The sequence below is a fragment of the Phyllostomus hastatus genome, unplaced genomic scaffold (assembly GCF_019186645.2).
Source record: "Phyllostomus hastatus isolate PE091 unplaced genomic scaffold, TTU_PhHast_1.1 phas_contig_283, whole genome shotgun sequence".
Lineage (NCBI taxonomy): Eukaryota > Metazoa > Chordata > Mammalia > Chiroptera > Phyllostomidae > Phyllostomus > Phyllostomus hastatus.
This window is the reverse complement of record NW_025333833.1, coordinates 19366570-19438658: the sequence shown is the minus strand read 5'-3', so window position 1 is coordinate 19438658 and position 72089 is coordinate 19366570.

Genomic DNA, 72089 nt, shown 5'->3' with positions numbered 1-72089 from the left:
GCACTGGTGAGGATGGGGCTGGAGGAGTGGGAGTGACCCTAGAATGCTACATTCACTAGGTAGAATCTGGTGGGGGGGCATTCTTTCCCTCTCTATTCCTTTTCCTTCTGAAGCTGGGGAATTGGCAGAGTCTTTGGTGGTCATTAGTGTTGTTCATGAAATATTTCTCAGACTCATGATAGGATTGCATGCACTTGCCTAAAGAGAAGTGGAAGGGTCACTTCCAGACAGAAGCTCTTAGGTCTGAGACATGGTTCACCCCTCTCAGGTGGCTGCTCATCAGCCTGGTCCCAGAGTTAGACAGTGATGCATAGAAGCCCTTGTCAACCAATACTGGATATGTCCTAGTACTGGGAAGTAAAACCTCACATGCAAAGCTGCTGAGATTTGTAGGTTGTTGGTTACTGAAGCATAACCTGATCTTCCCTGGCTGATGCAGAATCACCAAAATATAATTTTCTCTTCATTAAAATTATCCTGCTTGGTATTCCATAGAGAGAGGTGGCTCAATACTATGTATACTGGACTTCTGCAGCTCCCACTCTCTGTGATCTAACTGACCCCTTGGGTGGAGGGTCATAAACCCTGATCGTCACCAGATTTGCCCATGGTGCTCTCATCAGGAGGACCCTGAATCATGGCTTCATGATGGTGGGCATCCCTTGTTTGATCTCTGTAACATCTTTCTCTCTTTCTTCTGCTAAAATCAATTCCCACTTATTTTGGGGAGATCCTCCTGCCCTACACCAACCTTAAGATTATAATGGGATGCCAACTATAGCATCAAGTGCCCCTGACAACAGCAATGAGCACATGATAAAGGCTTGACCATTTATCATTGCTCAAGTGGCTGGTACAGGAGTAGAAATATGACTCAAGTTGGTCTGATTGGAGAACTTTTCTGCTATATTAACACGGGAAATTAAGAGGTCTTCCTTTCCTTTTGATTACAAGATAGAATGACTTGAATGCAGACTACTTTTCTTCTGCATGGAGAAAGTCCATTGCCAACACACACTGAAGCAGAGAGAGGAGCTATGTAAGAGAAACCTGCCAGTTTCGTGAGTTGATAAATCCTCCCTTGTTCTTAAACTAATCTAGGTTATTTATCTGACAGCTATAACAGAAAGAATTCTTACTGATTCACCCAACAACATTAAATCTCCTATTCCTGTGTGATCCTGTTCATCTGTGCCTCTCCCCTCTGGTCTTTGGTCATGATCTTCCTGGTAAGCTGGCACTCTGGCTCTTAGAGCCTTGGAGCTATACAACCAGTTACTTCACTAAACCAGAGGTTAGACACAGAGCCACCTCATCTTCTTGAGCAGTGCAGGAACCAGAAGTAAGTAAAAAGGCCTCTGAGCAGATAAGATATGTATAGCTCACATGCATGCTCATGAATATTACTTCAAGATCATTTTTTTACAAAACCTCAGAGTTGAGTTCCTTTCATTGTACTATTGGTTGTAGGACTTTCTTAATTTTCTTCTATCTTAGAACTAGTATGTAAGAAATGGTAAGGGCAGGAGGGCTTTATGTCCTATTGGCAGGAAGTGACATTTGGTAGTTTTTTAAAAGACAAGTTCAAAAAACTACAAATGGCAAGCAACACACCTCAAGCTTGGGGACTTTAAATGTCAGGACAAGTGTTTGACACCACTGGAGCCCAGAGTGCATCATATGCATCAATGCGCTGTACCTCATTGCTTCTATAGCTCCGTGCAAAAGCAGATGCTCCTGACCATTACCCTGAGTCAATACAATCTTATGTTTTGGTTCTTTGGTTTATTAAGGCAGGATGTATATAATCAATTCAAAAAAACTATGATTAATTATCTCAAATGCTTAGCATTCAAAGTGTTAAATCCCAGTGTTTCTGGCAAATTTGTTTCTGTAGAACAACCTTTTATTTGACAGTGCTGGATCGATGAGGTGTACTGTATTGTTTATCAATATAAATAATTTGCAATATGGACATATTTGTGTTGTTTGTATGCACACTCTTTAGTAGGCAATAATGTTTGTGAATGCATTTTTTTTTGAACAGTGAAACACAATATGAATGTTCTTTATCACCATGCTCTGTGGAAGTCCTGAAAGACACCTAGACTTGCTGGTTCATCCTTAGGAATCCTTAGACTAGAGCCATTCTCAGAATTAAGTGTGCATTCATTTCCTCTGGGGAACTTGTTAAAAATGAAGAATCCCAGGGCCCATTCTCAGATATTCTGACTCAATGGCTCTGGGGTAGAACTCAGAAACCTACATTAAAAAAAAAAAGGGTTCCCTACTCCAGTGACTCTAACACAGGTAGTTCAAAGTCTACCTTTTAAAATGTGTTGTTCTATGCATTCCCAATTGCCCTGGAATGCTTCTCTCTTCACATGGGCCTGAGAAGAAATTCCCCCTTCTGTACTAAGTCTAAAATCAGAACCCAGACCTGAATCATTGAACAGAGGCTGGAAGTCATAAAAATAAAACAAGACCTGGTTGAGGTGACTGAAATAAGTTGGAGGAAAAAAAATAAAGACTTCCTAAGTCAACCAAGTCAAGTTTTAGATGGTGGTATAATTAGAATTACTATTCATTTTTTATGTGGCAGATGACGTTCATAAGATGTGTGATGACTCTATATTAATAGGCAGTGTCTTTGCTGAAAGGGAATGTGACATTGGTCTATCATTTTTCTCTCCTGCTTCTCTCCTGCTCTCTTCTATTGAGCCCCGACCAGTCCTGATAGTACTTTGGGTTTGACTCCTTGCAGGAGTTTGTAACAGAGAAGTGAGGTACAAAATCAAGAGTTTTTGATGTAGAAACTGGTTATCATCTTTCTATATTGTGCCTGTTGTTTGCTAAAGGTTATGAGTGCTATTGCTATTCCCTCCTCACCCTCCATGCATTAGGCACTTGTCATAGGTGACCTCATAAAATTCTCATAACAGTCTTCCAAGTAGACAGTGTCTCTTTAAAGATATAGAAGCTCAGGTTCAAAGACGTTATATGACTGGTTCATGGCAACACAGTCAATAAATAGTGGAACCAGGTCACCCTGAGTGCAACTTCCAAGGTCTTTCCATGCTCCTCTGAGCCCTCAAAGGGAAGAGAGTGTGCTAGGGCTCTTCTGTCTAGGAAGGTCATTTTTTAGTACAGTGACATCAGTCTTAACCTGAAGGTTTCCAAGAACAAAAAGCATTTGGTACATGTTATCTTAGCTCTGGATAAACTGGTAACTTCCCGATTGCCTTTGCTGTGACAAATTATTTTTTTCCTTCTTTCACTTGGGTACCGTCTTTCAAGAAGTCAAGACCTATTAGATTAGGTTGGTATGTCCTAGGAGAAAGGAGAAACACTTAAGCATAGTTGGTCAAAACAAGGGGTAATTGGACTTAAAAAATGCCCCCTTTTCAGGGGTAGTGATAGCTGGTTTAGTGAAATGAAAGTTCTCGTGCCCAGTGTCCTCTAACAGTCTGATTTTAATGGGGTTACAATAGCTGGGGTAAAGCATTTTATATGGAACCAGGTTTACATTATCCTACTCTTTAGAGATCTTGCTTGCAATGCTGTTCAAATCCTTTAATCCATAAATAGGATTCCAGACAGTGCTGGGCTGCCTTCCAAAACTGTAATCTTCCAGTATATGAATTATTACCAAAAGATTAGGGTGTTTCTAGTAATAACATTTCAAATAAATCAGCTTTCATGGAGGAACAACAAACTAATATTGGAAATAACAATATAAAGACATTTATATAGCCACTTGCTAGAATAACTTCCCTAACCGGGGGCTTCTTTTCTCATTTACATTTATTCTGTTTGAAAAGTCTTTTTTCATTTATCATTAGCTCTGGCTTTGGCCTTAAAGTGTGCCACATTTTCCCAAGTCTTGGGCCTCCTAACTTCCTTCTCTGAAGCCTGTGAAAGCCCCAGATCTGTTTATTCAGGGATGGTCAAAAGTGTTGACTATTGTCCCCAGAAGCTCCAGACCCCTTTGACCTCAGATCCTGGGTTCTGAGCAAGTGCACAGGAGAAAAGTATAAGTGAATTTCTGGTTGGAAAATACTCTTGTGGGGTTTTGTCAAAGACCATGAATGAGACTGTGGAGTAGAAGAGAAGATTCCTTTCATGGCCTTGGAGAATGAGTCTTTTTGGTGATTAACAGATCTCTGCTGATATAAAAATTCACCCTACATGCGTGCACCATAGTGATGACCCCAAGGCTGTGTAATATGAGGTAAGAGGACTTTATAATCAGATGAATTCTGGCTTGGTCAATCACCAGTCTTGGAAATCTTGGGCAGATTCCTTTATCCCTTTGTTCCTCCATTTCCTTATCTATAAAAGGGGGATGCTTACCACCCCATGAGATTATTGAAAGGATTAACTGAGGTACTAGTGGTACCATCAGAACTAATTTTTACTGTTCTTTTAAACCACTTGAGTTCATGGTAAGGTGGCTGATGGACAGTAAGGAGGCTCCCTCTCCCAGCCACAGACGACTGCTTTGAGAAACTCCTCCAGGCTAGAAGCAGAGCTACCTGGTTTAATTCCCAGTTCTGTGGCTAACCTGCAAGGGACCTTGCTTGAAATGTCACACTTCTGGATTTCCATTTCATCTTCTATTAGAAGAAAAGTTTTTGGCTTCTCCTTACCTTATAGGGTGAGAAAGTAGAAAAGCCAATATACTTCGATGAGAGCACATTTTCAGGATACGTGTCATAGTCATAGAATTTTAATGCTACATGAAGCTATCTAGGAAGCGAGGGAATTAACATTCATTAAAAGTACTCACCATGTTCAAAGCTTTATGTGTTTCATCATATTGAATCCTAATAACCCCATTAGTGAGGTGGAGTTATGTCCAATTTACAGAAGAGGAAGCTGAGGAGCAGAGAGTCAGTTTTAGGTAAATTACCCCAGGTCACACAGCTAAAATATGACAGACAGAATTCAAGTTGAGATCTGTATAACTCCAAAGCCATCGTCTTCTCATTGTACCACGTTTTTACCATTTGTATTTTTCATTTTATAGGTGACAAAGCTAGGACTCAGGAGATATTAAATCATTCATTAATTGACTTAGTTGATTAGTGGAAAATTCAAGAACACAACCCAATTTTCCTGATTGTTATTCCTGAATTACCTCTCCCTTAAAACTGGTATAAATCACCTAACTTAACCCTCTGTCTTCTGTCATTATCTCAAAGAAGTTTGTTTCCATTTAGATAGATTGTGAATAGATGGGAGCTCCTAACATTTTAGCTCTCAGACTCCCTGTTTTTTTTTTCTTTGAAAAGGTTGGAAGAGTTGATGTTTTTGGTTCCTTCTAGCTCAAAAATTCTATTATTTCTATGACCCTCCATTCCCCACAGTAGTTAATGATCTGTAAAGAAACACTTAAATGCACAGGTTTACTACCTTCTTGCTCTGCAAGCTAGCGGGAAGTCAGCTATTATTTTTCTGCTTCAAAAGGGAGATCTGAGACCCACATTGCCTGAGCATCTAACTCAAGGACACAGTTGATCAGTGGCCGAGCCAGGCCTGGAATGCTTGGGGAAGATCCTGTTTTATTCACCTTTTAAACTCCATGCTTAGCAGAGGGTCTGGGATACATTCCGTGCTTATTTAGAGAAGGGCCAATTCACTAATGCATTGATGGCTGAATGAGTTGAACCCAGGCTTCTCAACTCCCAGTCTAGATTTGCTTTAGCAGTTCTCCTTTTATTTTCCAAAACCTTTTGAAATTGGGAAAATTTGCCTGTTTGCTTCACATATTGGACTTTCTTAAAACACACTAGACCTGTACCATGCATTTCAAAAAGAGAATGTCTTATCTGCAGATTAGGAGGGTATCTGGTCTAAACACAGACCCCGGAGGGTAAAGGAGTGAATTCACTCACACCACCCCAAGTCCTTGGACTCAGCTGAAGGCAGCATTAGTATATACTTAATGGAATGGGAAAGGGGAGGCCTGGAGAAGAGATACTTCTGAATTGTCTCCTCAGATTAAAGGATCTTTGAAATGGAAAGCATTAGCCCTCTGAGTCCTGCACTTTACATTTTGGACTTTTAAATGAAAAGGCAAAGAAGAGAGGAAAACACCACTGTGTTTTTGAAAGCTCGTGTTATTGTTTTTTCTGCTTCCAGCCCTCCACTTAGCCGCCCCAAAAGGCTGTGCTGAATGGCGGGTACTACAAAGGGGAGCCGGGGGGCACCATGGCCGTGCTGTTTCTGTCAGAGCGGCTCAAAGGGATGGCAGCACCACACAACGAGACCCCCTTTCCACCCTAAACAAATGTTGTTTTTACTGAAGTGTGACGATCTGATTTAATTATGGGAGGAAGAAAAAGAGCATCCACTCTTGTGCTCAGCAGAAACGTGAGATTGGAAGGCTCAGAAGGATGGAAAGCAGAATTCACCAGTCCCCAGGGCCCCTTCTTCAATCACTCTTTCTGCCTTGGTTTCCCCATCCGTCAAAGTGGAAACAAAACTTTCCTAGCTGTCTGAGGGAGTGTGAAAGAACTGCTTTTAACAAATTGATCTGATGACAAAAAATGTGGGAAAGGGGAGAAAGGGGCATGAGAGGGGCAGTGCAGACCAGTAGTGGCAAGTTCATGCATTTGTTTCCTGACAGTATGAGAGGTGGGACACGGCTGAGGATAGGGGAGCATTGGGACATATATTTCCTTGGGGAGTTTATGGAATACAGCAGGTGCCACTCTCCATTCCTTCAATCATATATGCAGATATCTTTGTTTAGACATTATGTAAATTCATGAAAGCAGGGGGATGGGCTTCTTGACCTTCAGAAGACCTTTTGCAGATCACACTTCTGGGATGCAGATTTTTGCAAGCAGGTTGTTGCTTGAGGAATTGAAGACAATACATCTTCACTGAAAAGCACCCCATCCTCCTTCCAGCCTGCGGCATAGGGATGGTTCCACTCATTAGTGGATAGGCCTATTTCTCAGGGGCTGGCCTGCTCTCTTTAAGCAACTATTGTTTCCTTTCCTATTCAGCTGTCAGCTCATTTCCCATCATGCAGCTGACTTTTAGCCTGAAAAGAGCCTTTTCCCTGCTGGGTAGTGAGGCAAGTTCCATCCAAAGGGAATGGAACTTTCCTCCCCTCTGCCACAGAGAAAGAGCAGGCATCTACCTCATATTGTGCAGTGATCTCAGCTGGCCCCAGGTCTGCAAAAATAAGAAGAAAGAAGAGGAGTAAATTAATAACTCTTATTTATCTATATTCCTAGAACCTCTTGGGGTTGGGCAAAGAGGTTGTATGGAGCCAAAATATGCCAGCCTAGGAGTTGAAAAAAATTGAGTACTTAGGCATAATTGATTTATGCATTTAGTTTCAGAAGTTAGGCAAAACCCCAAGATATCATGTAATGTCACCTGGGGGAAGTGCTAGGTACAGAAGTCCAGATATTTAGTTTCTGGTTTCAACTCTAGAGCACACAAATTAGCTTATCTGGATTTAACATGCAAGGCTAGTGAATGATAGTAAATCTCTTGACCAGAGGGTGAGTGTAGTTGACTATTGTTTCTGCTTGAAAACAGATCTTCTCCTAAAAGTGTAGAGTTTTCTCCTAAATATGTAGAGTTTTATGATACCTAAAATAGGGGTAATCTTAAGTTTGGGAAATTGTGAGTATCTCTATTGACACCTCTCATAAGTATAAAAGTATTTATGCCAAAGTTTAGTTTTTGGGTTCCAATTTATATTAAGACAGAGTAAAAGGAGATGAAGTAAAAAATACTGTAATTTTGTACAAATTGGAGTTGTAATGATCATTATTAAAGAAATATCCCCCCAAATGAAAAACTGATACATGGCACCCCCAACGCCAGTCTTTGTCTTTACTTCTGGAAGTTTTCAGAAAGGACAAGCCAGCTCCAGAATTGTTGTGGCATCTGTCCTGGGGTCGCTGGTGATGGAGAGAAGCAGAAATTCTGTCTTGGAACTGATGGAAAGGTAAAAAGTTCAAGAGAGATTTGAAGGTGAAAAAAAAAATCAAAATTGTATATCCATTAGAGGAAAGAGAAGGGGGAATTTCTGAAATTGCCAATGGGACTAATTTTCCTCTTGTCCCTGGAGAGGCAGGTTCATCCTACATTTCAGGATGTTGTGGATCTGTTGTCTTTTTCTGCTGTCTTATGAATTTTTTGTCATGTGCCTTCTCTTTTCTTCTTGGTTTTATGCTCTGGCACCCTGTTTCCTCTTCTCCAAGCTTCTGGATAATCAGCCCCATGACACCAGGTGACTTGCTCCTGTTCAGCATAATTGAGTCTTCACATTCATGTGAAGTCTGGCCCCTTTGGAGCTGGCCAAGCCTGGTAATTAAAATGTCCCCTTCATCTTTAATTGCTTCATTTAACATCTAGTGCAATGGTTTAGGAGCGCTCGTGCCCTCTGCGGTGAGCTGGTCTGCCCTGGATAACTGACAAGCGGTACCTCTTGCCCTTGGCTCAGGCACATTTGTCTATTGGGGGCTACATTTCCTTGAATCCAAGCCTCCTTTGACCCCTGTGCTTTTCTCACTTGGTTGGGGGCATTACGGTAGTTTTCATTTTCTTTGCCTTTCTAGATGTCAGGTGGGGCCATCCCTGCTCTCCAGCAACCTCCTAAGAAGGCATTACATCTTACAGCAAACCTTATCATCACACAGGCCACATGTTCTTACCTGAGTCAGGGTCAGGGTGTGGGGAGAAGGAGAAGGGCAAGATCAGAGTTTCAGTCCCAGCTCTAACAGTCCCTAATTTGCCAGTTTCACTGTGACGCTGACATGTCCTTGACTGACCTCCCTCCAGCCTCACTTTTCTCATTTGCAAATGCCTAGTGATATCCATATCACAAAGTTACTGTGAGGACATGAAGAAAAGTTGATAATGTCTTAAATAAATTATGAAGAATATAAGTGATGATTGCACATAGAGACCATCCTAGATCCTGAGTGTGGCTAAAACAGATGGCATCTCATCTGTATCCTCTAACTCTAGCTGTGGGAGAGGGGGGTAATGAGTGAATACCCCATACATGAGTTGTATATGGCAAAGGGGGTGATGATGGTTATGAGGAAAACACTGCTGCAAGAAGCCTCAAGGTCATTATCCTTTGTCTCCTTTTCCTTACAGTTTTCTATCCCCCCAAAGCATCGCTGGATGGCAGGAGTAAATACCTCCCTGCCAGAGGGATTCTGGGATGTCACAAGAGTCCTGTGAAGAAACAGTGAGTAGCAATAGCTGTTGCTCATAATTTTAAGACTTGGTCAATGTAGCAGATTAGGGTTAGATTTGCTGAAACACTTTCATGTGTTAGGAAATGTCTAGAAAAGTGGTCTTGAGTATCCCTTGGGAAAAAAGGAAGTTATGTTGGTAATACCAAGACCCTTCACCACTGAAAGTGAAGAAATAAAGTGTCAAAGTATTGCCCGTGTCCATCTGAATTTTTGAATGGCTTAACAATGCCTTGAATCTTGTGACTTCCACCTCTCAAGCATCAGAAAGTATTAGGGCCTCATTTTGAAAGGTGTGTGTGTGTGTGTGTGTGTGTGTGTGTGTGTGTGTGTGCATACACATATGTAGCTGTGCACTTGTGGTTGGGTGGCATAGAGGAGCAGCTGATCCACCATCTTTTGTGTAGAGTGAGATGGTATGAAAAGACAACCCCAAGAGCTAAACATTTTGAAGTAGCCTGGTTATTTTGGGGGGAAAATTGATCCTTGGTGATTGATCACTAGATTTAGCAAGTGAGAATACAGGATGCCCAGCTATATTTAATTTCAGGTAAACAAAGAGTTCTTTTTTAGAATACATATGTATAATGCAATATTTGGGACACACAATAAATAATTATTTGTTGCTTATATGAAATTCAAATTGAGCTGGGCATCCTGCATTTTGAATGACAACCCTTCTTAGGGTAGGGTAGTAGACACACCAGAGTTTCTTTGGATTATGAAGGAAGCACATAACTATTATTGCTCATTCAAGTTTTATGGTGTCTATGAGAGAGCCAGAAACTTGGGGGTAAGAGGTTCAAGACTTTGTGCCCAATCAAGTTGTTTAGAAAAATATTCTGCTGTATAGCTGAGAATGGTAGATAGGCTGAGAAAATTACATTCAGCATAGTGTCTGTATTTATTCAGGACCAATCTTTCTTTTTATAATTAATTTTTTATTGTTGTTCAGTTACAGTGGCCCCCATTTTTCCCCTTATTGCTCTCCCCTGTGCCCTCTAACCTCTGCGCTCCCCAGGACAATCCCTACCCCTTTGTCCTTGTCCATGGGTCCTTTGTATGTGTTCCCCTTCTTTCTCCCTTTCTCCCCCTCCCCTCACCCCTCTGGTCACTGTCTGTTTGTTCTTTATTTCCATGTCTCTGGTTGTTTTTTGCTCTTTTGTTTGTTCTGTTGATTAGGTTCCACTTATAGGTGAGATCATATGGTATTTGTCTTTCACTGCCTGGTTTATTTCACTTAGCAAAATACTCTCCAGTTCCATTCATGCTGTTGCAAAGGGTAGGAACTCCTTCTTTCTGCTTCATAGTGCTGCATTGTATAAATGTACCACAGTTTTTTGATCCACTCATTTACTGATGGGCACTTAGGCTGTTTCAAGTACTTGGCTATTGTAAATAACATTGCTATGAACACAGGGGTGCATAGGTTCTTTTGAATTGGTGTTTCAGGATTTTTAGGATATAATCCCAGCAGTGAAACTGCTGGGTCAAAAGGGAGTCCCATCTTTAGTTTGCTGAGGAAATTTCATACTGTTTTCCACAGTGGCTGTACTAGTTTGCATTCCCAGCAACAGTGCACTAGGGTTACCTTTCCTCCACAACCTCACCAGCGCTTGTTTGTTGATTTCTTAATAATGGCCATTCTGACCAGTGTGAAGTGGTATCTCATTGTGGTTTTAATTTGCATCTTTCTGATGGTTAGTGATGTTGAGCATCCTTTCATATGCCTATGGGCCCTCTGTATGTCCTCCTTGGAGAAGTGTCTCTTCAGGTCCTTTGCCCATTTTTTAAGGACCATTCTTTTTTAATCTTTCATTTGAAAGCATTTATAGAACACCTACTGTGTTCCAGTCATTGTGCTTTGTCCTTGGGTAATGATGATAATAAGCCTATTGTAGCACTGTTTTGGGCTACTTATATTGCAAAGGAAAAGAACAGTTGCACTGAAGAAAGTTTAAGAAAATCAAAGAATATGTTTTTCTCTTAGATATTGGATATTTATCTCAGATTTTCTTTAAATTTCTATTCTGTTCTCCTTTCCACCAACAATTTTTTTCTTACTTTCTCATATTCCTTATGGTTCCAAATGGTTACTCTGGCACCCAAGTTTATACAGTTTGAGTTCCAACACTGACCCTCAATATTGGCAAGTATCTCTAAGTATCTTAGTTTAAATCCTTGGAGACAATTTGATTGACTAGCTTGTTTTTTAGGTACTAGTCATAAGATGCTCATCAGCCTATGTATTTATGGGTTTTGTGTCATGTCCACCTAAGATAATCAGCTACGGTCAGATGGGGGGATAGGCAAGAAGAAGACCTTGCAAAATTGCCTAGTACATTCTGTTCCTTGTTTTCTGATTTTCTTACACATTTAGTTTCAAACAGTCCCTAAATAAATAATTATTTTTAAAGCTTAGTGATGAAGAGTGTTCAAATTTTGGAGTCAGAATAGCTAAGTTTGAATCTTGGCTCTACAATTTTAGTTTTATTATATTCTTATGAAAATTACTTAAACCTTACTATTTTTTAGTGTATTCACTCATGAAAGTGGGAATAATTATAGCAACCACCTCATACAGTTGCTGTAGTAAATACATGTTGAGCATTTAGATTGGATCAGGAAGTGAGCAATTATTAGTAGTGGTGCTCAATATACAAGCACATGGTTACTCAGTCTTTTTGCATCAGAAGACAATGTGATGTCTTGACCTGCTATTGCATCCAGAGTTAATGACAAACGGCTCATTTCAAATGCATATCATCCATCTCCAGGTGATGTTCATTTCTCTCCTGGTTGTATTACAGTAGACTTAAATGGTAAACAATATAAAAATTTTATATTAAAATTTTTAATATAAAAAGCAGAATGTTATAATAATAAAGAAATGTTATAGTAATGATTTCTACTCAAAAGAAGAGAAGGAAGAGCACAATAGGAGATATACCCTATGTTGCAGGCTAGCCCTTCAGCCTTACCAGTACGGGGTGTCACTTCTGGTCCTTTAAGTACAGCTACTTGTATGTGCAGGTGATCAGATGTTGGTGAGGCCTGAATAGTCAGTACCTCCTTCTAAGACTCATTCAGTTTGTGTATGAAAATTCCAGCATTCATTAAAATAGGCCTGAACTTTTGCAAGCACCTTTAATAAAAAACAGCCACTTGCTCATAGACACAGCCACAAAACGCTGCTCTGTCCTACAAAAATTAGGACTCATGTGGTCTTCACTGGCCAAAGCATGGGCATTGATGCCTCTGTCCCCACTGCCAGACACATGTTTCTCCATTTGTTACTTTGAGTTCCAAATGCCAGTCTGTGTCTACCTCAAGGTTTCTCAATCCATGCATTGAGTGTTGGTGTTTTCAGGGTGATAATTGCTCTTATCCCTTAAGTCTTAACTTAGTGTAAATCAATTAAGGAGCAGAAAGTGGAATAAAACATAGAGGTCAAAACTTAAGCTTTTATTGGTAATACTACGTTGAAAATAAGGGGTTTGTATTTATGGTCAAGGCTTACCTAAATCACACTTTTGTTTAGCTTCATTCTTTTGTTTAATTTTATTGTTTTGCATGTGGCTTTCCATTTTTCCTGGTACTTACTGAAGAGGCAAAGAGCTTCTTGATCTTCCTCAGTCCTCTTCTTCATGGACAAAGGAAATGAGGACACAATACCCTTCAAATTCCTAAGGCTCAATAGTAGACCTAGTGGGGAATAACCATTGGCACCTGGGTTTTATCCAATAATCAACTAGCCAACCAGCTTTTATTGAGACCTACTATATATTTCAAGAGTCCTCCCTCTTAGACCTCAAGAAATTTTGGTCCCAATGGAAAAAGCATGCATGTCCCCCCCCACCCCCACATACAAGCACACATATACACACAGCATGTATGTACTAGGGAACATAGAACAGACCTTTTAATGCAGTGGGAGAAAATGTGGGTTTTGCAAAAGCCGTCAGGAAGGTTTAATGGAGATGACAACATTGCAGCACAACACTGAGTGCTGCTAGGTGTTAAATTTGGAGAAGAGTATGAACATTACAGGCTGGGAATGCGGAGAGAGAGCAAAACCATAACCTGTGACCTGACTGAGAAGAGAATAAACATGTGTGTGTGTGCATGTGCAACCATGTGTGTATTTGGTGAGGAGGGAGTAACGAAGGAGGTATGTAAAAGATACCTAACTGACCTGTCCTGGGTGTCTGTGGTATCAGTAATAGAATTTCCATACTTAGAGAGAACATAAATTCCAAAAATGCCTTTTCTTTACACATGCAGACTCTCCACACCCATTCCCAACCGCAGAAAATGCTGCATTAATTTGATTCAGGAGCATCTTTCATGATAGCATCTTTGCAAAACACAAACAAATAGTCTCCATCTCCTTTTCCTCCCTTTGCTGTATTAGTCTAGTGGGACTTACAGGAAAACAGACCACTCTGCAGTCTCAAAGGCCCCTTTTCCATTCCTTTGCCTCTTTCTCATTTAATGCCTTCCTTCCCTTCTCAAAGCGGCAATTTCAACTTTTTTCCCCCTGTGAGAAATACACTTATTTGTCCTTATCTGGAGAAGGGATTTTTATGCGACAGACACATTCAAGTAGGTTGTATATCTCACCCCTTCACCCCACCTCCTCCTGACACACCCCAACTACTGGCACTACGGTTGCATCTCTGCAACTCTGGCTCTGCTCTGGAGGGGACATTGGCTAGTGAGAAGCAGGACTTTGTGGTAGTGACCATAAGTGAAACAGATTTCAGAGAAAGGAGACCAGGGCAGGTAAAAGCTAAGGAGAGCTACAAGGGGAAGTGGGATCTGAATTGCATTTTTCAGGCTGTGAGGATTTTGATTAGTTGTTAAAGGGAAGAGTGGAGTGCACAATGGAAGTTTTGGTAAGCGTTTGGGCCATTGATGATTCAATATCAGAACAGGTCAGTATTGGTTAACAATGCATTTCCCTGCCAAGTCCTTGACTCAGAGACCTTGAGTTTTAAGGGCTTCTTGGATAGGACTTGTTCTACTGTTTTCCATTCCCTATTAGACTACACCACATCACCAACACCAGACTTTAAAAGGATTTCTTTCAGCCAAGAAAACTCTTTCCTAATTCTAGTCCTTTCTAAAAAGGCTGCTAGTGATCAGCCCCTCTCCTCTCCTCTCACCTCCCCAGGGCTTCTCCCCATGCCAGGCTGATGGATTCTCTTGATGTAAGAGGGAAAGCAGACTGCACGAGAGTTGTGTGCTGCATATCTTCATAGATGTCTGGGCAGGTGACAAGTGAGAGGCTGACTCAATTAAGTGGAACACTGGTGGTGGGATGGGTTTGGTACCATATTAAAAGATGGTGGAGCTAAATCAAGCACACAATTTCCAAGGAGTCACCAGTGAAAATCATCTCTAAACATGTCTGTGGTACATTTTTAAGAAAAACATTTTCATGATGAAATGACCATCTTTGAAATTATTTTGCAAGTAATTGAGTAAAATTCCCTAGTGAAAAATGTTTGGCATCAAGTTCTGGGCAATGCTTCCCCCTCTTTGTTCCCTAATGGACAGAAGCACAAACAGTCTCTAATCACATGAAACACAACTCTACTTCCCAGCCTGTAATTATGGTGGGGACCCAGAGAAATGCTAGTTAAGGACTCTGTCAACTTGTCCATTAAAAGACCTGGAGTTTTGTGGGGGTTGTGTGTGTTTTCTTTCTTTCATTTTTCTTTCTCTTTCTCCTGAAAGAGTTCAGATCACAGTCGCTTCCAGTGAGGCTGAAACTTTGACATAGATTGTCAGCAGGGAAGTAAATTATCATCAGCCAACTTCACAACACTTAAAAGGAAAACGAATGCTGCTTTGACTTGCAGGGGATCAAACTGGTTCTCTGACCTTTGTGTTTTCAAGGCTCCTGCAGTCTTGGAAATTGGGTTCATGCTTGCTTCAGAGTCACCAGGGAAAACAGAGGCACTTGGTCTTTTGCTTTGAGGTGACAGGGAAACAGACTCCAAGGTTTCTCTCTTTATGGAGTTAATTCACCACCACTCCACCCCCAATTCCCTTGCTTCACTGTGCTCCTTTTTCCCATCTGGGTTACCAACAGTCCTCAACTTGGGGGGCAATGCCAAGTTTTCATCAGAAATGTTTCTAAATTCAAGAAAAATGACAATCCGAATGCCAAGGATTATTATTCAAAAGCATTTCTCCTTCTGTTCTTTTCGATTAGAACTGCTTCTGTTTTAGACCCAAATGGGGAACTTGGGCACTTTAAGAGGAAAAGGACACAGGAGCAGGTTACAATGGGCTTTAGAAATCGAATAAACTGTGGTTGCTCAGGGCAAAGTGTCACTTCATCAATGAGGCTAATCCCAAGGCAAAAGTAAAACCCTAAAATTCCTTTAACAAGTAAAAGGATTAGATAACTGGTTATGAAAGGAGGAAGAACCAGCTCAGATCCTGGGGCTTATGCAATGCCTAACTTGTTTCCTTCTCAAACTTCAAGTCACCCCATGTCCACTGAGTGGAAGCTCCTCACCCTGGTGGGGTTCCAGAAAATCAAAGGTGTGGCCCCAGCCTGCTCTTCTTGGGTAACTTCCTACTGCTCCCCTAGTCGTGCCCTGTGCATCTGCTAAGCCGCAGGTGGCAAACACAATGCCTGGGGGCCGAATCTGGCCTTCCACCTTGTTTCTACCCGGTGACAGCACCAAGCTCTTGCTTAACTATTAAGGAGTAGTTACATTTACACAGTCCTAAAATTACAATTGGACCCTTGAAAGCAACTGTGAGGCTGATGTGGCCCCTGGTGAAAAAGAGGTTGGTACACCTGCACTAAACTAACTTCATTGTATGTCCTGGCGCAGCCTTCCCCATCTTCATGTCTCTGTTCAGGCTGCTCAATCGGGTTAGAGTGCTTTCCTGTCCATTCCTACCCAACAGTTCTGTTGAATCTCAGCTGAGTGTGCATCCAATATCATCCTGGTATTAACCAGATACCACCTCATGTACGGTGTGCTTTCCTGATCATCCCTACTCTAACTTCCTCTCCCTTTTCTGAAGGCTCGCAGTACTCTGTTCCTCGTTCATGAACAGTATGAATATTTGTGTTTGTCTTACTTCCTTTTTATATCACAAGAGTTCCGATTTACATTTGTGATTACAGCACTGATTAATTCTCGAGGCTTTGTCTGATATTTTAGTTTGGGAGGCCAATTCATTTTTTATCCATTTTGAGGAGTGCTCTGATTTCTTCTCACTTTCGATAGGGGTCAGTTGTAATGGATTAGTTAGACTGGAATAATCCTGCCTGAGAAGCAGGTGGAACCAACTGCCTCCTTCATAATACAGTTTCAGGATATAGACAGGTCTCTTCCATACAAAATTGCCCTTCTTTTTTTTTGCTGGTATTTTGAAATTCTTTTGAGTGGAAAACCAGACCTCTGGTTTCCCCTGAGAGTGACAGTTTATATACACATACAACTGGAAGACACATAAGAAGTAATTTAAATTCATACTAAGAGTAAATGACTGACATAAGTGATTTGTTAAAAACACATTTTGATGGTATCTGTGGTTCTGGATGTCTAAAAAAAGAAAGAAAATATGGGTATCAGAGAGGCTACAGTCTCTGGGGAGAGGGGCGTCACTGATGAATAAACTGGGCTACTCACAATTTAGCCTGGGGCCGGGTTGGACTGAGTCATTCCTTAAATCAGCAGGAACTTCTCATACATCCTGCCCATTCTCCAAAAGCAGCTACATTCTTAATTCTCTAGGTAGGGTTGTGTTGAATGTTACACAGGACCAGGAGCTACTTTGTAAAAGGGGCCTCTGATCATCTACCTCTCGCTTTATTCACTTATTAGAAAGCTTTCAGTCATATTAGAGTAAAAACACCTCAATTGTTTTTAACTTTAGTGGAAATAAAGAAGCAGCCTTTCTCTGGAAAGAGGTGAAAATAAGAGAAACTCTAAGTCCATTAGGCACCCACAGGGAGTGAAGAAATAAAACCTTATTTGTCTTGGACAGAGTGAGTCCCTCCCCACCCCACACTCACAAAAATCTCATTACTCACATACCACAACCCTACTGTCTGTCTGCCTTACAGCCCTCATTGGCTATGCTTCTTCCCTTCTGTCAAGTTCCTGCTCCCAATTCAATTTCAAACTGAATCCCTCCCACTTTCTCTTATTCAGACTCAGAGGAAATGAAGAACAGCTGGTCACCATCTTCCTTATGATAACCCTTCATATGGTGTAATTTTATTTCCTTAAATTAATGACAGTGTGTTGGGTGTCTTCCATCCCAGACACATTTTAATAGATGCTTTTAACATACGGAGGACTGAGGGAGAGAAAACAATGCCTCAGTCATGTTTGGGCACATCCTAGATTTGAACACAGCTGAATCTCAACAAAGCTGGTGTCTCTGGTTGGAGACAGAATTTAGAGGAATTTACACATCCCAGAGTCCCTATGAACAGAGGGACATAACCCTGTGTGCTGTGCCCTTGGGTAAGGTGTAATGGATTATACAACTTCAAAACCTACTTATTCATCTGAGATCAATCATGTACTAACTCGATAATGTTGCTGCCATAGTAGGTGAGCCCTACAGTGAGAAAAATAATTCCTCATTTCCCATTTGCCAGCATTGTTTTTATTCTATTATTTTTTTAATAAGACAGGGAAAATTTTGTTTTGGGTGGGTTTTGGAGACCTGTTTATAATCGGTGGCAGTATTGGGGAATGGAATCATATGCTTAGGAACATACAGATTTCTAAACTACTTTCTTTCTTTTTTTTTTAAAGAATTTTATTTATTTATTTTCAGAGAGGGATGGGAGGGAGAAAGAGAGAGAGAGAGAGAGAGAGAAACATCAATGTGCGGTTGCTGGGGGTCATGGCCTGAAACCCAGGCATGCACCCTGACTGGGAATCGAACCTGTGACACTTTGGTTCGCAGCCCACGCTCAATCCACTGAGCTACGCCAGCCAGGGCTGCTTTTAGACTTTTGAGTAGCTTCCTAAGTAATTGCCCTTCATCTGGGAATTTTTTGGAAAGTTTTTCTTTGGATTTTTGTTTCTCTTTCTTCACTTCTCTCCCTTTCTTGTTTTTCTTGCCCTCTGTCTCTTTTGCTTAAAGTACACTCTGGTCATTCAGCATTTATATCTCAGCCTTGATAGTTACTAGCTAAGGGAGTTTGAATAAATTACTGAATCTTCCTTTGCATCAATTTCTCATCCATACGATGAAGAGGTTGAAGGGTGACCCTCTAAGAAACCTCAGAGTTCGTGTTTTTGGAGAATAGCTTTCCTTGCCTAATGCCTGGCTCCTGAAGCCTTTCAATTCTCCATGATCAAACTCAAATGTCACCTCTTTCCTTACAACTTTTCTAATGGGTCAGTTAATGAAACCTTACCTTTTTCTGAATTGTGACTTCCTTTTTTGTGTGTATCTTCCAACTCTTTTCACTTTCTGTTTATATTATATTCTGTCTTCTTGTGGGCTAGACTCTACATCTTCTCCATCGTATAGTTTATTCTTCCTCTCCATGCCTGATCCCATGACCTACTAGTAGCTGTCATTCAAAATATGATTACTGATCTTTACATGGATGCTTGGCAGTAAGCTTGGGTTTTGGGTTTAAACTTCAGCCAGGGGAGGGAAGCAGAGTCCATTGAGAGTAGATTCATTGGCTTGGGCCATGGCCAGAGGCCTCCTTCATGTCTGAAGGGGGTGAGATAGTGAGTTTATCTGGGGCACCTTCAAAGAGGGACTCCATTCTATCAACATAGTACCCAGTATATACAATGTATTCAACAAAATGTACGAATGAATGAGGACAGCAGAGATGCACAATGCCTAACATTTGTAAGTCATTGTCATTGTGCATTTCCAAACAGTTTCTAGTTTTGCTCTCATATTTTATCATCAAATACTAAATTGGATCATATAATCGGGCATGTATTATTATCTCTACTTTGTAGACTTGGAAGTTGCATATCTTAGAAATTTGAACAAGGTACTGTGTAGCACTCATGTGCTGGATACTGAGGCTACAAAGAGCATAGAAATACCTGTGGCCATTTGTGAATTTACAGTCTTGAGAAGAAGGAAAATAGAAAAGCAGACAAGAATCAACCATCACCATGTAGGATTACATCACAATACCTGCTGTACTGGCAGTATACCAAGGGAGGACAGATTGGATGCATGGATGAAGGAAGGATTCCAAGAACAGCACTGCTTGAGGTAAGTCTTGAAGAGTGAATGGAAGCAAGATCTGAAAGTCAGAAATTGTCCATTCCCAGACTAGTAATCTTTCTTTTTAAATAGAAAAGTGCCCAAACTCAAAATTGTTTTCTAATTTGCAGCTCTGTGTCACCCTCCCAGATGCAAAAAACCAGTAGGTTTAGTTTTTATGTTCTAGAAAAAGGCCAGTGCCATATACCGAAATATTTGAAAGCACAGGTAACTTTTCACGTAAAATTCATGGCACAACTACAGAGCCAGGAAGGTTCCTCCCAGGCCAGTCCTCCTTTGCAGCCCCTCCAGCCTTTGGTGCTGCTGGTTTGGAAGCCAGCCGTTATAGGCTGGGCTGCAGATGGTGCATTTTTCTTTGTAAGGTCTGTGCTGCTGTGCTCTGGGTTGGTGAGACAAAGGGATGAATGGTCTGAGGTCTGGGAAGGTGGGAAAAGGGAGGCGGGCAGAGGAGGGGCTGGGTGGCCGGGTGACTGACTAATTGCTTTGTTAGGTGGTGGAGGCCTTTCAGCAGCAACAACAGCTACTTGAAGGCCCATTGCTTAAGTGCCTTTAATCATCATTACCTCCTGTCATTATTCCCATCAGCTGTCTCCATCAGCTCATTGCTAGTCAGGGGCCATGGCATGTCGGCATGTCGGCATGTCGGATACTCCCTCTTGTTTGTGGCTATCTCTCTCTGCCTTCATCCAGAGCCAGGCCCTGTTTCTCCAACCTCTCTTTATCTTGCCATTGGTGCTCAACCTGTTCCTATATTTCATGGGTCCATCTGTTAGGAGGCTGATGGCTGTTCTGGACATTTGTGCTTTGACTATCTGATTCAGGGAGGAGTTAGATCTGTTACTGCCCTGCTCTGGGCCCAGTGCCCCTCTTCTGAGTGGTGACTCCCATTCTGCCCTATTACCTGGCATCATATGTCATCAACTTAGGCCCCTGCTGTGCCCTGCTTGGTCTCACGAGGACCAGGAGGGGGCTACTTTCTCTAGGGACCTCAGAGAGAATGACCCTTTAGTCCAAGTACGCCTAGGCTGTATCAGGACTGCTACTGGTTATACTGAGAGTCATTAACTGAGTGCTGGTACGTGCCAGACAGTGTGCTGGTACCTCTATGTCTATTTAATCCTCCAACCACACTGAGATAATGTTATCTCCATTTTACAGATGTGAAAACTAAGCTTCAGGGAGGCTGAATAACTTAATTCAGATCGCACTAACATGACCCCAGTATTTATGACTTCAAGCTTGTATTCAGAGGTCAGTTTGTGTGGCTAATTAGTTTATCCCTTAATTAGACCTGTGGAAGAGTGATATGAAGAGTGTTTGGAATCAAACAGAGTAAGTTAAATTCCTGCTTTGAGCACTTAATAGGTAAATGACATTTGGAAAATCACTTAACCTCTTAGGTTCTTCGTTTTCTTATCCATAAAATAGAGATTTAAATCTATCTCAGTATAATTGTTGAAAGGATTAAATGAGATAATGCATGAAAACTGTCTAATACAGAGTCTTCAAAAAATGGTAGCATTGTGTAGACTATAATTGCTAATAACGATCATAGTTGGGAAATAAAAGCCCACTGGGGCTTATAGAAAGTTATTTCATTTAAATTGTTCTATTTGAATTGCTGGCTGCTTAATTCATATTTCTTTACTCTATAATACTTATATATCAGTCAGAATAAACTGGGTTATACTGTGGTGGTAACCAATGCCCCCCAAGTCTTCCTGGCTTACAACAATGAAGGTTTATTTCTCTGTCTGTGCTAGGTAACTATGTGTTGAGTCCTTAGGGTTCTGCTCCCTGGTCATCTTTACTCCAGAGCTTTGCTGAAGGAACATTCCCTGGCTGGGGTACTCTTAGTAGCAGTGGCAGAGGAAAAACGACATGATGTTCCTATGAAAGCCGCTGCTTGGAAGTGACACCCATCACTTCTGCCCATATTTCATTGGCCAAAGCAAGTCATATGGCCTCTGAGGAGTTCAACAGTGAGGGTGTGTGCAGTGCTCTCACAGGAAGATGCACTGCAGGGGGGCAAAACCACAGCTGTTAGCAAAGGGTAAGATGATCTGTTCTGAATGGGGCAGCAATTGATTGTGATAGTTTCAAAACTTGGTTTGGTCTCATCTTATGTACTCTGCAGATTTGCCCAGGAATGTTTAGGAGTGTTTGTGTCAATTTTGATGAACCAATATATTGCCTAAAATAACAAAAAGACATTTAGATCCTAGTGAAAACATTTTTATTGCTGAGATTCCTGGAGGAAAAATAGCTGTTATTACACATCTAAAGACTCTAGCCTTTTTTCCCTATTAGAATAAGTGTTTTTGTAATGCTATTTCTAATAATGTGATATTTCTTAGAAAAGCAACCATTGTTTTATAGTCAAAAATTATGAATGTTTTTATTATTCAGAAATGTGAATTGGTGTTGCTTTTAGTTGTTCCATGTTCCAGAAAAAGAAAGACGAGAAATACCAGACACTGCCCCCATAAATGTAATTTTCCCTGTGCATACGTCTCTTTGCTGCCATCTCTAATGTAGTGTTTATCCTGGTTCTGCTTTGTTTAGAGTGAGTTCTTTATTTATCTTCTCTCTCTCTCTCTCTCTCTCTTTCATAGTCTGCTCCTAGATTGTCAGTTTTTAGAAGCTAGTGACTATTTTTTCTCATGTCTGTGTCCTTTCTCTGGTAACTGGGCCTGCTTCACATAAGTTTTCTTGACTTGAACTAGGGTGTTTCCCTCTATTCCTCAGGTAAAAAATTGAAAGAATGTTTTTTCCTCCATAAAAAATAAAACAGGGTCTTGCTAACTGGGCTTAAGTCGCTCTTTCAAAGCCCAATGTCAACTGTGCAAGTTAGATGCTAATGTGTTTTTCTTCCATTCTCACCCCGTCAAATATTTGCCTGTGCATTCCACCTATCTGTACTCCGCAGGGTGGGGGTTGGCAGGGATAAGAGTGAGGAGGGAGGTTTGTGGGAAAGTCATGGGAACTGCAAAACAAGAAAAGAATTGTATACCTTGCTATTTGGGAAAAAAATGATAAGGAATGTGAGGTTCCAATATGATAGAGTCTATTTTGTTAAATTGAGAGAAAAAATTTCTTTCTCTGCTTTCTCTGGCTGAGCGCTGGTGTACAGAAGAGAGCATGATGTTGGCTGAGAGCTGACTGAATATTAACTTTTGCCTAAATACAAGATTGAGAGACAAAAGCTAGGACAGTACTGCACAAAATGATGCTATTGCCTATCTCTAAATAGCAGGACACAAAGGAGAATTCTACTTACTTAAATGACAATGAGTTTGCTACAATTTATCTGTCTTCTTTACCTTGTTTACCAGTTCTAAGCACTAGGTGGGTATACGCAGGTCTTTGAGGTGCTTCACCTGGGAGCTCACTTACACCTCCTGCCTGGGATTCCAGGGTATTCAAGAGATCTGAGTTCTCTGCACATGTGCCCAGACTGCTGTGCTGTTTGCTAAGTACACTGGTTCTCCTGGCACCTACCTTCACAGTACTTCCCACAGTCATGAACACACACATACTCTGTAGGAGACCGTTCTGTGTGGCGTGGGCCCAGCTCCCACTTGGAGATGCACATGACCCAGGCCCACGGATAGGTTCTCCCATGGGGAATCAGGCCTGCAATGTACCTAGGCCGCTTTGAGTCTTGCTTTCGCTAAAAAAACTCCTTCACCCTGAATTGAGGACATTTACTGCAAAGTAACTTCTTAAAATCTGTGCTAAACCTTCCAAGGATGAGTGTAATCAGTTCAACCACTTTTGCCTTTTTATTTGCAAATAGCCCTCTTCTGTGATGTGATTAGCAGCATTGGCTCCTTTGTTTTCTGTAAAAGGTAACCACCTAAAGCCAGCAGGGGCATTGTAAGTGAGGACCATCATGTAAGGTGACCAAAAAAGAAAGGCCTGTCATGGTGGAGGCCATGGCTTTTTGTTCCCCTTGAGAACGAAGTTGCTCGCCCTTTTCCTCCACAGGACTTGGTAGTCCGTGTGAATGTCTCTCCCCCATCCACAATGTCTTGGACACCACGAGCCAGGGTCCGCACCAATACTCTTTATGTTTTTGGGTTCCTGAGCTAATAAAGTAGACAAGCACCGCTGATAAGCTTCCACATAATAAAAAATTATTTTGGCAATAAGAGGCAGGTGGGAGATAAGAGAGGGACTCAGAAAGGGGGAGTTGGGTTGACACATTCTACCTTCCATTCACATGGTATTTTGTAATTGCACAAAGCCCTTGTGTATTCATGTTTATCATGATGAGATGGAAGCAAATAACTGCTCCGTGACCCATACACAGGCCTGAATTCCAGCACTCCTTCTGACTTGTTTAAATAATTTATTAAATACATTTTGAGTGCCTCCTACATTCTGCAAAACTCTGTGGGATACAAGGATGAAAAAGCCCTTATTCTTGCCTTTTAGAGATTCACCCTTTAAAAGAGAAACATTTAAACATGTAAAAAAAGTGATAAAAGTACATAATAATGCATGTAAAGGCACAGTACATGGCTTTTCATGTATGGCCAGTCAATGTGCACTATTATTAATATTATTGCTGTTATCATTATTAAGTGCTAACAGAAGTGTGTTTGGTACACTACAGGATCCCTGAGGAAAGTCTGTACCTGGGGTGTTAAGTGGGGACATAAGTGAAGGCTTCAGTGGAGAAACTGCTTTTGACTGGAAGAGAAGACCCACAACTGAGCAAGCTTGGGATGGGAAGCTAGGTGGGGGAGGGGGAGGGTGGAAGGACAATCCACATGGAGGGAACCATCTGCCACATGCAGGAATGCTGGGAGACTGGGTGTGTACATGTGTGTGGAGTTTGGCTTGGCTAGAGTGCAGAGGGAGATTGAGTGATGAGGGCTTTGTATGTTGGTTGAGGAATTTGGATCTTACCTTCTAGGTTACAGGAATGAAAAGCATGTCATATATTTTAATTAGATTTTTATTTCAAAAAGCTAACTGTCCCTGGTTAATCATTTGTCATTTCACAACCAACAGACATCTATAGACCTTGGTTTTCTCACATGTCATGAGCATAATGACTCATGACCTGCTTACCAGTTACACATGTTGCTTGCATCAAGATGATTTCTCATTTAAGAGATGAAAGGTCCCTTTTTTAATGATGTTATCTTAAACATATCCTATCATCTGCCTAATTACTTCAGGGCCTTTGCTTGTATTACCTTCCTTTTTCTTTCTCCCAGCATAACTGCCTCTTATCTTCTTTGAACTTCTTGAAGTTATCACCTTCTTCTGGTCTCTGCTAAAGTTATTTCTGCTTTAAGAAGCCTGTATTCATTTTCTATTGCTGTGTTAAGAATTACCACAAACATAGTAGCTTAAAATAACACCTATTTATTATCTCACAGCCTCTGTAGGTTAGGTGTCCAGGCATAGCTTAGATGGGTTCTTTATTCAAGGTCTCACAAGGCTGAAGTCAAGGTGTCACTGAGGTCTCATTCTTTTCTGGAGCTCCGGGTTCTCAGCTCAGAAGGCTGTGGGTGTAATTCAGTTTCATGCATTTGTAGGATGAAGGTCCCTACTTTCTTGCTGGCCATAAGCCAGCCAAGAGCCTCTTGCAGCTGCTAAAGACTGTCTGCCCTTTCCTGCCATGTGGCCCTTGCTACAACATAGCAATTTGCTTCTCAAAGCAAACAGGACAGCATCCACTGCAGCCTGGAATCTCTAACTTCTTCTGGCTCTGACTAGAGCTTGAAAAAGGGCTCACCTGATGAGTTCAGGCCCACTCACACTCAAGAAGGATTACACAGGCATGCACATCAGGGGACAGGAATCTTGGGGGCCATCTTAGGGAGTCTACCTACACACCTTCCTTATTATCCTGTAAAAGAGTTCTTTGCCTTGACATTGTTAAATTTCCCATGTGGTCTGTTACCATCTACTCCATGTAAACACTCAAATGTATTTTGCTTCACATTGTACATGAGCTATTGCTAGACTAGTTTCTTCAACTTCCAGAGCCAGGAGGATGCCTTCTTATTTTTTTAAATATCTATTTGTACCCCCACCTATTGTTGGGGAGACTAGAAACCATAAAATGTGCTGGCATTTCTTGTTTACTTTTTCATCTTTTCTTGAAATTTACCATACATATGTTCTCTATTGCCATGCTAATAATACACAAAGCAATGACCTTGCAATGAAAGAATGCTCAAAGACCCCAGGAGAACCCACTGGAATTCCATGCCACTTGATATCTTGTGGAGGCAGTCAGTACAGTCCTGTAGACTAGAGGTACTGAATTTTGGAGCCTCGAGGTAACTGGATAAATAGCCTTATTTGTGAACAGGAATAAACTTTGCTTTAAAAAAATCTTACTCACTTTAAGTTAATGCTTAGCAGAAGCTTAACTATAGCTTAGGTTCACTCTGATGGGTGATCTACCTTTGAACTCAGTTCCTGTTTTTCTTTTGGAGACTGGGTTTTAAAAGAGAGCAACTTGGTAAGCCTCAAATCAACCTCCAAATATTTTATCTCTTGGGATAAGCCTTCCAAAGAAGATGTAGTGTGTTTGGAAAACAAATGCATAGCAAATCCTTTTGAGTCAATCTATGTCCACCCAACTAACTGGGCTAGACAGGTCCTAAGGGATGATTAAGCATACAAACTACTTTCCATGCAGTGAGTAGACCTTAGAGCTTCTCCTTTGTTAACACTACCTCTGGCGATTGCACAGCAAGATCACTCAATAACTTTTGATGTTGAGTTTGAAAAAAGAAAGTCTTGTCCCTGTTTATTTTGTTCACATTTGCTGTAATGGCAGATTGTTAAGACAGGGCCATTAAATATATGTGGGTGCATGGTCTTGTCTTGGTCAGGTCCAAATTCAACCCACCCACATTGTGTATACAGATTGGTGTTTAAACTTGGAAGATGGCTGTGTATATCCAGGGCAGACAGATGTGCTGTGAATAGAGGGCAAATGTATACAATAGACTGCATTTCAATGTATACACTTAGAAACACACACTAGACATGGTTGTTGCTTAGAAGAGCAAGGCTGAGAGTGGAAGGCAGAAAATACTTGGTGGATAGAAATCTGTCAGCAATTCCTCCTACACTTAATAGTTTTATTATCTTCCCAGGCCTCCTAATAAGAATCTAGACAATCTAAAGCAGTTTGTGACCAGCTCCTAGTTGGTCATAGTTATAATATTCACTTAGTTCAGACCCCCAGACTACATGTCACCCAGGCATGAGATTATGCACATTGAACAAACATCAGTGTGCATATTGGTTGACTATGGAGAGAGGTGGATGGACCATCATTTCTTGCCATAGAGACTTTGTTAGAATTCATAGGAAGTTAGAGATAATCCTAGCGATTATTTTCAAATGAGAAAACAACTAAGATCAGAGAAGCTAAAAATAGCTTGTGTAAGGTCTAACCATGGAATGGTAACTAAGAACAGCCTGGGACCCAGATCTTCTGATTCCTAGCTTATGCTAATATTCTTCCATGATCACACACACGAAAAAGACCTTAGAACCTTCGCTCTCATGTAGATATTAAACACTCACTGTTCATTGAATAACTGTTGGTTGTGGAGCAATGTGCTGAGCATGTAGGAAGTAACCAATAAAGACACAAAAGACTTTTCTTGCTCCATATGGAGAAACAATTTTCATGGGTTTAATGAGGTTTCTTCTACTCCCTGGTATTGCCAGAAATACTGCTATATTCCTTAGCTTAAAACTTAGGTATCTACTGACATGCACTCAACTCCAGGAGGGGCAGGCATCACATTCAATCTACCCAATTTACCTTCAGGATGAATGATTTCACCAGATTCTCTTCTGATATAGAAGAGGAAGGCAAGGAATGCCTCCTGGGAGTTGGAGAGAGAGGGGAGGCACAGAAAAAGAAGATTGGTGTGGGGATGAGGCTGAAGAATAAATTTTACTGAATCACAGTTTTTCCGGGGTCTTAACCTAATAGTGAAAATTGTATTATAGGGATTTCCCTGGGGTGTGGAAGTGGGAAGAAGAATGACTATAAGAGATTGCAAATATGGACTGGTTTAGTGACTAGCTTTGGTCAATAGAATATGGCAGGAAGGATGTTGTGCTGTATTGAGCTCAAGCCTGGAGAGGTCCTGCCTTCTTCTTCCTTCTTTCTTGGGGTGTCTGGAATTCCTGTCATGTGAACAGATCTAGGTTAGCCTTCTGGAGGAAGAGAGACCATGTAGAGCAGAGACAAGCCATCCCACCTCAAACGTCTTAGATGCCCCAGGTAACTACCAGCTATTATGGGTTGAATCATGTTTTATTCAAAATATATATGGTGAAGTCTTGACCCCCAGAATCTCAGAATGTAACTGTGTTTAGATATCTATCTTTAAACAGGTAGTTAAGGTAAGATGAAGTCTTCAGGTTGGGCCCTAATCCAATATGACTGGTGCCCTCATAGGAAGAGAAAATTTGGACAGAGACATGTGTGTACAGAAGAAAGACCATGTGAAAATAAGGGAAAAGATGGCCACCTAATAAGCCAAGAGGAGGGGCTTCAGAAGACATCAACCCTGTTGACACTTTGGTATTAGACTTCTTAGCCTCCAGAGCTGTGAGAAAATAGAGTTCTGTTGCTTAAGCCACACAATCCATGGTACTTTGTTATGGAAGCCCTAGCAAACCAATGTGCCAGTCTAGAAGCTGACCATAGATGCATGTACAAGTTTCACCAAAATTATCCAAGCCAGGCTCAGGTTAGCAGAACGAATAAACTGATCACAGCCCCAATTACCCATCCACAGAAATGTGATATATAAGCAGGTAGTTGTTCTGTTAGGTCTCTACATTTCAGAGTGGTTTTTCACACAGTAGTAGATAACTAATAAAACTGTTAAGAACCAACCAGACATCCTGCTGCAAATTAATGTGTGTTGATTTAGCCCAGAGAACCCATGGCATTTCCCCCATTGACCCATGTTGGGGTGAGAGCGTGTATAAAAGCCTTTTATTAGAACAAAGTTTGCTCTGTATTGATTTAGCCTGACCACTCTTCTCATCCCAAACACCTACACCATCAGCAAAAGCTGAATTATTATTGCTGCTCTACTATTCTCTATCCTTTCTCAATTGTATCCCTGTCATCTAGTATAAAGAGCTTCCCAATAGGGAGTCACAGCTTACTTAAGTTGTGCCAGAGCAACCCTCAGAAGCCAGGTTATTTATTACCCGTGAGTGCAATGGGAAGAGTGGCATGACATGGTGGTGCAGGAAAGAAAGGCTGTGCAAAATTGGCACTAAATGCTTCTGGGTTGGATTTCTAGGTCTGCCAACTTGTGTGTCTTTTGGGAAGCTCTTCAAGTTGGTATTTCCTTATATAGACAATGTGGATTATAATATGTGCTGATAGGGTTGTTACATACAGTAAATTCAAATGATTTCAAATAACCCAGAATTCTCTCTGTAGTAGACAGTCAATACATGTCAGTTTTCTTTGTTTTTTTTCTATTGTACTATTGTTGGGAGGTTTACTATTAATTTAATTAATGTTATTTTAGTGCTAACAAGTGGGAGGCATTATCTTAGGTTCTAATAAGATAGTGGTGAGTGAGATAGATAATGTCCCTGCATTGAAGGAGATTGTGTTGGGGATATGAAAGAGTTAAAAACTCTATCTATCTATCTATCTATCCATCCATCCATTCATCCATCCATCTATCATCTATCTATCATCATTATCTATTAACCATGGAGGGCTCATAGGGTAGTGGAGGCTCTGCTCCCATTCCATTTTATTTTAATTAGAGCAGTTTCTTTTGTATCTGTTTTAGAAATTGAGCTTTTGAGTAAGACTTGGTTTGAAGAAAGTTCTCTAGTTGAAAAAAAAAGTTTGAAAGCCTCTCCATTGGTTCATTTGCCACCAGGGAATTCCATGTTTTTTCCTCACAAATGATTTTACAAGTTAACTTTAGCATGAAAATGTTGTAAAAATATATAGCATATAAAAAGAAGATTTTAAAAAATATGGCACATATCTCCCTAGAATATGTTGAGCATAGAGTATGTTAAACATAATACACACTTTTCTCAATGGCTTCAAATTCTCAGCCTCTCAGAAGCATTTGACGACAGTGACAGCCCACTGTTTGAAACTTTTCTAGGCATTCACAACATGAATTCTTCAGTTTTATTTGTTTTAAAGATTTTATTTATTTATTTTTAGGGAGGGAAGGGAGGGAGATAGAGAGAGAGAGAGGGAAAGAGAGAGAGAAACATCAATGTGCGGTTGCTGGGGGTTATGGCCTGCAACCCAGGAATATACCCTGGCTGGGAATCGAGAATTCTTCAGTTTTCTTCCTACTTTTTGGATCATTTTCTTCTCAGCTCCCTTAACCTACTCTTGTTCTTCATCTTACACATTAAATATCACAGACATTCTCCTTTTATTTTCATTGTTCTAAATCGAAATGATTCTATTTCCATGGTCTCAATGATCTTCTCCTTGTATATTGCAAATGACCTGTGGTTCAACAACATTAAACCCATTTCCTCTTAGAGAAAAAAACATTTCAGCTTGTCAAGGGACAGGTGTGACTACCTAGAGGTTCCAGAGACCTCAAAACACATGCCTAAATTCTGACTCATATGTTCCTAGAAGCAGCAACTCCTCTTACTTACCTTTTTGAGCTACGATGTGGTGTTATTAGTCTGTCAGTCACCCAGTTTAGAACCTCAGAGTCTTCATCATCTAAACTCACCCCTTCATCCCTAACCTCCCATAGTTTTAAGACCTGTTGATTGAGTCCCACAAATTATAACTTATTTTTATTACTTTGGTTCAGAACCCAATTTTCTCTCACTTGGATTGCTGAAATTGTCTCCTAACTGGATTCTCTACTTTTATTATTGGGCTGTTAAAATGGTTATTTCTATTGCTTTTAATACATTTTCTGCAGTAGAGCTTTGATTATATCAGTTGCCTATTGAAAAAACTTTATGGTTTCCCACTATTTGTAAAATAAATTCCAAATTTCTGAGCCTATCATCTTCCTGACCAAGTTGCTTATCTACCTTACTGTTCCATACACCTCTAACTCAGAATCCACCTTGTACTTAAAATATTATTTTTGTTTTCTTTTTTATCTTAATGCTTATTTCACCTTTTCTAATTTTTCTACATTCCACCATCTTTCTTTGAACAATTCAGGTATTTCTTTAGGGAGAAAGGTGATTGATTATTAAACAGATTATTAGACAATTGTTTCCCTGTAAGCCACAGACTGGGAGAAAGTATTCATACTACACATATCTGAAAAAGGACTTCTTTGTATCCAGAAGAACTTTTAAACTTAATAAAAAGAAAGTGAGCACCCCACTATAAAAATGGCTAGAAAGTTTTATTTATAATACATACAAATGGCCAAAAATCACATAAAGTTTACTCAACATTATTAAAACTGCAGCACAATACATATTATATTCCAAATAGAACAGCTAAAATGAAAGCTGACAACCCCAAGTGTTGGTGAGGCTGTGGAACACCTTGAACTCTCAGACATTGCTGGTGGGAATGTAAAACAATATAATAACTTGGGAAAATGGTTTGGTAGTTTCTTGTTAAGTTAAACATATATTTAACTTGTGCTCCAATAATTCCATTCTGAGCTCTTTTACTCCAAATAAGTTAAAACACATGCCCTTACTGAAATTTGCACCTAAATATTCATAGCAGTTTTACGTACAATAGCCTCAAACCAATAGCAACTCAAATATCCATCAAATGATGAATGGATAAACCAACTGTGATATATATTTAAAATGGACTTCAGCTAAGCATTAAAGGAACGAACTATTAATCTATACAATAATATGGATAAATGTTAAAAATATTATGCTGACAGAAATAAACCAGATATAAAAGACACATTTGATATGACTCCCTTTACATAAAGTTCTAGAACAGTCAAAGGAATGTATAATGAAAGAAACAGATCTGTGGTTGCCTGGGTTCTGGAGGGACTGGGACTAACTACAAAGCAACCTGAGTGAACTTCTTGGCTGATGGAATTATTCTACATTTTTGGGGGGATGGTGGTTACATGAGGTTATACATTTGTCAAAGCTCATTGAATTGCACACTTAAAATGAGTGCATTTTCTTGGTTATTAGCAATGGTTATTTCTATTGCTTTTAATACATTTTCTACAGTAGAGCTTTGATTATATCAGTTGCCTATTGAAAAAACTTTATGGTTTCCCACTATTTGTAAAATAAATTCCAAATTTCTGAGCCTATCATCTTCCTGACCAAGTTGCTTATCTACCTTACTGTTCCTTACTGTACCTTACTGTACATAAATTACATCTCAATAAGACTGATTAATAAGTAAAAATGTTATCATAATTAATTTATGACATTTGCCTATAGAGAATCCTTTAGGCCCTCACTCAGACACTATTTTAGATATACTAGAAAAGTATGTATTACATAATTTCCTGGCCCTGACAAGATAAATGGATAGTAGCATGAATTCAAGCCAGGCAGCTTGGACTTGAGGACTCTGCTGTTTTAATGACTCCAAAAAAATTATTTAACTTTCCTGTACCTTAGTTTTCTCACCTGTTAAGTATAAGAATGAGAATACGACCTGCCCTATTGGGTTGTCATAGGATTAAATGTATTAATATATGTAAAATACTTAATACATTGTTTGGTATATAGTAATCACTGTTTCATTTTGTTTTTCCTTTTGTGGAGTACTCTTTTCAAAATGTTTGCATATTCTGACTTCAGTTTGAGCTCTATCTTTATGTCCTGTTCATTTGATTATACGTCACTTGAAAGCGAGGAACACATTTTATCTTCCTGATATGTCCCAGAGTCTACCACAGCCTTTTGGGCAATTGGTTGAAATTATATTTCACTAGTAAAATATGTCCAAATAATAATACTTAGGAAGTAATAACTTGTGAATGTCTATTGCATGTGAACACTAATCTTTAATTTTCAAAACAACCTGGCAAGATAGGCATAATTATTATTTCATTTCAGAAATGTGGATGCCAGGATCGGAGGGGTTAAATGACTTGCCCAAGGCCCCATGACTAGGGAGACAAGCTAAATTTTAATGCTTCTCGGGGCTTTGTAGCTTTATACAACCATTTGCTTCTATGCTAAGATTGATATGGCTTTATTTTGCATCTTCTTGGGTCTGATTTTTATATTTTTGTCTTTTTCTCTCTATTCTCTGTACCTCCTTTTTTTAATGCCAGATTTTTCACATTGTTCTTGTACTTGAAACTAGTAGAATCTCCCACTGCCCTCTCCCTACATCTGATAACTTCCATTTTATGACAACTGTTGAGGGCCAAGGAATTATGTATTTCTCTTTGCTTGAATTTTATCTAAAACAAGAATAAATAAGACTGAGGGAGGGAAAAAGGAGTTTTCCTCTATATAAAATTTTGTAATCTTAGAGCAGGAAATTTTTTGTAAACCTAAAAAAAACAGAGATAAAGTACACAAATCATAGGTGCATAGCTCCATGAAGTTTTACAAAGTAAATATCCATGCAACTATCCCTTAGATGAAAATACAGTTAATCACCAGCAGCCCAGAATCTGCCTTTGTTTTGGGCAAGGCCTTTTTTGACACATACTATGATTCAGAGTTCTTCTTTGCTGATGCCTGTGTTCTGGATGGTTGCACTTCTGAATAAGTAAGCTAATGTTATTCACCAATTTTAATAGTCTTATCTTTCGACTATACTATATACCCCTGCGGTACACAGATAATGGAACAATGCCTTAGGCTTCTCTTAATTCTGAGAAGCATGCTGCACAGTGGTAAGGGTGGAGGGCATGGAAAGTAATGGGGTTGCTGGCCTCAGTGCTCCCAGAATTGGCTCTATTCTGCAGAACCAGCTCACTCAGGTCAATAATGGCCCAAGCTCCAGAATGCACAGTCTGTTTGCTGACTTCTGCATCTCCAAAGGAGAGCTTCAGGCCACACTGTTTCCCAGTCTCCAAAGCATCCCTGAAAGCATCTCATCTTTCTCTTGGGTATCACATCACCTGCTCCTGCCCTGTGACAGTTTCTTTCATGTTCACTATGTCCCTTTGATCTGCTGAAAATGTCCTTCTTTATGCTTCTGATGAAAATGAAATTAAACCTGGGGAGTAGAGCAGGGGAGGTTGGGGCTGGAGCAAGACTGTGTTGTCTGAGGCCCTGACTGGGCTGTCTTCCAGCAACTGAGAGGCTGCTCTGGCCAATGGGCCCTTGGAGAGGCAGCCTCAGGAAAGGACTGACTGATGAGCATTGAGAAAGCCCCCAGCTCCCAGTGCAGCAGGGGCTGGCCATCCTGGCTGCATTTAGAAGATTAGCTGTCAAGTCTACAGGACCTGAGAAAGAGGAGAGTAGCCAGGGGGCTTCACGAAGACTTTTATCACCTGTCCTGCCCTTCTATAGATAATGGCCCTGAAGCTTCTTTCTTTGCTTTTTTTTTCACCTGATAATTAGGTGATGAGGCAAGAAGCTCTTAGCACAATCAGGTATGTCCTAGGTAAACCCTAAGAAATAGTTAAATTTTACTCAGATGTTATCTGGAGATACATAAGTGGAAAAACCCGCCTTATGAATTCAATCTCAGCCCTTGGGGAGGGGGAGGTCTTCATACAGAAGGGGACACAGGCCAGGTGCTGCCCACATCGTCATACCTAGAGTTCTCTTGCTTTGTGGTTGCCCAGGTGTTGGCCCAGTTGTCTGGCTTGCTCCACCTTTCTTCTTGGGCCTGAGCTAGGCACAAATGCCTTCCTTGGGGCCCCTGCTTCCATATAGGCAAGATGGGCCTTTGGAAAGGCTTTACTAATACTAAAAGAGAACCGGAGTGAAAGAGCCTGGGGAACACAAGACATATTTTAATATTCCAGCTCATTTCCCATTCCTGATACCACCCGTTCTAAGGGCTGCAGCCTCTACCTTCTATCACCAAAGGTCCTGCAAACTTCAGGTAGCCCTTTGCCTGGGATTTCTATTTCTTATATCTTAGCCTGTATCTGCATGTGGGTTTGTCGAGGAATGAGGAGGGAATGCCAGCCCTTTAATAACTGCTACTCTGTGCCAGGCACTCTCTAAAGTATTTGACACACAATATTTTATTTCCCCTTTCTAGCAACTCTATGTGATAGATAGTATAAAGGCCACTTCACAGGTGAAGAAACTAAGGCTCATACATTAATTAACTAGCTCAGGGCCATGTGAGTTACTAACTACTAGAGTGAAGATTAAAATCCAGGGTTTATGGTGCTGTACCCTATCCTTCTCTCTTAAACACTACCACACCTTTATGGCAAAGCTGAGAAAAGACCGTTCTGTGGTCTTATAGGACTTTAAGCTCAGCTCTGGTCTCTAGACTGAGACAAGGCTCTTTTTTTTTCTGGAAATTACCCTAGGAGGGACCTGGACCCATGTGATAAGTGTATAATTTTGCTCATAGGTGCCAACAGTATAATCACATTATTATGCATTATCATACTTCAGCATTAATAAAAGAACTACACAAATTAAATAATGGGGGGTCACTACTTCACAGAGTGATTTTATGTTTTACAAAAGGCTTCTACATAAGATTCTTTTATTGAGCAAACATAGCTGTGCATTTCAAGTATCAACTGATTTGCATGCAATCACTCAATAATACATCTACTTTGCATGAATAATTCATTATACCAGTAAAAGCAGCTACAACTTATTGACTACCTACTATGTACCTTGTACTTTATACACACAATTTCATTTACCCATCCAAGCTTGGCAAAAAAGTCTTATCATTCCCATTTTAAAATGGAAATAATTGAGGCACTTCCACACACTCACAGAGGTAGGGAGGAAAGGAACATAAAAGCTTCACCAGAATTGAGAGACGAGGCTGCTCACCATCCAGGTGGTCATGTTAGTAAGAACATGTCTATACCTTAGCAATCGACTTCACCACTTTATAATTACCATGGATAATAGTTTTCTTTCTTTTTCTGAATGGGACACTAAACTTCAAATACTGGCCAATCTCTGATAAAGATCTCTTATTATTTGAACTTGTTTCTTCTTTAAAAAAATATTTATTTATTTATTTATTTATTTTTAGAGAGAGGAGAAGGGAAGGAGAAAGAGAGGGAGAGAAACATCAATGTGTGATTGCCTCTCACACACCCCCTACTGGGGACCTGGCCTGCAACCTAGGCATGTGCCCTGACAGGGAATCAAACTAGCAACCCTTTGGTTCACAGGCTAGCACTCAATCCATTGACCATACCAGCAGGGCTGAAATTGTTTCTTATTTTGCTTTCACTATTATCCAAAGTCACCAAGCCCCCTTCATACCTCACTTCCTCTTTAGTCAAGTCCTTTTGGTGCATCGATCTCTTTCTATTCCCCTCATTATTCTTGGTCAGGTAAATTCTGGTAGGTAGGTAGGCTTTGTTGACTTCACAAATATTCCTTGATGGCTTAGTCCTTGCTGGTCCCTTAGAATATAATGAGGAAGGAGAAGGACTCCCTTAGGCCTTTAGGGATCTTATATTTAATTAGAGGTGCCATGATTTAAATAATTGATTATATAATTATTTAGTAAATTAAAATTGTGATAAATGCTACTATAAAGAAAAGCAGTGCCCTGGCTGGTGTAGTTCAGTGGATTGAGCGCGGGCTTTGAACCAAAGCATCACAGGTTCGATTCCTAGTCAGGGCACATGCCTGAGTTGCGGGCCACGACCCCCAGCAACCGCACATTGATGTTTCTCTCTCTCTCTCTTTCTCCCTCCCTTCCCTCTCTAAAAATAAATAAATAAAAAATCTTAAAAAAACTCATAATTATTTAAAAAAAGAAAAGCAGTAAAAAAATGGATACAATCTCAATTTATTTCATACCTACGGAATACCTGGGTCTGTTCAATGCACTTTATACATTTTAGCATACTTAATTTTCTCAATAATCCTTTGAGGTAGGTCCTACTGTCATCTGTGTTTAGCAGGTCAGTAAACCGAAGTACAGAGAGATGAAGTAACTGTTCAAAGCCCCATGACTAGAGAGTGGTGGAGCCAGGATTTGGCTTTAAGAAATGTGGATCCAGAGCCTGGATTATTAATGGGAACAGTGGATAAATAATAAAAGTAATAAATACAGAGAGTGTTGACCTGAGGAGGTGATGTTTCTGTGGACATTGGAATGGAGGAAAGGGGGTGATAGGGGAAGAGTAGGAGAGCATGTCTGGCCTCCGCCTCCACTCATCACTTACCCTCCCTGACCATGTGAAAGACTGTTCCATTATTCTTCTCCTTCCTCATATATTTCCAGAATTTTCCCCTTTTCTGGCACTTCACAAAGCCTATAACAATTCTGTATGTTTCAAAAGCAAACAAACAAAATGTAGAAGGAACAGCAACTTTGTCTTGTATCACTTTCCATCTGTGGTCACTGTGCCTCCCTCATGTCCAAGTTCTAGAAGGATTGATTGCTCCACCCACTCTTTCCACTTGCTCACCCCTCCTTCATCCCTGTATGTCTTGTGTCCTGTGACCAGGCTCTGACTTCATGTCACTCCTGAGGAAGGGCTCTCTCAAATCTCACCAGGGACCTCCTCATTTCTAAACAAAATACTTGTCATTTCTCAACTCTTTATACCTTTGTGTAGCAGGAGACATTGTCCCAAAGTCATTCTTTCTGAATCCCTGCCCTCCCCTGGCTTTGGAGTTTGCATTTTTGTTGAGTATTCATAACCATCTTGATATGTTGTTCTTGATTGCAGTATTACATTTATCTTTCGTGTTCTCTTTCTTGGTCAACTCTGAAAACATTGGTATTCCTTAGGTTCTTACTTGACTTGAAAAATGCATCAATTTCCTGGTTTCCATCTGTTTTCTCTGTCTTGGTTTTTCATACACGTATGTCTTGAGCCTGGATCTTTGGCCTGGGCCTCAGTGAGGTACACCAGATATCACCACCTGGATACCTCACAGGTCTTTCAAATTCACCATGTCCCAAACAGACCAAATAACATTTCCTCCCAAAGTGGATTGTCTTTTTTTTTTTGGTCTCTTTTGAATAAATCATTCCATTACCTGCTGGTTAAACTTGAAATCTAGGGTTCATTGTATACTCATTCCTCTCTTTAGCATGTCACTCTCTAAGTGAATATGGACTTCTGTAGACCCCAATTTCAGCCTCTCTCTCTCTTCTTTCCTGGTATTCTAACTAGTTTTTATTCTGGTTCAGGCTGTTATTCTTTCTGATCTGGTCTTTTGTGATAGACCCCTGATTGCTCTGCCTGCCTCCAGTCTGCTCCCCACACCCATCCCTCACACACTCTGTTGCTTTCGGGATAATTTTTCTGAAACGTAAACTGGGTAGTTCCCTTGCTGACAACTGAAAAAATAGCAGTTATAGAATGGGGTTCAAACTCCGCAGCATATCATCCATGGCCTTTTATGCTCTGGCCTCCACATTTCCGCACACAGTCCCCTTACGTTATGCCAAACTCCCTGCCATTCTCAGAACATGCTGCATTTCTTTATATCCCTGGGCCTCTGTTCATGCTGCTCCTTCTGCCTGGCGAGCGCCTCCTCAGTCCAGAGTCTGGTCTTCTCCCTTTCTCCTACACAAGCTTCTATTTGAATGTGCAGCACTTCATACTTTGCATTTATTTGTTTGTCAACCTCCTTTAGTCCCACTCATGCAGTGCTTGACATGTGACAGCTGCTTTTAAATTATGTATTGAATGAGTGAATGAACAAATTTTGAATAAGTTAAGAATGACATAATTTCCCCACATTACAATAGGCATTCTAATGTCAGAAGCAGGAGACTGTGACTTTTGGTAAATTAATGAAGCTCTCCAACATCAGTTTTCTCATCAATAAAATTTGGATTTGTATCAGCTTTAGGGTTGAGAGATGGGGTAGATGGTATTTTGAAGTGTCTCTAAGATTTAGAACACTTTTAGTGTGCTGTTCACTAAAAGCATTTAAATACTGAACAGTGTTTACTGTTCAGGATATATTAGTCCAGATGCCTCTCCTTGCCTGAAAGTGTTTTATAAAGTACATTTAAATACTATCAAGATTTATCGAGTATTAGTTCCATTATGTGCTAAACTATGAAGTGCCTTAAAAGGGTAATTGTTGTCTTATTCTGACAACAGAGATAGAGGAGGGATTTGCACTATCCCCATTTTGCAGGCAGAGAGACTGAGGCCCAGGGTAACTAGCTAGTAGGTGATGGAGCCAGGATTTAAACTCAGTCATTTCCATTATGATTAACTTCTTATTTAATCCCTACTCTATACTATCTGAATTTCTGAAACCATGGTTGAAGAGCTGAGTTTCATTTCATTATAATATAGGCCAGGGTTGGCAGACTTTTTCTGTAAAGGGTTAGGCAATAAATATTTTGTGTTCCGTTGTTGAAAATTCTTTTTTTTTTGGAGGGGAGGGATACCTTTCTGTTTTTCTTTTTATAATCTTTTTAAAATGTAAAAAATAATTTTTAAGCTCATGGATCATACAAAAAGAAGTCCATTGACTTTGTCCTCATTAGAGTTTGCCTTTTTCCCGCTGAGCTTATCAAGTCAGGAAAGTTTCTCCATTAGACCACTAAAACAATATATAGAATGAGCTAATGTTTAATAATTCTTCTTAGATAAAGATCAAGTAATGTAATTCCAGAGTTCCAGCCTCCCTTATAGCAGCCTACAAGGGTTCCATTAAATGCTGACCAGCCAGATCAAAAATGTCAATTGTCTGCTCTGTGAACAGTTCTGTTTTATAGAATGTCAGATACTATAAGAAGCAAACAGCTTAACTTCCCTATTCGGATCTCAATAATTTACATCATAGCTCTCCCCCAAAAGATCTGTGATAAGGCATGGAGAGGACTTAAGGTTGTTGACTGGCTGTTCTTAAATCTAAATCAATCAAGAAATTAAATATTTATTCAATACCTCCTCCCTAATGTCTAGCATTATATCTGAGACAAAGGAACAAAAGCTCCTTCAAGAAATTCACATAGAGGAGAAGAAAAAACTGGTGGTTCTTAATTTTGGGGGGGGGGTGAGAGAACGAGGCCCCTTTAAGTGTTGAAAAACCCTGTAGATCCTATGCTCTGAAAAATGCCTGGGCGAATATACACAAGAGTTGGCATTCATTTTCAGGGAATTCTTACTCTCCCATGAGTCTAACCACAGGCTCAGTTTAAACTGCTCTGTTTAAAACAATCGGAGAAAAATAACATGCTTAAGTTTGTGGTGCTGATTGGAAAATCAGAACTCTGCAGAACCTGGGATTGTTCTGGAAGCACGTGTTCCCAAGCTGTTCGCCCACCTGTTTTCGGGTCAAGACCATCACTTAGCCACCAGTAAAAAAGATCCATTTCCTTGGCACTTCTGTCTGTGTCATTCAGGCTGATGAGAGACTGAGTGTGGTGCCCCAGAGGCATGCTCCCATTGGTCTCCTGCTCCTTATCTCTGTGTGGCATGTTTTCCACCCAGCGTGTCTAATGGGAGGTCATGGTTCCCGAGCTCAGCATTTCCTTCTGAGTGTTTTTACCACCAGCGGAGGACAGCCCTCTGGGAAGAGGAGTACATGAGCTGTCTCTCAGAATCCTGCTCAATGGAGCATGTGTTCAAAATAAATTTTATTCTCCCTTCAAAATCATGACTTCTGGAACGCACTCACCTGATCTGTCAAAAGAGGCACAACCAGCAGGACTGACATGGGGGTAAAAGGATCCTGTGTGGCCCCAGAGTGGGCATCTGGGGCTGTCATTGGTTATGCCTGGCATCAAGGAAGTGGCGGCAGAGGTGACTGCTAACATTGGCTCTTGCTTTTTTGTTCTCATGGTTACTGTGGTGGGTTGGATAGTGTTCTCCAAATATTAGAACATGGAACCTCAGAATGTGACCTTATTTGGAAATAGTGTTTTTATAGATGTATTAGTTAAGGATATCAAGATGAAATCATCTTGGGTTTTGGGTGCCCCCCAAATCCAATGACTTCTGCCTTCCTGCTTGAATTCCTGCCAGAATTTTAGAAATTCTGACAACTTAGTGAAGAGGACCACGGAAGTTCCTCCATGGAAGATGGAGATGGAGATTGGAGTGATGCTGCCACAAGCCAAGAAGCACCTGGAGCCACCAGATGCTGGAAGAGACAAAGAATAATTTTTCTTTATAGGCTTCAGTGACAGCGTGGACCTGGTGACTTCTGGCCTCCAGAGCTGTGATAGAATAAATTTCTGTTGTTTTAAGCTACCTAGTTTGTAGTACTTGTTTTAGCAGCCACAGGAAACTGAAGCAGCTGACTTCTAATTGCCTTAGGTGGCTGACAGTCCAATCTCTTTGTGGGTAGAGATCCTGATTCCTGGTGGATCCTGAATGATGTCCATGGAGAAATTGTTGTGGCCCTGGAGCCTCTGATTTGAGGGGTATGTATTTCTTGGATGTGTAATTTACTAAAAGTTTCAGCAAATCACTTGTGTTGGTGTTTGTAGTCTGACATGGAACCAAATCTTCCTTACTTCTGCCTACCTGCCTGAGTTCCTGCCAGAATTTCAGAAATTTTATAATAACTGACAACTTTGTAAAGAGGACCATTCATTATAATTCAAACTTATCTCCCTCTTTTTTTTTCCTCTTTCAATATTTTTGCTCAAAATTTCTTCTTCATTTGGGATAATCCATTCCATATTCATTACACCATATATTAAATCCACAATGAGTTAAATATTGTCTGTTATATCTCCTTAAGTAGACCATAAATTACTTGAGGTAGGCATCATTCATGGCCACTCCATGGCCAACACAGGGCACAGCATTTTGTAAGTCCTCATTTGTAATTCACGTCACACATTATCCAATATAAAGAAATAGTTTAAATCCAATGCAAATGCTAAGACTAATGTGCTCATTTCTGGTATTTTTAAATGGCAAAGAGCCATGTTTTTCCTCATAAGATTTTTCTCATCAATCTCTTCTTAAATGTCACTGAGTTTGGTTAAAATTACAGAAGATCTGTAGCATGTTTTTGTGGGTAGAGTAAGGCTTAGAAGATAGATCAACTGGGTTTGCATCTTTGCTTCACCACCTACTTGTGAATCTATGGGTTCAGCTAATGTTTGATATGCACATGGATTCAGAGATCATAAAACCTACCTCACTGAGTGTTTAGAGGTTGTATAATCCTTGTTAGAGAGATGGTAGTCATTAGATGTTAGCTTTTTACACCACAATCTTTTTATTGGCTCTCTTTTTATTTCAAGATGGCAGACTGACATACATTTGATACAAAGTTTTTCCTGAGATCTAGGAATAATAATAGTGAAGACATAAGTAATTTCTACCATGTGCCTGGCAATATACTAAGTGCTTACATGTATTAACTCATAGAGAGGTACTATTGTCCTTCCCATTTAACATGTGAGAGGAAACAGCCATGGGGAGTTTAGACAACTTGCCCAGGTCATCTCAGTTAGTTAGAGGTGATGCCAGGGCTTAAATCCAGGAAGTCTGGCTTGAAAGTCAGAGATTTTTAATCACTACACATTTGCAGTCAAGTTATTGAGATAAACAAGCAAAAAAAAAACACATGGACCTCCTGAGTGGCCCAGTTGGAACCCAGTCTGCTTTTTAAAAATTTCAAACAGTGGTAGAATTTTAATAGCTGACCTCGCTGAGGCTTCCATATCAATAATGAGAGTAATGGCAAAAATTCAAAATAACTTAGCAGTGGTCAAAAGTGCTTCCCTTTTGGACTCCTTTAGAAAAATAGGTACTCAAGAATAATGTTAATTGCAAGGGTTCTGGTAACAGTACTGCTTGTGAAACCTCTCATTAACCCTAGGATTTAGGGCTGGACAGTTAACCTCTTTCTGCCTCTGTTTCCTCTCTGATGAACTCCTCATAGGGTTACTGAAAAGATCAAGTGAGACAGTGTACATAAACTGCCTGACATAAATAACACCTGGTAAATGGTGTTCTACCATCATGAAAACCAGCTATATAGTGGTTCCAAGTCTCTTGTCATGATATCCTGGTGTGCAACACTCACTTGCCAAGTATATAATTTCTTTTTTATTTATTTATATTTTTAAATCTATTTCATTGATTATGCTATTACAGTTGTCCCATTCCCCCCCCTTTATTCCCCTTTGCCCTGCACACCCCCTCCCACCCACCCACATTCTCCCTCTTTAGTTCATGTCCATGGGTCATACATATAAGTTCTTTGGCTTCTACATTTCCTATACTATTATTAACCTCTCCCACTGTCTATTTTCTACCTACTATTTATGCTGTTTATTCTCTGTACCACTTCCCCCTCTCTCCGCCTTCCACTACCCCACTAATAACACTCTACGTGATCTCCATTTCTGTGATTCTGTTCCTGTTCTAGTTGTTTGCTTAGTTTGTTTTTGCTTTTGTTTTAGGCATGATTGTTAATAATTGTGAGTTTGTTGTCATTTTACTGTTCTTATTTTTTATCTTTTTTTTTAGATAAATCCCTTTAACATTTCATATAGTAAGGACTTGGTGATGCTGAGCTCCTTTAACTTGGTCTTATCTGGGAAGAATTTTATCTGCCCTTCCATTCTAAATGAAAGCTTTGCTGAATAGAGTAATCTTGGATGTAGGTCCTTGCCTTTCATGACTTGGAATAGTTCTTTCCAGTCCCTTCGTGCCTGTAAGGTCTCTTTTGAGAAATCAGCTGACAGTCTTAAGTACACTGCCTTGTTGGTAACTGTCTCTTTTTCTCTTGCCACTTTTAAGATTCTCTCCTTATCTTTAATCTTTGCTAATGTAATTATGATATGCCTTGGTGTGTTCCTACTTGGGTCCAACTTCTTTGGGACTTTCTGAGTTTCCTGGACTTCCTGGAACTCTATTTCCTTTGCCAGATTGGGGAAGTTCTTCTTTATTATCTGTTTAAATAACCTTTCCACTTGTTGCTCTTCCTCTTCTCCTTCTGGTGCCCCTATGATTTGGATGTTGGAACATTTAAAGATGTCCTAGAGTCTCTGGATGTTCCTAAGTCTTTCCTCATTTTTTTGAATTCTTGTTTCTTCATTCTGTTCTTGTTGAATATTTCTTTCTTCCTTCTGGTCCACACCATTGAGTTGAGTACCAGTTTCCTTCCTATCACTGTTGGTTCCCTGTACATTTTCCTATATTTCACTTAGCATAGCCTTTATTTTTTCATCTAATTTGTGACCGTATTCAACCAATTCTGTGAGTATCCTGATTACCAGTGTTTTCAACTGTGCATCTGAAAGGTTGGCTATCTCTTTGTTACTTAGTTGTATTTTTTCTGAAGCTTTTATCTGTTCTTTCATTTGGGCCATATATTTTTGTCTCAGTGTGCCTGTTACATAGTGAAGGGTGGAGCCTTAGGCGTTCACCAGTGTGGGGCAACCCATGTCTCTGTGTTGTGATGTTGTATGTGGGGAAGGGGTCTGAGAGGGAACAATGCCTCTTGCTCCACTCTCTGCTGGTTTTCAGTCCCTTCCCCTGCTACTCACAAGCAAGTTGGGCCCTTCTGGTTCTGATTCCCAGGTGGGTGGGTTTGTGTACATTCTAGGACCCTGTGGGTCTCTCCAATGCACTCTCCTGTGAGGTTGGGCGTTTCTCCCAATGCTGCCTCAACTCCCACCAGTGTTTTCAATCAGGGGTTTGAGCCTTTATTTCCCCACACTGGAGCCCTGAGTTGTGCAGCCTGTCCCACTCCCCAGTTGTTCCTCCCAGTTTATCTGCACACAAATGTGGGACCACCCACTCCACCAGCCACTGCCTTGCTGGGTCCACCAGCCTCCACCTTGCCTGCCTCAGTCCTCCAGCCACCACCTTGTTTTAAGTCCTCTCTGCCTGCCTGCCCATTTCTGCCCCTCCTACTGGTCTGGATGAATGTTTCTTCTTTAACTCCTTGGTTGTCGGGCTTCTATACAGTTCAATTTTCTGTCAGTTCTGGTTGTTTTTTTTTTTAAATTGTCATTGTCCTTCTTTTGGTTATGTGAAGAGGCACAGTGTGTCTACCTATGCCTCCATCTTGGCCAGAAGTTCCCCAAGTATATAATTTCTTTAAAATAAAAATAAAAATAACAATAACAACACTCATACTTGGCAATGTTTTTGTTTTCTGTAGATTAAAGTACAATAAAGGTTATCTCTTTGTTAATGTCACTCTTGTTTGCATTTTTACTTGGTTTTATGAGATGGGGCAAAGGAGTAAAGATAATTGGTCAGAAGAGAATTGGGAAGAACCTAGGTATGTGCAGGTATATGTCAGATGTCAAATGGAAGGTGGGAGAAAAACAAGTTGAGGCCCTTGCTACTCATCTGCTTCCCCACTTTAACTGGTAAAGAATCTGCCTGAGAGCTATGGTCAGGTGGGGAGCTGAAGATTAATCTAGATGCAGTATGGTAAGCAGTGTTTACAGAAGGAATAAAATATCTTGTTCTTATTTTTACAACTTATTTTCAAATATATATGTGTATAAACACACATAAACACATACAACCTCTGTCTGGAAAAAGTTCAGCAACTGTTAATTTAACAATAATGGTTTGAGTGACATAGATGTAACTTGGCAGCCAAGGAGAGTGGTCTGGAATGTACATAAATTAATATTGACTACTTCACTGCACTAGTCAGTGGGGTGGTCGATGCCAATGAATGAGCACATGTACTGTGTGGTTGCACCAAAAGGACTGAGCAAGCAGGGCAAAAAATCTGCAACAAATTTTGCATTAAGCTTGAACATTCCTCCACGGAAATATTTGGATGATTTAGAAGGCTCTGGGGGACAATGCAATGAGTGCAGCACAAATAAAAGTGTAGCACACATCATAAACAAATCAACAAACAAGTATTGGAGAGGTTGTGAAGAAAAGGAAACCCTAGTGTACTGTTGGTAGGAATGCAGATTGGTGCAGCCACTGGGGAAAACAGTATGGAATTTCCTCAAAAAACTAAAAATAGAACTGCCTTTTGACCTGGCAATTCCACTGCTGGGATTATATCCTAAGAACCCTGAAACACCAATCCAAAAGAACCTATGCACCCCAATGTTCATAGTAGGACAATTTACAGTAGCCAAGTGCTGGAAGCAACCTAAGTGCCCATCAGTAAATGAATGGATCAAAAAACTATGGTACATTTACATGATGGAATAAGGAGCTCCTGCCCTTTGTGACAGCATGGATGGAACTGGAAAGCATTATGCTAAGTGAAATAAGCCAGGTGGTGAAAGACAAATACCATATGCTCTCACCTTTAAGTGGAACCTAATCAACAAAACAAACAAACAAACAAACAAGCAAGCAAAATATAACTAGAGACATTGAAATTAAGAACAATCTGACAATAACCAAAGGGGAGGAGAGAGGGGATAAATGGGGGAAGGAAGGAGGGGGAGGATTTTCAGTCACAGCTATAAGGACACATTAACAAAACCAATGGGGGTTGGAATCAGGGGAGGGAGGTGGGGCTGTCTGGGATGGGAGGGGAGTGGTAGAGGGGAAAGGCAGACAACTGTACTTGCGCAGCAATAAAATAAAAAAAATTGTGGCACAAATGCTTCAAAGTTGGTAGAGAATATGTTGAAAGTGATCTACTTTCTGGAAGGCCTGCAACAAGCAGAACACCTAAGAATGATGAATATGTATGGGCTGCAATCAACAAAGATCATCGACTGACAATGCAAGAACTAGAAGCTTATCTGGGGATTCCAAAAACTACTGTGTCCAAGGTTTTTTATGCAGGGTATTGGCATGAAATGTGTCATGGTAAAATTTGTTCTGTAGCTCCTGATACTAGAGCAGAAGGAACATTGTGCTGCAGTTGCTAATGACTTATTTCAAACTGCTACCAATGAACTAAATTTCCCCAAGGTCATAATCAGAGATGAATTATGGATGTATGGTTATGATCCAGAAATGAAGACCCATTTGTCCTAATGGAAGTCACCTGGTTCTCCACGCCCAAAGAAGAAGTAGCAAAGTCACAGCAAGTACAAGACCATGTTAACTGTGTTTTTAGATAGGGAAGGTGTTGTCCATCATGAATATGCCCCCCCCAGGCTAAACAATTAATGAGTACTACCTCAATGGTCTTCATTGGATGAGGGGTGCAATACAGTGAAAACAACCATAGTTTTGGGCAACTGGTGATTGGCAACTTCATCACGACAATGCACCTGCTAATGCATCATATCTAGTGCAGAGATTTTTGGCGAAACATCAAATTACCCAGGTGACTCAGCGCAGATTTGGTGCCTTGCAAATTCTGGCTTTTCCCAAAACTAAAATCACCTTTGAAGGGGAAGAGATTTTGGCCCACCAATGAGAGTTAGGAAAATATGTTGGGGCAACTGAAGGTGATTTCAACAAAGGATTTCCTAGAGTGTTTTGAACAGTGGGAGAAACACTGAGAGAGCTGTGAGGTCTCAAGGTGTCTACTTTGAAGATGACTGAGGTGCAATTGTCCCATGTACAATGTTTCTTGTATCTTCTTCAATAAATATCTCAATTTTTCATAGTATGTGGCTGGATACTTTCTGGACAGACCTCATATAAACACATGTATACTTATTATATAAACATATATTATATATTTTTATATATGCACACACACATGCTGTTGGGATTAGTCAAATAAAAAGTCATTTAAAGACATAATTGAATTCCTAGTTACTGGGAGCAATTAGGAGGCTGTGTCCTAGCATGCAGTGGGTCCTGGGAAGAAAGTCTGTCTACTCTAGACACAACTGACACCGTTTATCTGGGGAGTATGCTCCTGTGGAATTCCAGGGTGGGCTTTCTGTTTCAGAAACTAGTGGTGTTGGGTCTGCAGGAAGCCAGAGGTTACTTCTCACAGCTGGGCAGATCAAAGACAGTTAGAAAAAAAATGTATCATTTTCCCTCTCCCAACATCCTACATGGGTGGTCATCCATTCTCTGCATGTACATCTTTAGTCATATCAGTCCCTTTAGGGGTGAAGTAGGGTCGCATTCCACTTAAGGGAAGATTGACCTTTTTTTCTTTTTAATTAGATATAGAGTCCCAATGGGATGTCGCTACTTGTCCCAGATGGCTATTTGGAAGGTGGCAGGGTTATGATGTTGAATTGCAACTTTGTGAAGTTCCAAACCTAGGACATAATTATTTTTGCAGAAGATTTTAATTGCACATTTTAATCTAATTGTTATATGGGGAGTGTGTGTGTTTGTGTGTGTGTGAGTGAGAGAGAGAGAGAGAGAATCAGATTGACTAGGGAGGAGAAAAATTCCTTCTTAAGTGTTGAAAAATATGATATCCCTTCAGGAGGCAGGGCCTAGAGTACAAAAGTTTCTTTTCAGCTCCATATTTCTGGAATTTTTTGTCTTTCCTTTTTGTTGATTTTTATGATTTTTTAAATCTACAAATCATTACGTAAGTGCCCTGTGTCAGACACGGAGCTAAGTGATTGATACAAAACTCCTAATTCTAGTGAAGAGGTAGTATCATCCCCATTTCAGGTGAGGAAAAGAGGCTCAAATTCATTAAATGACTTTCTCAAGGTCATTGATTTATAGGAGGTTGAGCAAAAGTCATACCATGTTGGGACTAATTTGAAAGCCTTGTGCATAGCCCCTAGCACACTTCTTTCTTTCTGTACTTTCCTCCTCTTATTAGAGCTGAGAAGCTAGAATTAGAATCTTAGAATTACTGCTCAAACCTTCCTTCCAAATTGTGTGTAATGAGATCACAAATTTTACTTCCAACTTAACATAAATGTGCAAAAGAATAAAATATGATACTTTACTTTTGTCTGTAATTAACTTGGTCTTTTTCCTAAACTTCCACTTAATGGAAAAATAAATTAACTAAATATTCAGTCTGATATAACTTTAGTCCAATTTTAAAAGTTAAAAAGTTAAATAATGCCTTCAGGTAATTTTTAATTTCTCGTTAGGGAAAAACAAAGTCTGATATCTCACAGTATCTCTCTCTTTGGCGTTTGGGCATATGGGGGAGGAGTGCATGGCTTGGTGTTGGGCAGATATATCAGTCAGGACAAATAAAGCTAGCTTTTATAACAAACACCCCCATCCCCCAATCTCAGTGGCTTAACACAGACTATTTTTTTTTATGTCACTATTTTATGTGGGAAGGCAAGCTTTTCTCCAAGTGGTGAATTTTATTTTTTTCTTCAAAACATCTCTCTTTCTCTCCCTCCAATACATGACCTTAGTGCTTTTCTGGAATGAAAAGGCATAAAGTAATTGTGCATGGTGGAAGTTAATATTGCTTACTTTCCATTTATCAGTACCTGGTCACAGGGTCTCAGTCTAACTACAAAGCAAGCTAGTAAATGTAGTTTTCCTATGTGTTCAAGAAGAGAAAACAAGATTGATGGGATCTAGCCAGGGTCTGTTGCAGTGAGGAATTGCTCCCCAGCCCTCCTGCTAGTGCTAGCTGCCCACTCCCTCGTCTGCCTAGTCACTGGGTTAACGTGTATCTGATGCCGAAGTGGGTGGCTGGTGTCAATCAGCATCATGTGTCTTTGCTAAGCCAGCAATTCCAGTGAAGCTCCAGCTGACTTGGCCTCATCTTGGCTCCCACCAGCATGTTACTCTTGAGTCTCATAGAATGTCTCTGGTCAGCCTGCTGGTCAGAAGTTTTATGCCTCCTCCCTACTGTGGGGTCATCTGGCATTGCCGTAGGTACCTCAGTACTCATACCTCACCTCAGTACTCATACCACCCAGAAACTCCATGTGGTTCAGTCAATCTGAATTCAGGGCTGTCTTCTACTTGATGACACTTGAGGGATTATGTCTGGCTAAGGCCCAGGTTGGTGGAACCTGCCTATTAGCAAGATTCTGCTCAGAGTACCAGAAAGTAACAAAAAATGGCTCCTCCTATTAGTTTTTCTGTCTACTTATCTAATTTACCTTCTCCTTCTCTGCACCTAAATCCAGAGAGGGCAGGTAGGGTAACTGTGCTGTTCTTTGTGCCTCATCCCCTTACTTCTTACCATACTCAGGGTCCAACAAGGGTTGGGCATTCCTTCCTCCTCCCTCTGCCACAGCCTCTCCCTCACAGAACAGGCTTTCACACCACAGAAAAACAGCTATAATTGAGTACAGGTGTTGATTGAGACCAGGTGTTGATGTTCGAAAGGAGATAAAGAGATTTGGATAATGCTTTCTGAAGACAATAGCTTGACTTGCCAGTTATTGCACAGTTTCAACAATCTATATTTTGACTTTCAAAAGTGAATACTACTTCAGGGTTTTTTTTTCTTTACATTCACTCTATAACAATTTCTAATCTTCTCAGGCAGGCAGATCCCTAGCGCGAAAAGCAAGGGAATATGTACTCAGACAAAAGAGAAGCCTCATTTAATTGAAAATGCCTCTGTATAATGAGGATCCTCTTAGGATTATGGTCCAGGATGCATTCATTTAACAAATATTTATTGATTACGTCCTGAACACTGTTCTAGGTAAGTGGGAATACTGCAGTCAATGAAGCAAACTGCCCTTAAGAAGCCTGTATTCAAGAGGTGTGGAGGGACTCAGAAATAAATGCTAGGGAAGTGAATATATAGATTATGCTACATTGTGGTAGGTGCCATGGGAAAAAGAAATTCAGCAGAAAAGGGAATATGCAAAGCCAAGTAAAATGCCAGATAAGAGGAACAGGGAAGTCCTTACTGAGAAGGTGGCTTTTGAGTAAAGACCCGAAGGAAGTGAGAGAGTGAGCTCTGCAGATTTTTAGAGAAAGAACGTTTCAAGCAGAGAGGATTTTATGTGCCAAGATCCTAAGCAGGAGTATTCTGGCTCCTTGGAAGAATATGAGGAAGCAAGGGGCTGGAGCAGTGAGAGAGCAGAGTGGAAGGAAATGATACCAGAGTCATGGGCATGAGCAGAAGATGTTGAGTGCTTATCTTTTACTCTAAATGAGATGGGAGATTCTGAGCAGAAGAATGATGTGAGTGACTTCATTTTTTTGAAGTGCACCAGCTTTTCATTAGGGTTAGAGCTTGAGTGGCCCATCACTCTCTGAATTCTCATAGTAGCAAGAAGGTGTTCCTCCATAGGGAAGTCTGTAGAGGTTGGCCAGGCTTCACTCTCAGGAGAATCTTCTCTCTTACTCAGTTCCAGGACAGAGGTTGGCAAACTACTGCCTGCCAGCTGTATCTGCACCACTGGGTTTGTAAGTAGAGGTTAATTGGAATATAGCCACGCTCCTTTTGTTGCCATATTGTCTATGGCTGCTTTTGTGCTACAAAGGCAGACTTGAGTGGCTGTGACAGAAACCATATCGTCTACAAAGCCTAACATATTTATTAGTCAGGCCTGTTAGGAAAATATTTACAGATCCCTGTTATAGGAAACAAATACTGGAAAAACCCAACTAGGAAAGAGAACCAAAGACCTATAAGCTATTGAGATAAAAAAGATTTGAAACTAAAATATGTCAAAATGATGCAAATGTAGTTATACTGAACATATGCCATAAAATGAAAAGAGAATAGGAATTTAGCTATAATACAACTTCTTAGAAGTTTGGAGATTTTGGACTACCAGGAGTGAACTTAGTAAGATTGCTATATTGTTAACAGCACTGGTGTAAGAATTTATCTGTTGAATACCTGCTTGCCTCATTTGAGAACCTGGTAGATCGCAAACTAGGCTGAAAAATTCCATCAAGTGTTACATTGGATGTAGCTGCATTTGACCTCATTTGATAATTGCCTTGCCTTTATTTTAAGTGTTTTGCTTAAGTATGTGCCAATTTAGTCTAAGAGATCATGAACCTCTTTCCATTATCAACTCCCATATACTAATGTCAGATAATAGCTAGTAATATCCTTAGTACTTTTATAAGTGTGTTTAATTTTGTAAAAATAATGGGAGCTTTCTCTTTCTCTCAGACCCTGTTCCCTGCTTCATTCCTTTCTGGTTCACATCACTAGCTCAGGTTAAGTCAGCCTCTTTTTGCTAATGTAGGACTGCCACGCACCTGGTGGACAACTCTCAGTTCACTTCTCACCTGAGCTCTCTGCAAACTGCCTGCCTCCTGAGTGTCTGACTTCACCAGTTTAATTGGTTCCACTCAATGCATGCATAGTCACTAAGACATTTTCCAAATTACTTGTAATTAATACTCTAGTCATTACAAATGAGTTGTTTCAGGCCAACTCCAATTCCCTATTCAATGGCCCGAACAGGGAGCATAGCTAGAGCTGGGGTCACAGGTACATAGTCACCCTAGAGAAGAAGCCGTTGCCCAGAGTTATGTCTGTGACTGCTAATAAAGTCATATTAGTAAATGGTTTGGCATAAATGGAAGTTTCTTAAAATATTGTTTGTAATTTTGCATAGATGAGGACTTAATAAGCTACTATATACCTTAGGACATATTCAAAGAATATGCATTGTTACTGCAACAGCTCATAGGCCCTATACCCTGGAATCCCTTGGCCTCTGGAAAGTTAACACTATCACCCAGTTCCCTGAGCACATAGGGTCCATGCAATGACTTTGTAGAATTGTTTTAGCCCTGTGAAAGTTGAGGCTGCTGGGCTATCTCTGGCCTTGACTAATGAACCTTGTAGAAGCTGTAGTGATACCATCCAAGAGCCTCCTACCTAGAGCTGAACTGAGTGAGAAACAGTGAGTGGTTTCTTTCTTTAAGAGACATTGTGTCAATGTCAGGGAAGTTGGTTTCTGCTTCCTGCTCACCCCCTGGTCTTTCCTAGTCTATATGCCTATAGGTTGGTAGAAATTAGAGTTCAGGGGTAGGCTGTAGGTCCTACCAGTATTTATATATTTACCCTTCAAGACAAATAAACCAATCAGGCAGAGAGAAATAAAAAAAAATTTAGGGTTGTAACCTAGTTCATATAACCTAGTGTCAAGGACTAAATCTGGCCCAGGGCACACTCCATATTCAATATTGAAGCTACCAGCTAGGATAAGAGCCTATTGTACCATTGTGGTAGTTGGGGTTCTCTAGGGAAACAGAACCAATAGGAGATAGATAGCTAGAGAGTAGATACATATATACATACATACATACATACATAATAGATAGATTGATAGGAGGAGGTATATTATGAGGAATATGATCACATAATAATGGAGACTGAGAAGTTCCATTATTGGGTGTTTGCAAGCTGGAGGTCTAGGAAAGCTGGTGGTATAGATTTAGTTCAAGCCTGAATGCCTAAGAACTGGGTGAGTCCATATAGCACTGTGGTAGCAGCAGGGTTCACTGAAGCAGTAAGCTGTGCCCTGAGTGATGTTCTAGAGGAGATACTATGTGCACTATAGGAAGTCCCATACCTCTAGGATACCTCTAGGTATCCATTTAGGGTGATTGGTGCTGTCACAGTAGGTGGATAGAAGAAATGAGGTCTAAGCTGTGATGGTTAATTTTATGCATTAAAATTGAGTAAACCATGAGGAGCTCACATATATGGTCAAACAATATTCTGGTATATCTATGAGGGTGATTCTGAATAATATTAACATTTGAATTGATAGACTGAATAAAGCAGATTGCTATCTCTCATATGGGCTTCATCTTATCAGCTGAAGACCTAAACAAAGCAAAAAGGCTGAGTATGAGGGAACTTTCTTAACTATTTAAGCTGGAACATTGATCTTTCCAGCCTTCAAACTTAGAAAACTTAGGCTTTTCTTGGGTCTTGAGCCAACTGGCTTTTGGACTAGAACTCACACAATCAGCTCTCCCAGGTCTCAGGCCTTCAGACTCAGACTGGAATTATACTATTGGCTCTCCTACGTTTGCAGCTTGCCAACTGCAGATACTGGGACTTCTCAGCCTCAACATTGAGTGGGCCAATTCCTTATAATAAGTCTCTCTCTCTCTCTCTCTCTCTCTCTCTCTCTCTCTTTCTCCCCTCACACAGACACACACCCTATTTGTCCTGTTTCTCTGGAGAATCTTGACTAATACATAAACCCAGCTGCTGTTCAAGAAGAAGACATCAGTCTTTTCAAATTCCATGGTATAGTGTGTTCTCAGTTCTGAATAGTTTGGGGTGTATCTCTTTCACCCTCTGCCTGGCTTGGAAGTCAGAAAGTTCTTGTTGTAGAGAGATGAGGTAGAGGTTAAGAGGACAGGAAGTCCCCATTCTCTGTCTCCTGAGTCCCTTCAGCCACCTCTAAGTCTTTGGAGCTTCCTCACCTCAGGCTCCTCCCAGGGGAAAGCCATGGCTTTAATTCCCAGGACACAGTGGGTCATCTGGAAACAGGCCTTATTTTGTGGCGCTGCAAGAACAGCTGCCAGATCCACACCACCACAGAGCTGCACCAATAAAGGGGAGAACCATTACCCTTCACTTTTTCTCTTTTCTCTCTCACCCAAAGACTTTTGCAACTAACAAGAGATTTTTCCTTAAAGATTTTCACTTTGTGCCAACTGCAGTGAATGATGCTAAAGTGAAAGAAACCCACCTGGTGCAAAAGTGTCATTGGCTCCTCATATAGCTCTGGCTGTTTCTGCTGAGTCCAGCTGGCTTTGTTCATTTGTGGCCCCACTGATGCCCATATACAGGTATACATGGAGAGGTGTTTCTATACAGTGTCAAAACATGTGGCTTTTATCCAGCACAACAGAGGGTTACGAACCCTTTGTATTTATAAATTCTTTATCTGAGTCCCAAGTGCCACCCTGTATCTACTTTATCTCCCATATCTTCCCCCAATCCCTGAAGTCAGAGCAGTAGGATGACCCCTTCATTTGAAATTTGAGGAAATTTAAGACTAAATGGGTTAAATAATTTGCTGTCTGTCACACTTTGCAGAAAGTGGGTTAGATCTTGGTTCCTTTCTTTTTTCTTCCTCTATCTTGCCTCCTTCTCTCTTTCCTTCCATCCCTCCTCCCTTCCTTTTATCCTTCCATCTTCGTCTCTTTCCCCTTTCATAAAATGTTTGCAGGGAGTATGGAGGTGCTTTCCTAGGGGCTGGTGATAAAAGAATGAGGAGCACATGGCTCCTGCCTCTCAGGAGGCATTCTCAGTGAAGCAGGAAATACATTAACACAATCAGGAGAAGGCAATTTTGAGAAGTAACACTAGACATTTAAACGTGGCATTGGGGATATCTTGGGGAGGCTAAATCCTCCTGGAGGACTCACAGAAAATTTTCCCTGGAAGTAATTTAAGTTGAGGATGGAAGGACATATAGGAATTTTATAGATGAAAGAAAAGATGTGGGCAGCTTGTACAAAGGTCATCCTGTGGTCAGAGAATCATAAGACTGTCAGCATTGTTGAAACATAGGGAGCTCCCTTTTGAGCAGCCAATGCTGACTTCTAACAGGAAACACAAACACTCTGATCATAGCTCAGCTCACTCCTGAAACCAGAAGAACAGAGTCCAGGCAATGTGTCATAAACACTGCCTGACAGAGATTAGTCCACCTGTTACAAGCCTTTGATGGCCGTTTCTCTTTCTTCAGCAACGAAAAGAGCTGTGCCAGTCTAGTGACTGTCACATTACCTCCCATTAACTTCATTATTGGACAGTGTTTTTAGTAATAATTCATTCACTAGCAATGACTTGGTGTCCAATTCCTTGATAATTAATGTCACAAATGTGAGCAGACAGGTGCTCTGGGTTGCTTTTTCCATCTGGGATCAGGGCACAAATCAACTGAGAGTTCAGACCTTGTAGGATATTCTTGGATTTGACAGAGGAAAGTCACCTCATGAGTGATAGAAACATAGGTTCCTGATGGCAATTCTAGGAACCAGGATAGATTTTTCACTGCCCTTCTGCTTTTGGACAGCCATAGCAGGTCTGTGCGCATGTGTGCACATGTGTGTGTGTGTATGATGATGTGCAAAGCCATTGCTCACTGAAAACATCAGGCCTTTCTCTCACTTTAGGGAAACAATTGACATCTGGCCAGAGTTTCTGTGGATTAAATTTTATAAACCATAACATTCAGAGGCCTAGACTCCAGATTACTCAAATCCTACACTAGTTATCCGATGCATTTGTAAGTAGAGATATGCTGCTTGTTTGGAAGGCCAAGAAGGAAGTTTCTGAAATTGTGTGTGGTTGGGGATAATGTTAGAAAGAGAAATGGAATCTGTCATAGAATTAATGGGCCAGGCTGATGTGAAATTTCACTGTGCTGAGAGAAGGAACCAGAATCAAACTAAGAAAGAAGCGAAGATGGACAGAGGTCAATGAAGGAAACTCATAAGGGGCTAGAGACTTGAGGTCAGCCTTTGCGCCCTCCAGCCAGCATGGTTGAGAAAGACAATTTCTAACAGACAAAAACCCTCCAAATCCTATAGGCTGAGAAAATTTCCTGGACAAATAGTTACTAAGATTTTTTTCCTGCATAATATTTTTTTACCTCAATTTCACAGAACTGAGCTAGTCAGTTGATCAACATCCTCAACTCATGACACAATATTAATATCAGCCTCTGTTATTCTATTGTTACTTTTTGCTGCTCTTTTCCCTCTTTTCATGTCTCTACTCCTCTCTCTATAGGTACCAACTCTTATCAGTGTTATATATATTCTTGTTGACTTTACTGCTGCTTTAACAATTGCCACTAACATAAAAGCTTTAAACAACATGAACTTCTAATGTCACAGTTTCTGTAGGTCATAAGCCCATCACATTTGGCTGGGTTCTTTGCTAAGGGTCTAATGGGGTTGTCCTTATTGGGAGACATAGGGTATACCTCATTTTTAGCTCATTCAGGTTGTTGGTTGCATAGAGTTTCTTGCTAGTTGTTGGTAGGAGTCATTCTTTGTATCTAGAAGCCACCCACCTTCCCTGGCTTATAGCTCTTTTCATCTTCAAGGCTAGCAATGATGTCTCAAATCTTTTCAGTACTTAGAATATCTCCTATTAGAATCTCTCCAACTGCCCCTTTTGCTTTTCTCTCTGATTTTAAGGGGTCACTGATTCACCCCAACAACTAGAATAATCTCCCTACTTTAAGGTAAAGTGGTTAGAAACCTTAGTTACATTTGTAAAGTCCCTTTTGCCATACAAGTCAACATAGTCACAGTTCTAGGTATTAGGGGCTGAAATCTTCTCAGAGGTCATAATTTTGCCTAGCTTTATGACTCAGATTTCATTTACTTACTGATAGGAATAAACAAGCAAAGATAAAAAAAACTGTGTCACTTGCACATACTAAAAAATTACAAAAATAGTTTTATGCTATAATCTTATTTTTCTTAAAATAATATTTTGAAATCTATTCATTATTTCTGACCAGTATATAACCTTCTATCATGTATATATGTTAAATGTAGTACATTTTATTCATCTATTTCCCTAGCTATAAATACTGACAAACAGAACTGCAATGAATAGTTGATTCTATGAGGGGAGACACCCCAAAACATGAATTTACTTATAAAAAATTGTGTATTTATTCTTACATGTTTACACTTTAGTCACCTTTGAACTACTCTCCATTTGATGCAATACACATATTGAGATTTTTTTTTCATTAATCAAAACAGTTTTTGAACTCATTGATTTTTATGTCTTTTTGCCTTCTCATCTTTCTCTTTCTTCCTTCCTTCCTTCCTTCCTTTCTCTTTCTTTCTTTCTTTCTTTCTTTCTTTCTTTCTTTCTTTCTTTCTTTCTTTCTTTCTTTTTCTTTATTCTTTTTAAATTGTTGTTCAAGTACAGTTTTCTGTCTTTTACTCCCATTCCAGCCCATCCCCACCCAGGGTTCCCCACTTCTCTCCCATTTCCACCCCCCTAGTGTTTGTCCATGTGTCCTTTATACTTGTTCCTATAAACCTTTCCCCCTTTCCCCTGAAATTCCCTCCCCTCTCCCCTCTAGTCATTGTCAGCCTGTTCTCTATTTCAGTGTCTTTGGTTATATTTTGCTTGTTTGTTTGTTTGTTTTGTTGTTTAGGTTCCTGTTAAAGGTGAGATCATATGATATTTGTCTTTTACTGCCTGGCTTATTTCACTCAGCATAATGCTTTCCAGCTCCATCCATGCTGTCACAAAGGGTAGGAGCTCCTTCTTTCTTTCTGCTGCATAGAGTTCTGTTGTGTAAATGTACCATAGTTTTTTGATCCATTCATTTACTGATGGGCACCTAGGTTGCTTCCAATATTTGGCTATTGTAAATTGTGCTGCTATGAACATTGGGGGTGCATAGGTTCCTTTGGATTGATGTTTCAGGGTTCTTAGGATATAACCCTAGCAGTGGAATTGCTGGGTCAAAAGGCAGATCCATTTTTAGTTTTGTGAGGAAGTTCCATACTGCTTTCCATAGTGGTTGTACCAGTCTGCAATCCTACCAACAGTGCACTAGGGTTTCCTTTTCTCCACAACCTCTCCAATACTTGTTGTTTGTTGCCTTGTTTATGATGGCCCTTCTGACTGGTGTGAAGTGGTATCTCATTGTGGTTTTATTTTGCATCTCTCTGATAGCTGGTGATATTGAGCATCTTTTCATGTGTCTCTGGATCCTCTGTATGTCCTCCTTGGAAAAGAGTCTGTTCAAGTTCTTTGCCCATTTTTTAATTGGTTTGCAATTTTGATGTCTTTCAGTGCTTCTGCCTTTTTTTGTTCCACCTCTTCCACATCAGCAAAACATTTCCCTTTAATGACTTTTCTCATCTAGGGAAACAAAAAGTGTTGCTCAGAGATTGGGTGAATAGGGAGGGTGGGGCACGGGGTTCATGTTGTTTTTGGTTCAAAACTGCTGAACACTCAGTGTGGTATGAGCAGGTGCATTGATAAATCACCCATCAGGAAAGGGGCACATGCATTGAAAGAGTAAAACAAAAATTCACTGGAGCCAAAGACAGCCTCTCACAACAATGCCAGCTGGTACACTGATACAGATAAGTTTCTAGAACACTCACCTAGCAAGGGAAGCTTGCACTACAAGGGGTCCACCCTCCAGAAGATAATTCTGTTGTTTGGGAGGGGAGGGGTTTCCCCTCGTATGTCTCATTATGGACCTATGTGCAGGTTTTTGTATACCCAGAAGTGGGATTGCTAGAAAATGGTGTGAAGCATACCTAAATCCACTAATGATTTACAAACTGCATTCTAGAATTTAACTCACCAATTTAACTCACCACTAGCAGAGCATCAATATCCCACTTCCCATACCCTTGCCAGTGCTTAATATTAAATCTTGGCTCTGTTGCTTTGTTTTGCTATATAACCTCTGGTTAAGATATTTAAGAACTCTTGCCTTCAGTTTTCTCAACTGTAAAATAAAGCAATACTAGCATCTTCATCATAAAGTACTATGAGGATTAAATGAGTTTTGCTCAAAACTGGGCCTGGCATATAGTAGTTGCTAACATTATTATTATCATAGTTATTTTATTTTCAAATAGTTTAAAATATAATAGACACAAAATATCCTTTTTTAGTTTTGATTTATGTCTTTTGTTATTAAGTAGGGAGAGCATAACTTTCTACAACTAATGAGCAGTCCTGATTTTCCATTCCCATTTTGTGACTTGTCTATTGTATCTCCAAAGAATAATATTTTCTATTATTTCATGGCCTGTGTTTATTCCCACAAGTATTATAACCAAGTCCCTCAAAATGTCTAGTGTTAAAACTTGTTTACATGGTGTGAGCTCTGTAGGGCGGTTCTGCCTGTAGAAGAGAGTCAGTGATAAATAATAGTTCTTGTTAGGCACTGGTGTGTCTTATAAGCATCCTTACCTTGCAAGTGGACCCCATCTTGAGCTAGTTTTGTTTATTCCTTGTTCATGCTTAGTCCCACTTCTTTGAGAATATCACTGTCATTAGGATTGTAGATGTGGTTCTGGTCTGGTGTAACCTATTTGTACCATAGGAGAAAAAAGCCTCACCATCGCTTGGTCCCAAAGAGGAAAAATACTGGAGGGGTGAGAATCTGACTCCTGTAACTTCATCTTGGCCACCAGAGAAACAACTGGGGCATGGGTGAGCCACACAGTCATTTTCATGTAAGACAAGGAGCACCATAAATTGGCTAGTCTATCTGCAAGTTGACAAATGGAATTTTCTCATATATAGAGAAAGTATGACTTATAACTTAAAAACAAAAAGGATTTAATTTTGTAAAATATTTTATGGAGTTGGAAATCAGTAAGTTCATTATTTCTTATTTTTAAAACTTGCTAATTAAAAAAAGATGGTTGAAATATTATTTTAAACCTTACAAATGGGCTGTAGTCTCTGTGTGGTTAGTGACATACCCAAAGGGTAAGTATATTCTTATTGTTGTTCAGCAGTCTTTTTCATAAAGTTTTAAAGTTAATGTTTATGGCTTTCAAAATCTTTAATTAAAAATGACCACATGGCACAGTAGTCAAACTCCCTGGAGGCTGGGCCCTGCGGGTCAGATTGGATGATGCTGAAACAGAAAACAGGATGTGGTTTGCTGGGATGGGGAGTCAAGGTCTGTGGTTTGAAAAGGCCAGAATAAAGAAAGAAAGAGAAAAAAATCTGTTGTGTTCAAGAGCAAAGAGAGAGCCTTGCTAGACCAATTGCTCTTTGGAACCAGAGTTTTAGCTGCTTCTGGGTAATTGATAAAGAGGGTCCCTTCTCAATGAGTATGAAGAGCACAACACTCTGCTTGGAGTTTGAATGGTCTTCATGGAACAGTCTCTGACTTGAAGTTAAACAACAGAATTGTTTTGACTAGTGTTGTTTTTCAAACCCATGGTGTATAAGAAGAGTTTTCCTCCCAGATTATAGTATTTGGGAAAAAAATCTACATCTATTGATCTATGGACACATCTATTAAAATAGTTATATATAATAATCAAGTACTATGGAGTGGTAAATTTTTTCTCATCTCACCCCCAAATGCCACAGTGAGTTGTAAAAAGGTGAGTTTGTTTTCACCTGAAAGGAGAGGAAAGGCATCTGTAGCAGGGCCCACCACAGATTCCTCTGAAGATTTCTCTCTGTGAGCAGCTAGCTAGGCTGGTGAGTTGTCTTAGCAATTAACACCTGCCCAGTATCTATGAGAGTGGGTCCTACAATCTATGCCATGGGTTTTCCCATTAATTAGGGCAACATCTTGAATTCAGGAGCCCTGTCCTGATCAGGAAACTTGATCATTTCTGCTCAGGCCTGCCTACTCTATCTTGAAGTATTTCGTTATATCATCATTTTGCTCACATTTCCCAGAGACATTCTTCTAAGCAAATGTAGCAGAATATAGAAACAGAAAACTCCTGCCTTATTTGCCATAAATTCAACCCTAGTTACAATAAGTTCTGGAGTGGAGTCACTGCACTACCTCAGAAGGGTCCAGTTAATAGAGCTGTGAGTAGCAGGCCACAACCCAACAAAGGGAGTGTCCATAAATTATAATCAAGAACAATCACAACAATGAACACTAAGTGTTACAGATACCTTTGAACATTGTGCTAAGCCCTTCACATGCATTATCTTATTTAATCCTTTCAATGACCCTTTGAGGTAGAGGTTATGATCATTATTTCCACTTCACAATGAGGAAATTGTAATGTGGACAGGATCACTAACTTGTCCTTGACTGTTATTTTGTATGATTCCTGAGCCCCAGCTATTAACTGCCACTACATTAACTGCCATCCCAAATGAGAGAGTTTAGGTTATGATCACTTACTGTGCATAAAGTGCTGTGACACAAGGAGGATAGCACATGTTTATAACAAGAGCCAAGACAGTGATTAAGACTATAAGGAAATCTCTGTGGCTGGAGTTGTCGGGAGAGTCATTATGGAGTAGGAGAATCCAGAAAAATGGAAAGGATTTAAGCCTACCTTTTAGAGAAGAAGGTGCTTTCCAGATAGAAAGAAAAACTAAATCCTCCTTCATTCTGGACTTACCTGAAAACATTATATGTATACACACACACACACACACACACACACACAAGAGAGCCATGTAATTAAATATCTTCTGATTCATGGCTAGGGTCTTATGTTATGAAGTCTTATGACAGCCTTTGCTTTCTCAAGAGAAGCTATTATTTCATGAGACAAGGAAAGATCTATTTATGAAAGACTTGCCCCCAAAGACCTCAATATAATGAAGCTAGTCAGATACCAAGATTCTTATTACTTTTCAACATTTGGAAGAATTCCAAAATGGAAGCTTTCTTGACAGACCCATGAAGTATTAATGAAATTTTGTGTAGAAGGGAATAATCTACTTAGGCATATCAACTCAGAAGCAAGGATCAAGGAAAACTTGGGTCGCTGGTAGGGCCATTGCTCTCTTCTTCTGAATCATGGAAAGATGAGTTTTCCTTTGATTGTTGTGTCCTCTGGTCCTTGGCATGGTCTACTCCATTCTGAATTATTGGGTGATATAACATGCACTCCAAGAGAACACATTATTATTATTCAAAAGTGAATGACTTGAAATTGAAATTCTCACACAGTTGTGAACTCCAACAGTGTTAAAAATAAATCCTTTTATCTGTTCTACATTCCTGCGCTGCTACTCTTTTCCACTGGAACCCCCTTTAAAAGATGTGTGGACTGCACGTTGAACAAGATCGAATGTGACTTTGCAAAAATAGAATGCCTGGTCTCTTCTCTTTCCCTTTCCACTCGACAATGCAAGATAAATTCACTCCACAGGAACCTTTTGTGGGCTGTACAGCTCAGGCAATTTGCAGTTTGCTGGGGGAAAGGCAGCTCACGCTACATTTATCACCCCCTGCCGCCGGCTACAATTCAACCCACTTTGAACCACTGAGCAGAGGTGCTGATGGGGGCTTTGGCATTAGAATTGCACATCATCATGGAAGTGCAGGGAAGCAAAAGACACATGCATCAGGGCCACTCCAGGTCTTCACTAAGGAAGGGGTCAAATATATGACACTGGGTGATGGCAACCCAAGAAGAGTGTTTTACAATAAAAAAATATATGGTTGCTTTCATACCTCTCTTTTATATTTTCCCTCGGGCGATCCTTGCTAACCCAGCGAGTTTTGTATTTTATCAGAATCATCAACTCATATTATGAGTGGTAGCCTCAATTTCACTGCAATCACTGCACACTTCAACATAGCCAAACAAATAAATAATAAAAAGATATAACCGACCTTCCTTTTTTTCTACTTTACCCAGAAGCTTGTTCTCTAAAGAAGCAAAAAACAGGAAAAACAGAGAATGGGTATAGCTGGGTGGTTGGGTGGAGGTAATATTTTAGTTAAGATAGGTTAGATTATGCTGCAGAAATGAACCCTAAAATCTTCCAGAACCAAGTATATTTCTCTTGAAAGTCAGTGGGGGAGTCTACTTTACATGGCTATGCAAGGATCCAGGCTGATGGCAACTTTGTTGCTGCACCATCTAGAACTCATGGACTTGTCAATAGTCCATGGCAGAAGAAAAGGATGCTGAAGGCTCTCCCACTGGCAATGAAATTCTTTGACTCAAAAGTGAAACACATCCTTTCCACTCATAGTCTATTGGCCAGAACCAGTCACATGGTTTGCCTAACTGCAAATGATCAAGAGAGTATCAGTCTCTTGGGTGCCTTGAAGAAGAGGAGAATTGGTAATGGGTGAGCCCCAGAAGTCTGCATACTGTTGTATTATTTCTCTACTATTGGTTGGTTTAGTGAAGTAGAACTAAATGAAATGATAGTGGTTTTCAAATTTAAATAAACCCAATATACTTATTATTTTTTTATTTCTATGGACAGTGATATTCACAAATGGTCAAAGAGTCATAGGATTTTGGCCTTAAAAGAACTAAATAACCCCCTGATTGAAAGAATAAGAAAACTGATACCCAGAGAAGTGGTGAGTTGTTCGTAGTCTTACCATTGTTAGCAGAGCCAGGTTGGTTTCCAGGCCAGTACTCCTTTCACTTTGTCAAGTTGCCTTTCTGTTATATGCATTGGATGGCATCAGAAGGGAGTGTGACATCAGGAGCTTATGTAGCTCAAGTCTGACCAACCAAAAAAAATGAGACACTATGAGAATCAATGACAGTGGACAGCATACAATTTGGTATGTTCAGTGTGAACACCCAAGGTATTCATGGCTGTTTAGAACTGTTATATTTTAACATTATTCATCCATTTCTCTATGTGTTATTGTGTTTTACTTGTTAATCATAATACTAAAGACGATTGTATTTTTGAAATTCACCTCAGGCTCATATGCGGCCCTAGGGCCATTTGTTGATCCATGACACTGCTGCCTAATGTTTTGATGTATGGCGTACATAGAAACTATTAATATTGGACAGACTAGTGGGGTGAAACTGTTGAGGCTGTGCAGTCCCTGAGACAACAGCTCATGAGTTCTGGCTGTGTCAAGTCCCAGCCTGACCCCTGCTAAGAGTTAAGGATCAGTTTCTTCACACACCAGTAACTCAGTCCGAACACATGGGTTGGGAAGCCCAGGCAACCAGAGAAGAATATTAAGCTGGACTTAAGTTTCTTCTTCAGATTGGCTAGATTTGGTGTTAGAACTATGTACATATGTATCTATGCTGATTAAGTATTTTTAAAAGTTCTGGAAAGGATGTGGAGAAAAGAGAACCCTAGTGCACTATTGGTGGGAATGCAAACTGGTGCAGCCACTGGGGAAAACAGTATGGAATTTCTTCAAATATTAAAAATGGAACTGCCTTTTGACCTGGCAATTCCAGTGTTGGGAGTATACCCTAAGAATCCCAAATCACCAGTTTGAAAGAACTTAAGCACCTCTTATGTTCATAGCAGCACTATTTACAATAGCCAAGTGCTAGAAACAGCCTCAGTACCCATCAGTAAATGAGTGTATCAAAAAATTGGTACATTTACACAATGGAATATTATGCAGTAGAAAGAAAGAAGGAACTCCTACATTTCACAACAGTATGGGTGGAACTGAAGAATATTATGGTAAGTGAAATAAGCCATTAGTGAAAGAAAAATACCATATGATCTCACCTACAAGAAGAATCTAATGAACAAAATAAACTAACGAGCAAAATAGAACCAGAGGCATGGAAATATGGAACAGACTGACAGTGACCAGAGGGAAGACAGAGGGGGATAATGATGAAAAGAAGGGGAAGGGACTAGTCAAAGAACATGTATGAATGACCCGTGGACATGGACAATGGTGTGGGGGTTGACTGTGAGAGCAGGGGGTGGGCTGGGTGGTGGAAGGCAAAGGGGGAAAATTGGCACAACTATAATATAACAATATTTTTTTAAAAAAGTAATTGTTAAGAGGAAGAAAAGTCATCTTATCTTGACCCTACCTGATCAGGGAAGGCTTCTTGGAGAATTAGAAATCGGCAATGTATAGGGTGTGGGAGAGGATAGCCACACAAAGTTAGAATTCATAGACAAGCTTATAACCCTGAATTGCTGTTTGGAGCCATTGTGGATGTATAATGAAGCCATTTTAAATAAGGGATATTTTTAGCATAAAATGCTTAACAGATCAAATGCCTCTGGGCTTCTGCAGGTTTCAGAGGAGGCAGAATGGAAAGCCACACTGATGAAACACTGCTGACAGGCAAATGTTCTTTTTTGCCATGAGGTGAGCAGCTTGCAGGGTTTAACTTAGGTGAGAACTCTTTGGTGGCTGGCTTGGGTAATGAGCATCTGCTGGGAAGACCCTCTGAGCATTATTTGTGCCAGTGTCGGTGCAAAAAACCTCTCTCCCCTTTGTGGTGTGGGGTTTGAAAGAAAAATGTCATCCCATTGGAAAAAAAGGGTTTGATCACTGTCTAGCCCTATCTTTCGGTCCTTTATAATTCTTTTCTATGTCACTGTTTGACATCTATCATTATAATGCTTCCAGACAGTTTTCTCCCTCCCTTTTTACTACATGGAGGTCTTTTTGTTAAAGGCAGGAATGCTAATGTTTCAACTGTGAGTTTATGTGTGTGTATGTGTAGTGAGTATGGACATACTCATCTATGGATCATGGACATACTTGTCTATGAAACATGGACAGAAGGCTGGGATTTCATTCTAACATATTCACTGACTCTCTGCTCAGCAACTCAAATTTTGTGAAATAGACAGAAGTAGGTCAGATGGGAATTGTCCTATCAGCATATTACAAGGTGGGTGTGACAAGTGAGTGAGCTGTCAGTTCAGAGATAGAAGTAGGAAAAACCAGAGATTGGTAGGGTGACCATATAATTTATCATCTACATTACAACACTCGTGAGAATGAAAGGGGGTGCTATTAATAATTACACTGAGACAATGAGTGTAAATTGGGACTGCTCCAGGCAATCTGAGCCTGGGAATGGGCTAAGTGTCAAAATGCCAGGAGAGGAACAGCCACATAATAAAACCTAGTCTTTTTATTGGAAAGAGTCAGAAGCATGACCAGTGTTACATACTGGAATAACAATGAAAAAATGCAAAAACTGAATGGGGGGATGAGAGAACCAAGACCTTCTATGGTTAATGCAGACTTAATAGTAAACAAGACCTGACAAGAATTATGCTTGGAGAGTGTGAGCTACTGGGAGCTGAAGTAATCCAGGGCAGTAGCTCCTCTTGAAGGCCAGGACCTGCCTCTCTTCCCCTATAGATATTCTCTGTCCATCTAAAAGGCAGAGTTCCTTACACTCAACATTTGTCAGAAATGGGTAATCCACAGTAGAAAGAGGCAGTCTAGCATCGCCATATGTGAGGCTGAAGGGCTAAGGGTACAGGGGATTTCTGGTAGCAGACTGTCAGTAATGGATGGGGGCATTCCATCTGGGGGAGACACCCCATCTTCTGTTCTGATTTGTATTCTACACACAAGACTGATATTGGAAGCAATAGAGTGAAAAGTAAAAGCCCAAGAATGTCGATAAGTGAAGTCTTTTTTTTTTCAAGATCATACATTAGATGAGAGAAGAGTATTGTTGAAAATCCTAGGAACACAAAGCTTTTAGAGGAAAGCACCTGACACTCAGCAGACCTCAGATTCATTCATTCATTCACTTACTTCTTCATTGAAGATCTACTAATAACTAGGCACCATATGTGAAACAGGGGATACAGAGATAAATGAAACATGATCCCTGCATTAAAGAAGCACTCATCTAGTAGGAAAATTGTAAGAAATTACACTATAATAGTAAGGTGGCAAAATAGAAAGGGATAATGTGTTAAGGAGAGTCAGGAAAGTAACCTTTTGGACTCAAGCTTAAAAGGTGTGTAACAGTTTGACAAGCAGCTAAGGTAAAGGAAAAAAAATCCAGGTGGAGAAAGTAGGTGGAAAAGGAACTGAACTATAATGAGGACATAAAGGTTTGGGAAAGAGATAAAAGCTTAGCCAGCCAGAAGGGCCCCATGCAGGGAGAGAAAGAGTGAGTGGCAGAAAATTGCACGTGGGCCCTGTTGGGCTGCTGGGTCCAGATGTTGGAGTGCAGTGATGGTAAAGGAGGAGAAACTCTAAGGACCCGAGAGGAGAAAGGAAGGGTATAGGGAATTAACAATCCACAGAAAAAGAGAAAACATAGGAGAAACACAGAGACACAGATACCAATGGGGGGAGAGGAGTAAAATTCTCAAAAGTACAGTTACAAGATCTCATAGACACACAGTCTGATTTCCCTTAACTGCCTTTCTGAGCCTGAGTTGTGGCTGACGCTCATAGTTACAGGACCGCTGGGACACAGCACAGATGTTAGGGTAATGACAACACAAAGTCTTCCCATAAAGGGACAAACTCAGCCTACGTCTTTCCTCAAAGAAGCATGGGTAGACAAATCAGAGTGCTTTTTTGTTTGTTTGTTTTTTAAACCCTACTCTTCAAAGCAAAGAAAGGGACCTAGTACATGAGGAGGGTAAATGAGGCTCTGTGAGGTCTGAGGTTTTCTGAGAGTCCAGCCCCCACCCTGGCAAGTTCTGTGGCCAGGAATGAGGGGATAGCCAAGGAAAATGCTGGTGCTGTACTATTGTACATGCCAGGCTATCTGCTGGCACAGATTAGTCTGAGCTAAGGCTACTTTTATGTTAGAAAAATGTGAGCCCCTAGATCCTGGGCCATGTACTTAATAAGAGGCAATCATCCCTGCTGTGGTTCCACTCACTAATTGTCCCAGCAGGCTGGCTCCCAGGCGATCCAGATAAAGATGGGAACTTGGCTCCAAAGCTTAGCTCACCCCCGTTATTATGGCAATGCGATACACAAACCCAGATCATCAAACAAACATGCAGACACAAGGGTATATTTCTAATTTATTCATTTTGCAATTCCACTTCTTTGGGGAAAGTGAAGATTATTGTTCTCATCCCAGTAGCATGTGACTATGCTGAAGGCCACAGGGAACACCAACCAGCTCTTTCAAGCCCTATTCAGGCAGCAGGGGCTGAGAATGCAGGGAGAATGGTGAGAGATGTGGGGCCAGAACCCTACAGCCCACAGGGTTTGTTATTTTGTTATTTCTTCTCCATAGAGATGTATCTGTTAAGAATGGGACTTCGGTTACTCACAGGTATATGAGTTAAACCTTGTGCTCATCCTTCATTACCAGGGTAGGGACAAGTGTCCCATTCATTTGTTCAATAAATGTTTATTGTGTAATGATCCTATGCCAGGGACAGTACAACACAGTGGGCCAATGTCTGTCTAGAGGTTTACATTCTAATAGGGATATGAACAATGAATGAATGGCTAAACATAATAATTATAGATTGAATTATAATAATTAACACTTCTATATAGAGCTTATTAGCATATATGTATAATGTTATAGGGATTACATACCTATGATCCCTATAAAACTGTTTATAGTTGACCATTTTTGATACCCCTCATGGCAATTTTATAGGTTCAACCTAATGTTAAATCAGTGAATCTTCACAAGAACCATAGGTGGTAGATAGTATTATGACTATTTAATCAATGGGGAATGGAGGCAGGTAAGATTAAGTAGGCTGCCCAAAATCATGGACCAAAATTATAACAGAAGCAGCTTAGCTTCAGGTTCATGCTCTTCCCTGCTATGTTTTGTACACAGGATGAGGATTCAGAGAGGAACTAGAGAATGCCCTTTAGAATAGATAGTGAGGAAAAATAGTTCTGGCCAAGATGGAGGTGTAGGTAGATACACTTTGCCTCCTTGCACAACTAAAAGAAAGATAACAACAAATTTAAAAACAAAAAATAACCAGAACTGCCAGAAAAATCAAACTGTGTGGAAGTCTGACAACTAAGAAGTTAAAGAAGAAACATCTATTCAGCCCAGCAGAAGGGGCAGAGATGGGCAGCCAGGGTGGAGAGGACTCACAGCAAGGTGGTGGCTGGTGGACTGGGCAGTCCTACATTTGAGTGTGGATAAACAAGGAGAAAGAACTGGGAAGTGAGACAGAATGAGCAACTCAGGGTTCCGGATTGGGGAAATAAAGCCTCAAAACCTCTGACTGTAAAAACCTGTGGGGGTTGAGGAAAGGAGAAACTCCCAACCTCACAGGAGAGTTCATTGGAGAGACCCATAGGGTCCTAGACTATACACAAAACCACCCACCTGAGAATCAGTACCAGAAAGGCCCAATTTGCTTGTGGGTAGCAGAAGAAGTCATTGAAAGCCAGCAGAGCTGAACAAGTAACATTGTTCCCTCTTGTACCTTTCCCCCACCTATAGTACCACAACACACAGCAATGTGGGTTGCCCTACCCTCGTGAATACCTAAGGCTCCACCTCTCACTATGTAACAGGCACACTGAGACAAAAATATATGGCCCAAATGAAAGAACAGATCAAAGCTTCAGAAAAAATACAACTAAGTGATGAAGAGATAGCCAGTCTATCAGATGCACAGTTCAAAACACTGGTAATCAGGATGCTCACAGAAATGGTTGAGTATGGTCACAAAATAGAAGAAGCGAAGGCTACGAAAAGTGAAATAAAGGAAAATGTACAGGGAGCCAACAGTGAAGGGAAGGAAACTGGAACTCAAATCAATAGTTTGGAGCAGAAAAATGAAATATACAGTAAACCAAACAGAAAGATGAAACAAGAATTCAAAAAATGAGGAGAAGCTTTGGAACCTTTGGGACAACTTTAAACGTTCCAACATCTGAATCATAGAAGTACCAGAAGGAGAAGAGGAAGACATTAAAAACTTACTTGAAGCACAAGGAAACACACACCAAGGTACATCATAATTACATTACCCAAGATTAAAGAGAAGGAGAGAATCTTAAAAATGAGTAGAAAAAGGGAGATAGTTATCTACAAAGGAGTTCCCATAACACTATCAGCTGATTTCTCAGAAGAAATCTTGCAGGCAAGAAGGGGCTGGAAAGAAGTATTCCAAGTCATGAAAGGCAAAGACCTACATCCAAGATTACTCTATCCAACTAAGCTATCATTTAGAATGGAAGGGGAGATAAAGTGCTTCTCAAATAAGGTCAAGTTAAAGGATTTCATCATCACCAAGCCCTTATTATACAAAATGCTAAAGAAACTCATCTAAGAAAAAGAAAAATACCAAAAATACAAACAGTAAAATGACAACAAACTTGCAACTCTCAACAGCTGAACCTAAAAACAAAAACAAAAACAAACTAAGCAAACAACTAGAACAGGGATAGAATCACAGAAATGGAGATCACATGGAGGGTTATCAGCAGGGAGGTGGAGGGGGAAGAATGGGGGAATAGGTACAGGGAATAAGAAGCATAAATGGTGGGTACAAAATATACAGGGGGAGGTTAAGAATAGTATAGGAAATGGAGAAACCAAAGAACTTACATGTATGACCCATGGACATGAACTAAGGTGGAGAAATGTTAATGGGAGGGGAGATACAGGGTGAAGGAGAATAAAGGAAGAAATGGGAAAATTGTAATAGCATACTCAATAAAATAAATTTTAAATAAGGATAGATAGTGAGGAAAAGCCTCCCAGAGAAAGATATTTGAAGCAAGAGTAAAAGGATGAGAATGATCCACCCATAAAATGATCTCAGAAAATGTGACTATCATTTGTCAAACACTCTCGAAACTACAAAGACACCTCCTAATTTTCTCGTACCAGAAAGGCAGACCACATCCCCCAAAGTGGTCCTTCCTAGTGACTACTGCTGGTCGATGGCACCCTGTGCATCTCTCCTTGGAAAGAGTATGACCTGGAAACTGCTGATCTCTGTGAACTGAAGTAGTTCTAAGAATCCACCTCAAGCCTTCACATCCCTGGCCCAAGGCAGAAAACCCTGGTTGCAACACAGGCCTGGCAGTCCTCCTTCTGTTGTGCATATCTTTGTACAAAAAACCACCTCCTTAAATGCTCCCAACTCCTGTGGGTGTGAACTTGTCACCATAGCCTCATGGACTGGACTGCTCTCAGTGCCTAGAGTCTTCCTTTGAACCTTTGGCTCCATTTTCCCCCCAAGCTCTGTAATTGATGCAAATATCTCCACTGAGTTTCCCAAAGTAATCATGATAGGATACCTGGGGCAAAGAAATCCTCAAAACCTCATTTCCACTTTTCCACAGCTGGTCTTATGTCTCTCTTCCTCTTAGTGTTGTTCTGCCAAGGTTATGAGATCCTGCTCTAGAACAAGAAGGCCTTAAACCATTTCACAATGTCTTATGATGGTGTTAGCATTGAATCATTTTTCCTGCTACTCTCACTGAGGATATAGTGCCCTGTACTGATTCTGGCACTTCATTTTCCTCTTCCACCTCCCCCTTATCAGTGGCATACCTGTTCTGAGGAACAGGCTCTTGGCTCTATCTTGAGCCCAGTTATACTTCTGTGACCAGTATTGGAAAACAGTAGTTTTATTTTGATATCCATCTAAATTTCTTTCCAGCTTGATTTTAATTTTACCAAGTTTATATCAAGGATGGGAAGTCTTCCCTTGAATGGCTGTCCTGTGACTGAGGGCCTGCTTTCTATTGCACATGTTTGGATGGGACTGCTTACAATTTCACTTACTTACCGGGATCTGAGGCTACTTATTTATATCCCTTCCTTTTCATTTTTCATTGCTTGAGCGAGTCAGAAGTAAAGAACTAACAGAGTGTCTAACTATGGATAGAACGGGACTTCTAGTGAAGATGATTTTTGATTGGTCATGAGGTAGGCAAGCCCACAAGTATCATGGCATCACAGAGGTAGAGAAACAAGTATTATGATGGCTTTGGTGTCACAAAGATCTAGGTATGAATCCTGAATCATTAATTTAAGACCTATACATACTTAAACAAGTCTAACCACTTTGTTTTTCAAATTATCTTTCCATAAAATAAGCACAATTTCAGTACAAGCTTAGTACTTATCAAAAGATTGTGAGATCTGAAAGATAACCCAATTAGAGACTTCTGTTTCTGAATAGCATGGAACCTACAAAAAGGCTATTAGAACTAGTGAGTGTGTTTAGCAAGACTGTAGGATGGAGGAAAAATATATACAGATCAATTATATATTTATATAGTAGAATGAGTAAATGGACATTGTAATGCACTCACTGTGCCATTTACAGTCACATCAAAAGTATAAACTACTGAGTGGCAAATATGACAAAAGATGTGAAAAACCTATACAATAAAACTATAGACATATAATTTATCACAGGTCGATAGACTCAATATTCTTAGGATATCAA